The sequence below is a fragment of the Cygnus olor genome, chromosome 2 (genome assembly GCF_009769625.2).
Source record: "Cygnus olor isolate bCygOlo1 chromosome 2, bCygOlo1.pri.v2, whole genome shotgun sequence".
In the NCBI taxonomy this organism is placed as follows: Eukaryota; Metazoa; Chordata; class Aves; order Anseriformes; family Anatidae; genus Cygnus; species Cygnus olor.
In genome coordinates this window covers 157,805,531-157,877,619 of record NC_049170.1, presented here as the reverse complement: position 1 = coordinate 157,877,619, position 72,089 = coordinate 157,805,531, and positions in this window count along the sequence as shown.

The following is a 72,089-nucleotide window of genomic DNA, read 5'->3' as shown; positions in this document are numbered from 1 at the left end:
AATTTGTTTTGCCTCTTGTGCTCCAGCTACTCAATACACTAGAAATACTTTATGCAATTACAATTACATTCAGTCTTAACTGGATTTGATAAACTGCAGAACAACATAAAATCTGTTCCATCAGATTCCATCAGAATCACTCTCATTGGGCTATTTATACTGCTGTTTTTGCAAGAAGAAAAAGGGACCTTTAACTTACAAAAGATGATTAAAAGTTTATCCTTTTTTATCCTTGTAACTTTATCCTTCTATCAATTTTCCACTGTTGTGACTCTATTGACCGAAGGGGAGTCCTCGTTTAAATAAGTCATCAGAAATAGGCTTTTTTACAAGGCAATCTTGTGGGACTGATGTCTGCACTGGCTAGAAGATGCATATGTTGAATAATAATATTGGACACTGAGATATTTTGCTAGGTGCCAGCATAACTGCATGAGACTACATTGACTTCTCTGACATACATTTTACAGACCAAACTTTACTATGTCTACTAAAAGAAAATTACCCATTAATGTCTTGTGTATGGAGTAGCTGTGAGCTAGTATCTGAAACCTGGATAGATCTTGTAACTGCTTAGATTGGAAGAAAGAGCTTTAATGAGAAATCAGTATGACTATAAAAAATGCTAAATTAGCATTTTCAGGAGTTAGTATCTACAGTGTACATGTGAGAAAATCACCCTGGGTTCCTGTCATAGGTAATGGAGAGCTCGTTTATGTAGTCAGTGACTTCAGGATGTGATTCGTCTCCTCAAACAGATGCCTACATTTGGTTCAATATAAATTCTGTTGACCAGCTCTTCATTGACTATAGTAAGAGCCTAGAGAAGAAGCTTTGATGCAGACAACCCACTGTAGATATCTGGAGTCGGATGTGTTGAATTCATTTTGTTGTAAGTCTGGTGTCAGGGTACAAACCTGACATTACTGCTGTGAACGTGTGACTCAAATCTGGGGTGTGTATGTCACTAGAGAAACCTGAGAAAAATAACTACCTTTTATTACGCATAAAAGTGCCATTCAACCTGTGGCCTGGGATATTTCAGCTTTTGCTTCTTTTGTATTCAGCCCACCCAGGGCATACTACTTCTGTTTGAAGACTTCTGAGCCTTTCTTCATCTCAAACTTCACTCTGGCCTATATGGAGCTGAGAGAGCAAAATTTGGTTATGAGGTTACATTCAGTCAGTTGTGCTTTTGAAGCAACTTTAGCATGATTTCTTGAGCAACAATGCCTCCTTTTCTGACACTTTAGAGTGTATGAGAGAAACAATGCCTCCTTTTCTCACACTTCATTAGGGTGTGTGAGCTGCTTGGGCATTTGCATGCTGCACATTCAAATAATTTTACCTCCAGCCCATTACAACCAGACCTTCAGTGTTAATGTCTAGTTGGACATGCAGCTGAATCAGACTAAGACTTTATCACTACTTAGCTCGTCACCATGTACTAGTATGGGAAACTGCCCCTAGTAACAATACATCAAGCTAATGTTCCTTTTTAAAATGTCTAAGTTTCACATTGGATGGAATAGAAATAACACCTATATATAACTTCAATACATTGGAAATCCATATTCATTATATTGGAGATCTCAGATCATGTTTATCCAACTTACTTGTCACAAACCATTATATCTTGCCAGTTCAGAATCAATCTCTCTTCAACAGTGGTGGGTTGATACTTCAGAAAAACAAGCAAGGTGAGTTTACGATTGACTAAAGATCAGTATTAGTGATGTTAAAAAGGAATTCCCAACACAGTCTGCTTCACAGTCAATGTCAGTGTTTTCTTAAAGTTACTCCAATGACAGCTACAGAAACAGAAATGTGTTTTTTGTTTTGTTTTATTTTTATTTTTTATTTTTTTTATTTTTTGTCTGTGTGTTACTTGTTTTGTTTTGGTTTTGTTTTTTGTTTGTTTGTTAGTTGTTTTTGTATGTGTGTTGTGGTTTAGCCCGGCTGGCAGTCAAACACCACACAGCCGTTCGCTCACCCTCCCCCCTCCCTCTCCGGGATGGGGGAGAGAAACGGGAAAGTGAAGCCTGTGAGTTGAGATAAAGACAGTTTATTAAGACAGGGAAAAGAATAACAACAATAATAATAATAATAATAGTATTAATAGTAATAATGTGTACGAAATAAGTGATGCACAATGCAATTGCTCACCACCCGTTGACCGATGCCCAGCCTATCCCCGAGCAGCCGGCCACCCCCCCTCCACCCCGGCTAGCCACCCCTATATATTGTTCAGCATGATGTCAGATGGTATGGAATACCCCTTTGGCCAGTTTGGGCCAGCTGTCCTGGGTCTGTCCCCTCCCAGCTCCTGCTGCACCCCTAGCCTGCTCGCTAGCAGGACAGAGAGAGGCTGAAAAGTCCTTGGCTTGGTGTAAGCACTGGTCTGCAACAATTAAAACATCAGCATGTTATCAGCACTCTTCTCATTCTAATCCAAAACATAGCACCCTGCCAGCTACTAGGAGGAAAATTAACTCTGTCCTAACTGAAACCAGGACAATGTGTTTGTTTGTTTTTAATCAAAACCTGAATATTTAGTTTGGAGTGGCAACCCAATAAACTTAGAAAAATTGCTAGGCAAATTATATGGCAAAGGACTATGTTGGTGTGTGAAAGCCAATTCCTTTGCTCTAGTTGCAGGTCACCCATTGTAAAATTGCTAAGACGGCACAAATAGATCAAGTCCCAAGGCACAGCTTAGTCTGACACTGACTGCACAGGAAACTGGGCATCAGGTAGGACTTAGAATTTATTCTGCCAGGCATTTCAGCCTGAAAACAAGCAAAAATGGTTTAGGGCATATTCCATATATTTTCTGTCATGAAAATCCATACCAATTTCTCCAATTCCTATCAGTAAATAGAGATGAAATGCCAGGAAAGTTTCCTTATTTACCTCTCTGACTCTAGTTAGTCATCAAATTCCTCAATGCTTCTGCTATCTGTATGCAAAATATACAGGACAGTCTTCTTCTACCCTTTTCCTTCTCTAGCTTCCTTGCAGGTTATTTCAAGAAGGTTCATATTCATTCATTCATGCAGCTCCTAGCACAGCTGAATCCTTGTTGCTGGCTGGGGACACTAAATTGTCAGTATTGCAGAAGCATGGATAACCTCAATTTACTTGAATGACTGCTGAATCAAACCCCTAATGAAAAGGATAGTTTGCTGTAGTTGTGATTACACCTTTGTGTATATGCTTGTGCCAAGAAAAAGGACTTTATTTCCTTGTAGATGAAAGGTCTCTCTATATGTGAAATATTATTATTACTTCAAACCTCAATCCTTAATTTAGAGATCTGAAGTTTTTACAGCAACAAGGCACATTTGTCATTCACTGTGTATATTACTTTAAAAATTTATGCTATGCTGTTTTAAATATGCGTTCAACACATTAAAGGCTTTTTGTTCAAACATGAAAATTGGAGTATTACAGTGAAGTTCCTAAGTAATAATTAATTTTATGATTCCAGCAGTTAAACTCCTTGGGCCAAATGCTGAGAGAAGCACAGGAGATGCAGAATTTGGCTTATGGTTGATTAATATTTTGTGGTTTCCTTGTCTTTCTGCCAGTTCATTTGGACACATATCAGACTTAGAGTTTTAAGGGGACTAGATCTGCCTTCAGATGATCTGGATCATCACATTAAGGTGCCAGAGGCAATCAGTACTAAATCTACTGGATTTGTGAAGGAGCAGGTTTGATCCCATCACCCACTAAGGTAAATCTTGGTCAAATTTGTATTTTATGCATACAAATATAATTAAATATTGAGTTAGCTCATAGAAATTGGATGAATGTTACTTGGGCACAAAAACACCAAAAAGATACTGATATCAAAACCTTCACTGACCTAACACATCTTCTTGAGACTAGCCCTGGTATTTGCAGATGGAGCTGCAGAGCTCAGTGGTCATATCAGAAGGAATTTTAATATATGGGCAAGCATTCAGGACATTCAGTGAAGATACTTGCATCTGGGACTGATCATGAAGGAGCCTGTTGCACCTCTCAGGAAAGATCTAATATATTAACCTATCTCCACCTCTGCTTCTGCTGTTGTATATGTGTCTTCCCCTTTCATTTTATTGCTGAATAATTGCTAAGTCCAGCTGCTTATGTCCAGGAGCACAACATTAGGAAGAAAGACAATAAAAATGACCATTGGACGAGCAGATATCGAGCAACTTTAATTCCTGTATGGCTGGTGCAAATCAGCACCAATGGTGCGTCACTGAACTGAAGCACAGATAGATGGACTTACAGCAGTGGTTGATCTAGTGCACAGCTGTCACATTACTCTAGTGAGATGAGAATAAAGTAAAATGGATATCACCACTTCAAATACTCAGGGAAGAAAAAAAGAAAAAAAAAAAAGAAAAAAGTTCATGTAGGAGAAAAATAATAGTGAACACAATATCTTTAAAGGCAACATTAGGAGTGATTATTATTATTATTATTATTATTATTATTATTATTATTATTATTATTATTTTATTTATTTATTTATTCCTCCATGGTGCATATTGAACTGTATGACAAAACAATATTATCCATGAGCGCAGGTTGTGATATTCATTATTATTGACAAAAGGTCTTAATGTAGAAGGATTATGGTTTTAGTTCTTCAGTACTCAATGGTATAGGTATGAAAAGAAGGAGAAAATATAGTGATCACAAGAAATATCAAAGGGTAAAGTCACGCTTTGCTTTGTTCTTTCAGCAAAAACAGGAAGATTTTATATCTGTATTTGGTTTCTACACGCAGTGGTAATGAGACAATTACTGCCACACTGCCACTATTTTAACTGTATATAACAATTTTTTTTTTTTGATTTTCTAATAAATTTCAAATTTTATAAATAATAAATACAAATAATAAATTTCAAATTTATAAATTTACAAATAATAAATTTCAAAATTTTAAGGTGAACCATTTCTAGTTAGAAATTAACTTTTAAAAAAATGTCAGTCAATAAAAAGTATGGATTTTTTTGTTCTGGTATATGAAAAAAAGGTTTCTCCAGCTAAGTCACTTTACTTTGATGCAAGGTTTGATTCAGAAAATTAGTTAAGTCACATTTTTCAGCATTTTTCAAATTTTATTTAAAAATGAAATGGCAGAACTCCATGTATTTGTAAAATGTTTCAGGGCTACAAAATTTATATAAAAATGAAATAAAATAATGTGAAATGAAATGATATGAAATAAAAAATAAATAAAATTAAATTAAATTAAAATAAAATAAAATAAAGTAAAGTAAAATAAAATAAAATAAAATAAAATAAAATAAAATAAAATAATAAATGCTTCCTAGTATGTACATATATTTCTCTGATATTGTTGTCAGGAAAAGGTTTGATGGCTAGATAGACATTTCACTGATCTAACAGAAGCACTGTTACATTTTCTGCAGAGTGGTTATCTCATATTTTTAGTTTGGTTGGATTTTTTTTTTTTTTAATACAGCATCAGTGTCTTAGAAATGTCAGATAAGAATTTAAATGAGAAAGAGAGTTTTAAAAGATTGTATTTCTGGCATGTGTTCAACCTGCTTTATAATTAGAGCTGTAGCAAAAAGTTGTTGTAACATTTCTTTGAACCCAGAAATCTCCAGAACTCTTCAATCACAACAAAGAACCTGCCTCATTAGGCATCTGTGAGTTGCAACTATTGTACAAACCACAGATTTCTCTTTGTTTGTAGGAGTAACTGTCATGTCTCTGTGTGACTGGAGTCAATTATAGATCATATCAGGTATTGTCAAAGATGAAACTATAAACAAATATAGAAGGCAGTTTGGGTTGTCATAGCATCGCTCCTATTTAGGCATGTCAAAGTAGTATATAAAGCAGCAGAGGGTTGGGAAAGGTATTTATAACAAGGAAATGGAGCAGGTATGTGCATATTAGCCTTGAGCATAGAGATTTTATTTTTAATGAAAGGGGGGGGGGTGACAATGGTGGAGATTTGTAAACAATTTGGATAGACAGGAAGAACAAGGGATGATTGCTGTAGGAAACGATAGAGTTTAAGCTAGGTGGACTCAGAAGATGAGAGAGCTATATACAGACATGTAGACAGACAAAATAGGAGATAGAGCTGGCATGTAATAGACAGATAAGTAAGGAAGAATGCAGATGACAGACAAAGTGTAGTTACTTTCTCTTAACAATTCAGTGCCTTACTTTAAAAAGAGTTCACACATACTCAGACAACCCAAATAGAGACTAGCACAATGAGACTGAAGAGAAAATAAAAAGAACATATACGAATGACAGTGTACAGATTTTGCAGTCAGTCAGCTTACACTATATTTGAGCTAGTAAGTGAGCAATCAGATGTTCTGTAGCCCATTTCCAAAACAACAGAGGAAGCAACATACACCTTCAGTACTACACTCAACAGCACAGAGAGCAAGGTTGGAAGAAACTGCAACTGTCTATTAGTCCTTCTTCCTTCCACAAACCCTGCTGAGTCATTTTATGACCAAACTGCCCAAGCACTTCCAGTTATAAAATCACCTCTGTGCAATCATTTTCCATGCACCTTCAGCCTCCTCATGAGATTTTATTCCGTAGGGACTGCTAAAACTTAGCTGCCAGAGCATGTCATTTCAGTTACCAAAGTACGGGCATTTAGCACCCTAAATGTCCCAAGGTGTCCAAGATATCCACATGGGCTGAGGGATATGACACAGAAGACAGTGGAGACTCACATACTACTGTAAAGGTGTCTAGAGGCCAGGAAAAAGGCTGCAGGAAATCTGAAGAGGCATGAAAGGTTCCAAATGCCTTACAAATGATGCTGAATTGTAACTCTAATGTCTAACATAAATTTCCCTTGTGTTGGTTGTTCTGTTCACAGCTGACATGGATGCAAGCCTTGGCCTTTCTAAAGACAGGAGTAACTACTCCAGATGAGCAACACCAAAGGCTTTAGTAGTCTTGTGTGCCATGTAATCCAAATTATTTCACCCAAACTGCAGTGTCTAGATACAACTTCCATTTTCCTTTAGAGGCACTGGACATCTTGCCCAGATGGTGAAGGAAATCCAGACAGTCCTTCAAGTGATCGGAGAGTAAAAGCCTACTTCAGGTTGAGATGACATGCTTTCCATGTTCCCTCAGCTGTATGATCTAGCTTGGATAGCATAGAAACAGACACCAAGTGCATATGAAGACATCTACACAAAGGAGCTAAACAACTTAAGTTTGAATCAAGTAAGAAAACCCGCTTATTTCTGTCAGTCATGGCCAAAAACGAAGGATTGTTTCATAGACTGAACAAAGTGTATTTTTCTTCTTAGAGTATTTCCAGACAGTGGTGGGTTTTGTTGGTTTGTTGGTTCATTAGTTTTTGTTTTTTAAATAGTGTCATACTGTAAACAAATTCAGCTTGTGAAGCAATAATAGTCTAGGTCCTCTGCTACAGAATAGCTGTCTGGTCTGCCATTTCTCATCTGTATCTAAAATAAATAAATAAATAAATAAAAAGTTATTCTTACTTTTGGACAAATATTTGCATTTGTTCTTACTGAATTGCAATGTAATTTATTCAGACATTTACTCCAATTTATCAAGATAATTTTGTCAGGTTCATACTAAAATCATGTCTTCCACAATGTCCTCTTGGTAGCCCTGCCCAATATAGTGTCATCTGCAAATCAGGCAAACATGTCTTCTATTATTCTATCTGATTTTATATATATGTATTCTACTGAAAAATGTTAAGTCCCTGACAGTTCAGTGGGGCATTCCTTTGACAGTGGTCTACTGATAATTATATTATTAACATAGCATTTAAACCAGTTATGTGTTTACATCATACTAGTTCTGTTTAGATCTTTTTCTCCCAAAAAAAGATACCATGTGAAGTAGTGTCAAATGCCTGCCTAAATCCAATATAGATGTCATCTATTGCTTTTCCATATCTGCAAGGCTTTTGCACTGTCACAGTAAGTTTTTAGATCTGCTTGGCATGATTTTATCTTGACAAATCTATTTCAGCTGCAATTCATCCTTTTGTTACTTTCTAAGCACTTGCAGATAGTTTGATTGATTATTTGTTCCTGCATTTTTTCCAGGAACTTAAGTTTAGCTGACTGGTCTGCAGTTTCTTAGAATTTCTTTTCTCACTCATTTTTAAAGACAAATATTCAGATTTTCTACTGCCAGTTATCTAGAAATTCATCTGCATTTCATAAGTTCTCAAAAATAGCCACTAAGAAACTCGCAGTTACTTCATCTCACTGCCTAAGTACTCAGTCATGAATTTCATGAAGTTCAACAGATTTGAAAAATTCTGTTTACTGGCTACTATAATTTCTTTTTCCATTCCTTGCTCTCAAATTTAATTTGCAAAGACATATATGTGTAATTTTTCTTTCTTTAAACAAAAGGCATGATGTAATTTATTTTCAGTTCTGTTTACATTCATAATTAAAATGATGCCCTTCTCCATACTTGACCTGACCTTGTATTTTCACAACCACAAGATACAGCCTATTCATGAATTTCAGAATTTTGTGCTTATTTCTTTGCTGATGTTTCTGTTCTTACCAGGAACTCAAAAAAAGTTTTTCCTGAGCTACTTTAGAAAGGTTTGCTGTTCAAAGCAAGGTTCAAAAGACAAACAGTTCGCAAAAGACTTCAGTATTTCTGTATAATTTTCCCCTACTCCGGAAATTACATTCAAAGCAATTCTCTTTTTTGGACTGTCTAATCCCTCACGTAATAGTTTTTTTTGTTTGTTTATTTTTGTTTTGTTTTTGTTTGTTTGTTTGTTTTTAATCTGGAGAAATTATCAAAAATAGCTCAGTATTTCAGTATTTCAATGTCTGTAGGCCTATTATTTATCCTTTCTTTTTATTTATTTATTTATTTTTAATAAACAAATAGAGAGTGATTTCTTCATGCCCACTGAGCTCAGTTTGGGTTGCACCCAAATTCTAGTTGTTAACATTAAATGGTCTTTAAAACGCTACCTTTTCTCTCACTTTAGATCAAAGAAACACTTAACAGGTAATTTTTGTGGGGTTGTGCAAACCTCATGTATGTAGTGCTTTGGTTCTTCCAAGCTAAACTTGTAGAACTCTCTACACCATGGGTGTGGTCTACAGATACTTGCAAACCGTTCCTAACTGCAGCCCTGAAAATCTAGATTTATTCTAGTGGTATTCTCTAGGTAGCTGGAAAATGGAAAGGTAATATGATTCCCAATCCCATCTTTTCATGTATAAGCTCCGTTTAACCCTGACAACATGCCTACAGATCAACATGCACAGATCAGCAATGTAAAAATAAAACCTGAGGTACCAAAACATGTTTCCACTTGGGTGTTAAGACGCCATTTCACTGGCAAATATTGCATGCTCATGGCTGTAGTATTTGAGTTCTTATTCATGCTAAGAAAATCTAACACTCTAATAATCTTCTACACCAGGGAAATGTGATATCCTTATCTATAAAACAGAGGCAAAGCACAAAATAGATGAAGTCACACAGAAAGCATGTGGCCAGAGATGAACATGATCTCAAGTTTTCTTGAGAACACCTCTGCCATACCATTTCCACAACTACTACTTCTACTGTTTCTACAGGTTCACATCTCTGTTGTTAGGATACAGGAGAAGAAATGATACAGTTTGTGGTGCTCATCGTACTTTCATCATTCCACCTGAATTTCAGGTGGAAGAATTTTTCCATGCATACTACAGCCCACAGACTTACCCAGAAGTGTGCCAATGACCAGGCTAAAATTTGCTTACAAAAGGTTCAGTGATATTGTGGAAATTACAGCTGTAATCTTCCACCACCATGGGTACAGGGTATGTAATTAGTTGCTAAAAATAATTGTAGCCTTGCAAATGGAAGCCAGGCATGTAAAATGTGCAAGTATCTGGCCTTGTCTGACACAGCATCATTAATAAGATGCATAATCCCTTCCTCAAGAATGTAGGCAGAGCACATGTGAGTTGTAGTGTGAACAGAAGGTTATTAAATCAAGAGGGTTTGGCAGTGAAGATAAGTATAGGAATATAGATTTGCTCACATAGGGATATCGCTATGTTAATAAAACTAATTTTTAATTGAATTCTCCCTGCCAATTCAATTTCCTTTTTCCCTTCCCCTCACTTGATTCCTGCCTTTTCAAAAATATTCCATTTTATTTCAAAGCATCAAAAATAATGATGGCCAATCAAGAAATTATTTTTCCCTTCTAGATTTATGAATTTTGGAGGAAAACAAAGAATGGTATCTTTCAAAACAGTGCGCAAGTGAGAAGCTGTGTGCATTTGCTAGTAACATGCACAGACATTGTCTAGAGTGGGCTCCAGGAAGAACATAAAAGAACAGAAGAGGAAGAATGAACAATAGAAGTCAATTATAATGGCAAAGGATAAATTTTCAAATATCATTCTGGGAATTTGTTGCCAAGTTTGCATTAAAATTAAATATTGTACTGGTGTGAACCCTGTCTGAGGATCACTTAGTTTAAGGAGAAAGAATCAGCAGGCTATACAGGCAGCCAGAGAAGGGCAATATTTTCTTATAAAACACAGGCAGAGAAGACATCTGAAGAAATGAGTATTTACAAAACACAGAAATGAAAGAAAATAGTATCTGAGGTGAGAAGAATTGTGGATTACACCCATGGAAGTTATATACTCAAAGTGAAACAGTAAAGCAAACAAGACTCAGCTAGTATAAATCAGCATACACCCACTGAAGTTAAGCTAATAATTATCACCTGGAATACCTGCCTTAACTTGACAAAATAAGCAGTTTTCTTATCTGATTATCATTTTCAGGAGGCAATGATACTGTCCTGCCATGGAGAACACTCTTTCAAGAAATCCACAATACTTAGAAATTTTATGAGCGATGCCATATATTACAACCAGTTTAGGATGAAGAAAAATCTCCTATGGCTTTATCAATTTACAACTTAGTAAAACAACAGAAACTCTGAGTGCACCCAGAAAACAACAGAAGGATTAAAAGATAAGGACGTATGCAAATATACATTCCCTTAACAATCCTGCTACTACTGGGAAATAAGTGACTATGTTGTGGCATTTTCCCCGATTTCAAGACCTAGTGACTTCCCAGTCCTCTTGGAGCACTGAATGCAATATCAAAGGCTCTCTCCATCTTTGTGCAGCTATTGTAAGCCCACCAAAATGGATCAGTGCTTGGGATGAAGCCTTGAACCTAGTGAAATCAATGGGAAAATTTCCATTGACTTCAATAGGGTCAAGATTTCATCTTCAGCATCCTCCTATCCTTGTCTTAGAGGAAAGCTATTTTTAAAGCCTCCCTGCCATGCTTTGTACTTATTTATAAAGCAGAGATGTCAAAGTACACTGCTTCACTCCCTTCAGACATACTGCCATTGGGTTATTTTGCCTAGCAAAGGTCTTCTCTGTCGGGACACTCAAGGCAGTGGTTTCATTAGCAAGGGTGAGCCAGCAATCAAGAGGTCAGCACCCAGCAGGTTTTGAAAACCCTCAATCCTCCAAAACAGAACATATCTCAGTAGGATAGGAGGGAGTACTGCCTTCAACTCCCCTGTATATTTTATAGCTCTTTTGTCCAGAATGACTTTATTTTAAGAGGTTGGAGGATGAGAGTGGGTATCAGTAGGTCTCCAGCTGTTTTATCCAAGGTCTCAGGCCCATTCTGATGATCACTTGTTATAAAAGAGGATGTTGGTGGGCATCATTAGAATGGCCCCCCACATATCAATAGCCAATTAGGAAACATAACTCAGTTTGATCCACTGCATACAGGGAAAGAGTAAATGGCTTTATATGAAGAAATCAGTTAAAGAGAATTATTTCTCCCTCTTAAGAAATTATAAATGGTTCTATCAAGTACCATTATCTGTTGTAACGGAAATAAAATCTGACATTTGTCTCTAGAGCCTTTTACATCAAAGAATGATTTTTACAATTACATTCTCCAAACATTTAGTTCACTAATGGCAGAACAGGAGGCGTAAGGGCAGCAGTCAGCAAAAAATGAGGCTCATTCTCATGCATGCGAAAATTAAAGGGATACTGGAAAAATCAGGAACTAGGAAAAATTGTACCCTAATCTTCAAGACTCTGGATGTAGACATTTTTAACATAAATGCTCACTTTCCTGTAGTTAATAAGACTAGCTTGTAAGAAAAGACTAGCACTTGTAAGAAAAGAAGTAAACCTCTGGAAATTATTGAATTTACAAGTCATAGGAACTTTAAAATGTTTTAGTGTAGGTATGGCACCATACTTTGGCAAAATTTAGTGTTTTGTTTTGTTTTGTTTTGTTTTGTTTTGTTTTGTTTTGTTTTTCACACCTTCATTTGGACTATGTGAAACTGGCCATGGTTCAAAAAAGGATCCTAGACCAAGTGAATGATCACTTGGTTTCACCCTGGTGGTTCTGATGTGTTTTTATTAATGTCTATTTGCAGCAAGATAAAGGTAGCTCTGTTTTATGTTTTATTGCTATTCAAAAGAGAAAATTGATTTGAGGAATTTAGCCTTCTTATTCCATCAAAATCAATCTGATATATTTTCAGGAGTACAGGAGTTGATCCAAAAGAGTGCAATTATCCACCAGGATATAAAGGTATCAGTAAGAAGCTTTGCAGCACATCTCCCTTCTTTAAGGCCTGAAGGACCGAAAGACAGCTGTCCCGGGAGTGGTCTGGGAAGAAGAACTGTGGATTTCTGTGTCTTGACCCATAGTCTTTGTAGCACTGGTTGGGCTCTCCTGGTAAGCAAATGGAGAAAGAGCAGTCAGGGACTCCAGAGACTGGAGACCCAGTAGTAAGGCAGCTGCTGGTTTCCATAACCTTAGACATTATCATCAGTTTCTCTGACCACAGAGATTGTTCAAGAAGGGTTCATCTGAATATGTTCAAACAATCTGCCTGCCTCCTGATTCATGAATACACTCTTAAAACATATTAAAATCTTTTCCATGTCTTTAGACCTTTGTTTTTCTCCTCAGACTTTTCTATAAATACTTATTATTATTATTATTATTATTATTTATTATTATTTTCTATATTTTCTTACAATACGGACATTACAATTTCAGTATATTTTTTCAATACTAGAACTAAGCACTTGTAGACACTCCCATTGGATCTACAAGCTTCTGCGAGTGTCATCTTCACAGTTACTTGGGACAAACCCAAAGCTTCCGTACGTTAAATGAATTTGCAGATACTGGGGGTTTTGCTAGTGCACCTCCAGGAATAAGCACAAGAGGTCAGCAGACCTTGTAATGAATGCTCATCATTGGACAACATTTAATTTTCTCTTCTCTCTAATTAACACTAAAATAGTACTCAGAACAGATCGGTTTTACATAAAAAAGAATTCCTGATAGAGATTGGCATTTATAATTAATAGCTAGCTAACTGAAGTGCTAGCTCTTTACTTTTAAGTGCTCCATTATTAGAAGTTCTCCTGAAATTCATTGTAATAACACAATCACAAAGAGACCATTCATCTTTGATTTAAAGAGATGTTGTCAGTGATGGCAAGGCAAAGATCTGGCCTACATAAGAACATAAGGACAAGGCCATGTTTTAGCACATGGACATGTAGAGTTACAGGAGTTGTTCATTGTGTTGACAGCACTGAGATATACGGCTGAGAACAAGTTGATGCTCAAACTTCCCCTCCTACAGAAGCCTCTTCTGACTTACTAGTGTTGTGTTGGAGCCACCTCAAGATGTGGTTGTATACATCTAGGTACAAACTAGATGCAGTTTGTACCTAAATATTTTAATTTAAAGAAACACTGCAGCATTTTGTATGAGGAGAATTCACAGAGTAGTGGGTTTGTCTTTGATCTCCAAATTGTTTGACAACAATGTGGGGATTAGCTGGTCCACCAACCTGCTAATGACCATCCACCCGAATCTGCAATTTGTTTACAGTTGGTGTGAAAGTTGATTTTGGTATCCTCAGACTGCGAGATGGCACATTTAGACCACCCATTTTTAACCCATTTTTACTAATTTCTTTGTCACCGTGACCACACATATTCAGGCAGCTGACACAGGCATCAGCAACTGCCTCTGCAGCGTATGATCAACCCTTCAAGACAAATAAACGTGGCAACTTTCAGCATTGAAAGGTAAGTCTCCACTGTATCTTGTAACCCAAACAGGCTTGTTCTGCGTGAACAATCTCTCTCTCTATGTCACCATTTACAGGATAGTGCAATAGAGCTGATTAACCCTTCTAGGAGAAAGTGTTGCTCGTATCTGCAACAGCAGATGTTTAGGCTTCTATCTTACACCTATGATTCATTAGAATTATGAAAAAATAACATGTAAAATGTATAAATTATGGAATGTACAAGGCAGTCAAGCATTGACTAACACACATTTTTGTTCTATAATCTTTGATTAGGAACTATGGACAATAACTTTAAAGGTTGACTAAGGAGCATTTGTAAAATAACATTACCTGTTTAAAAATCCCCTCGTTAAGAAAATCATCTAATAATGGTTCCTGGACAGAGACAAAAGCAGATTTCTGGGCTAATTTCAAATTTTAAGCTAAGGGAAATATCAGAGTTTGTGAGTGATGAAAGGTTTCAAATAGTAACTTCTCCCAAGGTGAAGAGCATTTCCAAACTCTTTTTAGTACTAATACTGACTTCAGAGATGTCTGCTACCAAACCAAAACCAACCTAATAAAAACAATGCCTAATTTACTTAGATGTCCTTAAGGTATTCTCTCAGTCCTTCAGTATATATGCAAGTTGTAGGACCCTCTGTCAGTCCACTGTATGTGGATTAGGAATTAGGGTAAATTGAGGGGTGAAACGTCCTCAGACTTTTTTAAAGCTCCCATTCAAAATAAAAGCAAGTATAAAATAGAAGCAAAATGTTGGTCTGGAGTAAGTTTTGTGCTGCCGGTTTCCTTAGAGCTTAAGAGAAAAGATTAACTCAAGCAATATACCTTATCCATATAATCAGCTTGCAAACCAATCCATGGACTTTTATATGCTCTGCTAGACTTTTTCACCACAAGTAATTGTCATTTTGTGCCTAGTAAAAATGGACTGAATCTTGCCATATGATATACACAATCCTAAAATGTTTCCAAATTCCCCTGACTTAGAAATAATTTACAGTCCTTAGTACAAACTGTATTTTGCATTTCTGTAGCAACTTCCACCTGGAGTATACCTCAAAGTATATTCCTAAATAAGATTCAAAATTCATGTGTATGAACAGCTCACCTTTATTTCCACAAGGGCAAACAGACAAATTGAGTAATTTATTTAGTTGACATTGTAAGCGCATTGGCTTAGCTGAAAATAGAATCCAGATCTCCTGATTCGTAGTCCTGTGCTGGAGAGACCATACTACTATTTGTAAGCAACCTCCCAAGAAGCCCATAAAATTCATAAGTGGCAGCTCTGTATATAATGCTGATCCAACATTTGCCATGGGTAATGTTTTATAGTATATCTGTTGCAAATCATTTCTTTTAAAGCATTTTTCTGTCTGTACCTAATGATTTATTCAGTCTTTGTTGCCTGGTGTGAATCTTCTCCCAAAAAAACAGTATGCAAATCTATAAAAGTGCAACTTCAGGGTTTTGTCTCTCTCTGTCTTTCTTTTTTCTTTCTTTCTTTCTTTTTTTTTTTTTTTTTTTTTTTAATATTTAAATAATAAATCTTTACATTGAGGGAATGAACATTAAGAAAACTAAAACAACACTTCCAGTGCTAAGGTATTTTACCCTACAAATTCTGTATCTTCCTCCTCTTCAGATTTTTTCATGTCCCTGGAAATGGCAAAGGGAAAATATGCCAAAAATATTTTTAAGGCAATGCCTAGAAAGGGGAGGCTGGAGAGGAATACGGTTTCCATGTGGTTACAGTGTTTGCAGGGCATTTACTAATCTCTGGAGGTCAATACACCTGCCTAATATCCATTGTAAGACACTTGATTTCCAAGGGGAACCACACTGACGTTATCAAGATATTTTCAAATGAATAAAAATTAAATAAACATTGCTTCAGACAACTTAGGAGCTAAATAGACAAGACAAAATACTCTAAAGCATATGGCCTGAAGGAAAAAGCATTTTTGGGGGGAAAATGCTAGAGTATGTGAACTAGAGTATGTGAAGGCTAGAACTGAACCCTGGCCCACTGATATCTGTAGTGTATTGAATTCAGTCAGTGTTAGTCATCTGAAAATTAAGATTCTGAAACTAAAAACCATAGCCTATACATCAAATGGGAAAGGGTGATTCATCGTTTGTAAAGCTGATGTCCGAGAGTAGTATGGTGCAGATGCTTACTCCTTTTCATTACACAGCATGAAACCTAGACAATGTCTTTTACTGGAGCATGTTTCTATCTTCAGAAGAGCTAATCTTCACGTGAATGATCAGGAGGTAGCACTTGGATTTACTCTGTGAAAGTGCATCCATATTAATGCATATCAATCCAACTTACTGAGAGTCCTCATTATCCTTTGGCTACAGGCTTGGCCTTCAGTTAATTATCATGACATAGACAATTTTCTCAAGTCATCGTTGGGTTTGACCTAGAGCTTGACAGATGTAGTGGAGAGGCAATAGTTTCATCCATAAAATAGATATTTTGAAGTGGACCACACCTCAGCATTTGTTGATATTGTGCTTAATTACAGTGTAATTACAGTCAGCTGTTGTACTATAAACCTTTTCTTCACATCCCTGCTGCCATTTCTAAGTTACAATGGGAATGACACTTCCTACCTTTGATACCTGACTTTTGAAACCAGCCTATCTGTACTTTTTCTCTATACTGTCTTTGGTGCCTGGAAGGATTCAATAGGCAAAAGAATAGCTCACTCTTCCCTTCCAAAATTACCACGCATACTCATTTGCCATGATCTTAGGAAAAAAAAAAAAAAAAGTCTGAATAAGAGTTAGGCATTTGATGGCTAAACCCATCACTGTCATGCACAGCACTGTTTCTACTCTGCATTTTTCCTATCAATTCCTCTGAATTTTAACAACCACCCAGAAGTGAACTTTTCTGAAGAGACTTGAATAAAAGAGCTGCAAAAGGACACGTTATCTTAGCACATCTGATGGAGTTCTGCAGCTGTAGAGTTCTCCCATCTTCCTTTTTCTTGCAGTCCAGATTCTGAATACGTACTATGTTACATGCCCATGCCTTGCATATTGCCTCATTTTGAATACTGGATGCCTTTGGGGACAAACACATTTTCTTTTGTTTGGAACTTGTGTTAACCTTGTCCATCACTAAAAGCATCTAAGTTTTATACTTAGGTAAACAAACTGTAATTGCATATATCTGTGAATTATTGTCTTTCTTTGAATCCAGAAAAGACTGATAGTTGCTCAGGCACATATTTTTCCTCAGTGTCAGCAGTTCTTACCAGCTTAGGATACATACTTTACGCATTGCAGTAGTGGAGGTGATGTAATTACTTAGGTAGTCAGCAATATACCCTTGGAGTAACTTGGAGTAACTTTGGGTGTTTAAATTCTCTTTTAAGGGAAAAAGAGGTTGCCTTTGCAAAATGTGCAATAATGAGTTTGTTTTCCATTTGTATCTCAGTGATTTATCCATGATTTATCTCTGACCAGTTGCTCATTTTCTATAAAATGCAAATTATATCATGTCATAGGACTTGTAAAGATAAACCCATCCTTGATTAAGAGCAACCAGACACCTCAGCAATGAGGACCACAGCATCAATTAAGAAGATGCACCAACAGCTCTGAGAGGCAACTCTATGAAGTAGTTCACACCGGACACACTGAATATATCTGGAGACCAAAACTGGGAAAATCTCTTTCCTTTTTCTCAGTCAACCGTTAAAATGGACTTTGTGACAAGACCAGGAAATAGAGAAATGTAACTCGCCCTAAGCCTACTCATCTCAAGCAGACAATAATAGTGCTGGAAAGGGAGGGTTTGCTGGATTAACACTCACAATAAAGGTTACATGCCTGACACTTTTCTATTCTTTGATCCTACCGTATTTTGATGTCTTGCTTTCTACATGCTCATTCTCTATTGGTCTTTTACTCATTGATGGTTGTCCTTTAAAAATAATTCCTCTCACGTGCCTACAGCTTCTTAAAGAAAAAGAAAAAAAGGAAAAGAGAAAGAAAAGGCTGACTGGTAAGGAGCTGTCTGGGTATCTTAGAGCACCTCAGCCTTTATATCTAACTGGTCAAAGGCAATGCACAGATCCCTGCTAAACATCAGAGCTCGGTTAGTAGCACTTTCAAGCTCCTGTGCCCAGAAATGTCTTCTGGCTCTAATCCTGTATGCATCATAAACTCTGTATGCATCAAAAGCAGCCACACCAGTTCCATGTCTTCTAAGCCTTTGTTTTGTTGGGCTAGAAACCCCTATACATGACCTACTACTTGACATAGGTGATCAGGAGAAAAAGTTCTCTGATCATGTCATAATACAAAATCACAGGTCACAACATCAGACAGTTACTCTTATCCTTGGCTTTGGCACTCCCAAGATAGTGCTGCTCTTGAAGATGACTCCAGTGCAGAAATAGCAACATAATTATTGCTACAGCTAACTATTATCTTAATTTTAAAATGAGAGTCTCTGTGTTCCAGACAGTCCTTGGTGCTCTGGGGAAGATCAAAGATTCCTGGGATCTGCTCCTCACTTTTCACATATTCTTCTCATGTTGCTGTGCCCTCTTCTTTTCAAGAATAAACAATCAAAAGGCTTTTCTACATTGTTTGTGACATTCTCTTCACAAAAATGCTGACCATGATATAAGTGATGTGGGCCCCATCTCCTCCTGCATAGGATCTGAAATGTCCAGTTTTGTCAGATTTGCAGGCAGATATTAACTTCGCCTCTTTCCTTTGAATGGGCACTGGCCTATCAGGTAGTTGTTTCATCTTGACCTTGCTGAGCAGTTCATTTGTTGTCTCTGTGCCTCAGTTTACATATTTTTAATTTAGGGATAATAATAATCCATGACCTGTGTCTCTCCTGGGATGCCCAGGAAATTAATTAGTTAATGTGGCTTGAAACTGCCATCTGAGAAGGAGTAGGAGTAGTGCTGGAGATATATAGTTTGAGAGTAACCAGGAAATTAGAACTGATTTTTATTTTTTATTTTTTTTAGGTGGGAGGCGACTATTAATATTTCAGGATTTTATAGACTTTGGGTTTAAACTATGTATTTTGGACACCTGTCTCCTCAGAAAAGCCCTTGATGCAGAAGAACAATCAGAAATGACTGTCGAATAAACCTGCATGTCATTGAACAGGAGACAAAATTGAATGCTATGACTCAGACACAGTACTGAAACAGTCCATCACAGCAGCATAGGGCAACTGTCTTTTCTTCCTGGCCTTCTGAGTTCAGCAGGAAGGCTCCCAAGCTACCTCAGACTAATTAGCTCTTCTGTCAATCTGAATACTGTCAATCACAAGACTTTTAATAATAGGACTTAGAATCCCTGGCAGGGCTAAGAGTATAATGAATTTCCCCAACCCACCCAAAACATCCTGGGGTCCTTCAGCAGTGTTTGTTCCTACAGCAAGGTGTTGTATAAATTATAATTTTATCAAAGGTAGAGAGCTGCATATGATGTGCTTCTTTGTGTTAATGTCAGAGAAGGGAAGGCTGAAAGAATATATGTGATTTATGCCAATACATGCAAAATTTTCAGATTTTTCCTTCATGTAAAAGTTGCTCAGTGCCTGGAGGGAGCCTGAAAGCTCTTCCTGAAATGCTTATCAGAATATCTACTCCTGGAGGGTTGGTTTGGTCCTTTCAGTCTTCCAGTGCAGTCTGTGTCTTGATCTGTCCCCTGCTACAGTCACATAACTACAGTCAAGGCTTGGGCAGATGGCTGCAAAGTCCCACGGACAATTTTGTAAATGAAATAGAGAACTCCTGTTCAACATCATGGTCTGCCTGTTGGAAACTGGGCAATTTGTTCACCCTGTGCCTCAGCCTCCTCATGTCCTGGCATTTTATTCCATTTTCATTGTCCTTCGCTGTTCAGACCATTTGCATTTTGAGACCATGACCAAGAAACAGACACTTTATTATTTTATTTTATTTTATGTTATGTTATTTTATTTTATTTTATTTTATTTTATTTTATTTTATTTTCTATTTTTTATTATTTTTTTTTAGTGCAAGGAAACGGACAGGTGAGTAAGTGTTTTAAATAGGGAATAGTTATCCTTAGGTCAGGGATTCTTGTCACTGCTTTTAAAGGCAATAGGGTCCCTTCTGTGAAAAGCTGCTCCCTGTGTTGCATCTTTACCTTCCCTAATGTCTGATTATAATGTTATCTTGAACTTCTACTGCATTTTATAAAAACTGTGGGCCAAACTCTTAGCAGTTCAAAATGGTGTACCTCCATTGAAGTCAGCAGGATAGTGGCAATGAACATCACACAAGCACCTAGCTTATTAAGAGACCATTATTTCATAATTTACTATTCCTATTATTTATTATCAGGCTTATTTACTTAGGTGTTATTAATCCTCCTTGCTTAAATGGCTTTGGAGGCTCACATTATTCCCTAAAGGCAGCAAAATGGAAATATGTATAAAGCTGAGACTGAATTTTCAAAGCACTGCATTAGTTCAGATGATAAAAGTCATGCTATAATGAATTTCTTGCACATCTCTGACTGATAGTGAGGCATACCCACATGGGAAATAGTGGCTAGGACCCATCTGGTGCACAGGGAGAGAGCAGTGAGATGGAGCTGTCTTGTGATGGATCAACAGTCAGACAGTCTGTGGTGATATAAAATCTCATGTTGTATTGGTGGCTGATGTGAGGTTCAGGTGCACAAATCACTCACTGAAAGCATGATGCTTGACTGGTTCAATGAAAACTTATTTTCAGGAGTTTTCTTTGACCATAATACTTTCGAGGCACAAATATGAGTTGTGGCATATGGCACCCTTTTTATTTTTATTTATTTTTTGTTTGACTTATATATAATATATAATTATATATATATATATATATGCAAATATTGACTTGTTATACACTTCTTAAGCACTAAGAAGGAGCTGGAAGGAGTTCATCAGCAATTGATTCTCTAACTGCTGTATCATGCTGCCTTCTGGAGGCAAGCAGACCATCCTTTTTAAGTTTCTGGGATCATTTTCCAGGGGTTGGAAGCAGTCAGTTTTTAGTTTGTGTCTTTGGCCAAGAACCTATTACTACCCACTGAGGTATATTTTAATTTTCCAGCCTGCTACCTGCCCCAGTCACTCAAGCAGTCACCATGGGTACATGGAAATATTACCTTGCTATCAAAGCAGGATGTACATCATGGCTAGCAAGTCTTCATTTTCATGGGTAATGAGCAGAAGAGGCCTCTATACAAGGCTGACTTTCTAGAACAATAGCAAGGAACCGAGAGTTGCCTAAATAATGTTCTTTCATAATGTTATTATTTAGCAGGAATCAATGTTCACACCTTTTTATTTCTCTTTCAGACACAAATGAAAACAGTGTGCATGATTAGTATAGTTAAATTGAAGAATAACACAGTATTGATTAGCCAGCTTTCCATTATGCTGTACAACTTCAGTCAATCTCTTCGAGACACCAGGAGAAACCTAATGGGCTTTTATTTATCACAGCCTAAGAAATCCCCACAGTAACCTCCTACTCTAAACAGTAAATCTCAGGAATTTTGTTTCAGCCCTCAACTAAATGTATTTTCTTCTTGAACTATGAGTGCAGACACACCCCAAATCTTCCTTTTTGGAAGAGTTTGGGTCCCAGAGGCCTGACAGTTTTAGATTACTGGATTCAGCTACTGTCTTTTGAGGCATGTTGTATATAAAATCCACATCTGATTCCAGACACTTTGTCTGTTCAAGCTGTTAAAGTTCTAGCTCTATGCAACCATGTCATCTGGTCTATGATATGAATCCCCAGATGGAGACGCTAAGGTCAGAGACAGGGCCAATTCAGCTTCAAATGCAAAGCAAGACAAATCACAGCACGGAAGCTTTAAAAAAGCTGTTCTTAACTATCTCTCAACTCTGATCTGCTGGTGATTTACTGAGTTTGACTCCAGCATTGAGTAGAATTACAGCTGTGATGCTACAGTATTTCTGTGTGGGATCAGAAGATTTTGGTAAGAAACCATTGTGCTGGCCTATTGATAGCCTTATTTGCAGAAGAGCTCCACTTGTTAACTCAAGCTGTAAAAGGCCACAGGCTTCAAAGATTATACTAGAATTTTGGTACCACTGGATAAACATTTATGGCCACCTAGAATTAAGGGCAATTTGTAGCTTGGTGAGTCTTCTAAACTACAGAGAGATCTTGTACTGTCTTGGTCCAAATGCAAACTGGTTTGAAAGGTTATTTTTTTAAGTAGTTTGGCTGCTACTATAAGAATAATTAGTCTCTAGCAGATTTGTAATAATATGATTGTCCATTTAAAAAAAAAATAAATATTTTTTTAGGTCATCTGTAAAGACAGAAGAATTCTATAAAGAGAAGACTCACTTAGGTAGTGGTTTGTAAACATTGTTTTCAGACTTTGGGTTATGCTTCTAACAGTCCATGTCTGAAGACATCAACACAAGATGACATTAAAAAAGTAAAAAATGCAACAGGTATTTAGGTTTGTTTATTTATTTATTTCCCTCTCCATGTGACATTCTATATTTAAGACATCCTTAAAGGAATATGAGCACTGGTGAAAAGCATTCAGGAATTCTCAAACCAATATAGTTTGAAAACAAGTAGCAAAAGGTAGTAAGAAGTATACCTTGAAGTTTTGCAAACATTCTATTGATACCTACAAGGCACTTGTGGGTTTAGGAAGTTCCATAAGTGTACTTTACCGTATTACAAAGAAACTCAAACGTAAAGATCCTGTGTGAACTCCCTCTGCTCATGCTGGAAATTACTGCCTAAGTGAGTGGTTTAGTGAAGATTTACATCCTCAATTTTATTTAGAATTCATGGGTTTCTTGTATATTTTGTTACTGTGTATTCCTAAGATGTTAAGCTTTCATTTTTAGAATTATGAAAATTCTCTGGTTTTGATTGCTCAGATAGCCTTCTGAGAAACAACCATAGATGGGAAAGTTGCCTGGGCTTGTCAAGAACTAATTTTGTTGGGCAAAATTTGATTACTTTTCCTGATTAAATAAATAAATAAATTTTCTGATGAAAGGGATGACCTGGGCAAGATATATTTTTATTTTGACAATACAAAAGGCTTATGAAACTTCAGCTGAAGATTCAGTCAGGCTGCTTTGGACAGTGTCCCACATCATATAGTCTGCAAATGTTGCAGTGCATATTTGAAGAGGAAATACAGGTAAGCTTCAGTGTCTCCCTCAATATTCATGCGTACAAGTGTCAGAAATCAGCATATATTTCTGAGACCACTGAACACAGCACTCACTTTTCCATCCCACATCAGCCAGATGTTGCACATTGGCAGTACAATGCCATCTTCCTTCTCCTGCCCCATGAATCTGCCCTCTACAAGGTGAAGTTACAGGTCAGTAGATGCTTTAAATTCCCTATCCAATGCATCTTTGCATATGGTTTATGTTTCTTACAGTGGGAAAGAGTTAGCAACACCATGCTGCTTCTGGGGTCATGCCTTCTTACCATATCCTTATGTCCAGGACAAAAGGCCTCTCCTTTGATATGAACAGATTGGCACTCTCCCTTTTGTCATAGCCAAGGGAATTGCAAAGGTTGGTGAAGGTCAAGCTCCCTTTAAAAAGCCAGACAAAAAGATGCTGCTCTACTTTATTAGAGTTCACATGTTAAAGAAGTACAAGCTGGTGATAATACAAAGCACAAATCTTCCCAACAGACAATGGTAACTCATCCATCCTACTTCTGCAACTCAGTCAAAAGAATAGGAGCCATTATTCCTAATTACACAGGAGCTGAAACACAGTTTATCAGTTTACTTTTAGACAGAGGACTTATTCCTGGGTGCAGAGAATTAATTTTCTTACAGTAACGCCTGGGAAAGCAGAAGATTGGTTCTGGCTGATTTACAGTGTCAGCAGTTTTGTTTTGTTTTATTATTATTATTATTATTATTATTATTATTATTATTATTTCATAAACAAGCAACATTTAATTATGAGGCATCTAGAAACTGAATACAAAAGGAGACCTTTCATTGTTCATAGACAGCATCTTCCCCAACAATAGACTTGTTTGCTTAGTAATAACTATTGTAAAAAAAAAAAAAAAAAATTGTTCAGGTTAGCCTCATAGAACATCTTATTTATTTCTAATTTACTTTTAATATCTAAAGGAATGCTGAAGATGAGCAAAATTCTCCCCTACTGTTCTGAGCTGGAGATAAAAGTAACAGTTCATTTTTTTTAGATTATCCTTGCTTCAGCATGTGAAAGTCTGATTCTGCATTTGAAAGTGTGACAAATAAACCTCTGGTCTCTGCTGTGTAACTGCTACACAAGGTGTCATTGCCACTCACTGAAGTCATGCACAACTTAAACCTGTGCTAAGACTGACCTACATATTTGGCAGAGCAAGTTAAGTTTTTTATGTCTGAACTTTCATAGAAAAATGAAATTTCAATAAAATAAATGTTTTCACTGCTTATGTCAAGTTCTTTTTTGAAACTTCTAGTATTGATGGAAAAGCTTTCCGTGAAAGTTTTAAATGAAAAAATATTCCTTAATTATTCTGCAATTTGTAGCATAAGATCTTATATCAGTTTTACATCTAGGGATTTGAGATAAGAATTAAATGGTATTTGTAGTTTTCATGACTTAGCGAAAGATCTTGAAATAGATAGCTGAATCTGCATACAAACTGAAACAAAGGTTTAAAAAGCCTTATCTTCTTGAGTCCACTTTACTTTAAAACTATTGACAGTCCAATGGTGGGAGATCGGAAAAAAAAAAAAAAAAAAAAAGTCTTTATGGCATCTTGGTTAGGAACAAGGATCACTATATTGTGGCTGAATGTTCAATCTAACCTTATATTATGAGTTAGATAGATTTATGTAGGATTGTATGTCTGTATAAGAATTTCATGAAAGAGTCTACCCTCTTTCCCATGCACAGAATGCAGATAGTAGTAAGACTTAACTTTCTGCCTGGAATGATGGGAAACTTAATTTGCTAATGCTTGTAAAATGCTTTAAGATCTTCAGCTTAAGAAGAGTAAAATATAACAATTACTTTTTAATGAACTAGAAATAATGAGCACTCATTCTCTGTGCTTTTTTTTTTCCCCCAAGAAATGATTTCTCTTAAATTGTGTATTTAATACCCTCTATATATCTATCTAGACTTTTTTTTTTTTCTTTCTTCTTTCTTTTTAACCTGCTTCTCACAATTTTTGTCTTGGCATTGATATAGAAATGCATAGAGTCTGCTTGTTTTTGTTTTTGTTTTTGTTTTTGTTTTTCCCTGACAACTTCTTAAGGTCATTAGTTTAGTTTTGATTTACGAAGTATTGTAGATAGTATTGTAGATAAATTAAGAAGTAGAGTTTTCAAGCAGTAAGGTGCCTCCAAGGGGTTCATGCCATGGGATAAATTGCAGAGCAGCAGGTGGGAGCAGAGATGTTTCATGAGCTCCCTTTGCAGGAATTCCATCATGCCCCCAGAAGTCTTCTTGAACACATGTATTGGAGGCAGAATTTATCTATCACAGGCAGAAACAGTGCTGTAAGTCCCTCCATTTGAGGCATGCCCCATCTGAAATCTGATTTCACAGAGCAGTGTTCCCCATACAGACTCAGTATGACTAGAGACTCATGAATTTTAACCTCTGAATGTTTTAGGTGGGCTCAGGCAAACACTCAGTGCACAATTCCTGCAACAGTAATAAACATGAAATTATTTCCTTGGATGATTTTTCAGAGCATTATTGGTTCCATGTGCATATTAACATCTATTTGTAATTCCTAAGGAACCCTTAATTCTCTTGCTTCATGGTAACTTTTCTAAGGAGAGATGCAGTATCGGTTTTTGTAGCAGTATAGTGAGGAAATAAAGAATAAAATTGACCAGCATCTCAGAAGACAACAGAGTGCTTTACATCATCAGCATCTTAGAAAAGGCTTAAAATCTGATTTCTGTGTATGCTGTGTATATCTGTGCTGCTCTAGCAAGAAATAATAATGTAATAAAAGTCATTAAGAATTGTAAATAATTTATCCAACTATGAGAACTCCCTTACACTCATTTTTGTGATAATAACACGTACTAGTCACTTGAGAAACTCTGCTACCCAAGCCGGTTATGCCTGTGTAAGACCAGAATTATGAAAAGGAGAACAGTTTTCCATATTAAAATACTGTTCTCATCCTCAGTGAAGGACAGTGCCTCATGATGTCAAAAGCTAATATCAGTACAATCAAGAAAGGGAATGACCACTGTTTAGGATGACCTTTAAGAGAGGCATATGTTTACTATCTTCTTTCAGATAGTTGTAGAGAGAGATGAGGTCTCCCCTCAGAATTCATTTCCCCAGACAAAACAACCCCAATTCCCTCAGCTGTCCCTCCTAAGTCTTGTCTTCTAGTCCCCTCACCAGCTTTGTTGCTCTTCTCTGCACACACTCAAGCAACTCAAGATCCTTCTTGTAGTCAGGGGCCCAAAACCAAACACAATATTCAAGGTGAGATCTCACCAGTGCCGCATACATGGCAGCAATCACTTCCCTAGTCTTGCTGGCCACACTATTGATGATGCAGGCCAGAATGCCACTGGCCTTCTTGGCCATCTGGGTACACATCTGGATCGTGTTCAGACCTGAAGGTATGGAGGTATGGGAATACAAAGTAACAGTAGCATTTTCCATAGAAGAGTTTGACATTTTTCTTCTGGTTGCCACTTAAAATCAGAGACCTGTTTTGCCAAGAAGCAGTTCATCTGATCCTAAATCTTCTCTCATTAGACACAAACATCTTCCATCTTTCTTCTGCTCTTTCTCCTCTTGTTTCCCTGTTTGTGTATATGTATATGTACTCTAGATTAGCTTTGTGAGTTTACCTGTATCTCACAGATTACATTTCTGTCACAGTTGTAGCAAAAATTTGCATACTTTGCATTAGGTAGGAAGCTCCAACATATGATTTGTGGCATGCTACAAGGAAAAGTGGACCCAGTTCTTTTTAACTGGAAGTGTAGCTGAGTGCTACCTCTTGTAAAGAAGGCACATACTGGGTATCATAGTTCTGTGTGGTCTACGCTGGTCTGACCCAGCCTTAGGACAGACTCAACATGGTCTTCATGAATGGGTGGTATAGTTTCTTTTTGTCTCCACTACATTTAAAATGTGCCTAAATCAGAATGCAAACCTCAGCATGTTTTGCTTCCACACTGTGGATTCAAATGCTTGCTCAAGTCAACCTTTAGGGAAGGCTAGAAGAGAATCTGACACCATTCTTGCACTTAAGTGTTCATGGAGAAGCCATGCTGCTTGCATCATTGTTGTTCCTGTGGAGGCCACATGCCTTGGAGGCAATGTCATGCAATTAAGAAGTCTAAGAAAAGTCATGCAGTTGCATGAAATGGAGATGGAGTCACTGCAGACAAGGAAAGGAGATTTGTAGTTGATGCATTATGGCAAGTTCCAAGTGACCTGCAGTCATCCTGAAGATGACAGGAGTGCATGGACTTGTGTGTAACCTGTGCCTGAACCTGCTCCCTCAAGTGCCTCCTAAAACTAAAAACACAATAGAGAAACGAATCATATCCAGCTTGGGTGAGATAGACAACAAATAACATATTTCTTCCCTTCAGGGGGATTTGAGGGACTGTCTACCGAAAGAGGGAAAGAGAACACAGAACCTGCATTCTTTTCTTCACAGAACCTGCATGCTTTTCTTCTTCTTTTTTTTTTTTTTTTCCTTCATCTTGTTAGTTTGCATTATGCTCCCTAATTTTTTTCTGATTTGAAACATTGCTGAGAAATTCCAGGTATATTAAATTAGATATATTTTCAGAATAAACATGGCTTTGTTCTTTTTTTCTCCTTGGTGATAGATATAGACATTAGGGGACTTTTCCTCTCTGGATTTGGCAATGGTTTCTGGAAAAGGGAGTGGACAGAACAGCAAGTGTATTTACAGCCTTACATTTAACCCCAAGCAGAGCTCTGTTGTCTCTGGGCATATTAAATAGGATTATCTGCTTTAATAATGGCATAAGATGAATTGTATTTTATAGTTCCTTGAGAAAGCACCATAGGTTTTGGCACTGTAACCATGAAGCTACTAAAATATAGTGATTTCTGTATTAATTGTAATATACAGGCAAAGCAGCTTCATGGAGCCACAATAGACCAAAGAATCAGTATGTGCCATCTGTTATCATGCATATGGTATAAATATCTACGGCTTTGTGTTACATGCTTGGAACAAAATATAAATAGTAATTAAGAGAGTTGCTCCACAAGAGTCTTCAACACCGTAGGATATGGACCTGTGCTTTTATGGTAGAACACCTCTTCCAGGAATAGCACAATCATTTGAACCACAGGAGAGCAGTAGAGAGGTGACATTCAGTGGATGCTGACTCCTTGCAAGAGGGAATTCAGAGTCTCCTTGCAAAACAGCAGTTATTTTAAGGAACCATTGCATGTGCAAATTCAATTTCCTACTAAAGGTTGTGGGAAGGCTAGCTCAGTGGTTAAAGTGACGCACACACTTCAGAGATTTGGATTTTTCTCCTCTACAAACTTTTGTGTCCTTGGGCAAGTCAATCAGGGGAAAATTTTCCAACCTGCTTTTACCAATGGTTGCACTGAGCCTTGAGGCAAGAGCCAAATAGGGGTTTGGGTGCCTAAGATTATCTTAGATACTTTCATTCCACTCAAATTCAAAGTTCCTGAACCCAGAAATTCCTTTTGGGAAATTCATTCTGCAGAAATTAAGGTTTTGAGTACTAATCTTTCTAGATACTTTTAGTCTTCTCTGAATGCTCAGGTGTTCAGCAGAGGATTCGTTTGCTTATCCCATGACTAACTGATGTGTAGGTTTAGAAACTTGCCAGCCCTCTGTCCATCAAGCCAGTAGCCCAGTTCAAGAAATATTCCATCCAGATTGAGTTCATCCCAGAGTATGGTGACAGCCACCATATTTTGGTTTCTTCAAGTGGCCTTGGAGAAGTTGTTTTTTGTGCATAGGAAATGGATGCTCATATAAGTTGTGAGAGAACCAGATGCTTTTCATGTCCCTTATCAAGGTGATTCAGATGCCTTAAGGCCTGGATTTTCTGCTCCAAAAATCAGATCAGAAAGAGCATGGCCCACTAATTGCCAAGGAAACCTTGCTATCTGCAGCCTGTCCATAAATCCACTGGAGTATTGAGGCACTGACATTACCATTGGGTAAAGAAAGGCCCATAAGATAAAAGAGCAAGTACCATATCTCAGCAACAAAATCCATGAGACGATATATTAAAATGGGAAGCAGCTGGCTGCCCGAAATGTGAAAAGCAAGAGCAGAGGACAGCTATGCAAAACCTTGAGAATGAAAACATGTGAAGCCAATCACAGAGGAAAGATGAAAGGACAAAAAGATTAGGCAGTTTATTTTATTTTTAGATTGAAGTATCTATTATGATAAAACAATGTTACCTGAGTGTGAAGTTGGGGAGTTTTTATGTGCTTTTTTTAGGATGTTGCTTTTAATAACATAAAAGAAGGAATTTCAGTTGATTTGCTAGGATTTTCTCAATTGTACATACCCTAATCTGAACACCAGGGCAAAATTAATGCCATGAAGTAAGTTTCCCACCATTTAAGTTTTAAAATTATGATTGACATTCCTCAAAACAGGTCTAGCAGGCAACAAGGGGAGACATTTAGAAAAGTGCATTTGTGGCTCTGGCCCATTTAAGCTGGACGGGGAGAAAAAGCTGCTTCTTATAAGGTGGTCTAAGTTGGAGCTGTCAGGGAGAGATATGAGTTTGACCCAAGAGAGTTTGCTAATCCCCACATGAAATGAAGGGATTTCCTCACTGTGCAGCAAAGAAATCAAGATTTGTTTGCATGAGAGAGAGACAGGGAGGAAAATCCCCAAATGGAAGTGTAACTTTCCTCCATAAATGGCCATGTCAATTCTAAAGAGGAGGGCTGAGTCCCAGTACCCACTTCAAGGACTCTTCCTTTCTTTTCTTCCAGTCACTGATGAATGTCATATAGGGAAAGTGTCCCTTGCAAAGAAATGACAACTATCATCACAGCCTACTGGCCCTGAAAAGGAGCTCAGTTTTTCAAAAAATAGGGATCTTGCCTTCTGTAGAGGATTGAAACTGTTGATGCCAAAGACACACAAATGCCACCCCTCAGTCCTGAGTCAGTCACTGTATCCAGAGCTCTCATTTCTGACTGTCTCTTGCCATCTCCCTACTCAGCAGGAATGGTTTTAGAGAACTTGGTCTTTATGGTGAACACAGTTCTCCTCATGTACCACAGGGCGAAGTTTGGCTCTTATAGTGAGCAGAGGAGGTCTTAAATTCTGGGGAAAGAAGTCTCTCTTGGCTGTGGCAGGTTTAGGCTGTGCTTCATTTGTAAATCTTTGCAACCCTCTTATTTGCAAGTGAAATGGGTATTTGCCTAAGTGAGAAATACAAGGAATCCTAGAAATCTATGCAATCATGTTTTCCTCTGTATTTCCAGCATTACCTCCTGAACCCTGTCATGGACCACCACCTATGACTAGTGTGGAGCAATGCCAGTTCAGTATTTTCTAACAATCTCCTGCTTTCCTGGGCCCTGCTGCAGAGATCGTGCCTCAATTAATGTTGTAGCTGATTAACTCTTGTTCCACTCTGAGTGCTATTCTTGCACGGCCATGGTAATCTCTAAATCACAGTCCTCAATGTGCACTCAACAATGGAAGAGCATTACCTGCAATTTCCCAAGCATTTCATTTCCTCAGAAGATTTATTTGTAAACAAATATGAGCTTTATTGTTGCTTGTTGCAGACACACAGTAAATTAGTTTTTCCATGCTGAAGTGCAACAACATAAAATTCTCACTTGAGGAAAGCACTAACTGGCATTATGGCATCACTTTGTTAATTATATTGGCACGTACACTGCTGTTCTTAAATTAGTCCTGTTCACCAGAAACACTTTGTACCTAATGATTTCCTGGACTTCTTGTATATTAATTCATGCTTAATCTAATTTAAATCGTTGTCAAAGTGACAAATGCAAGGAAGACACAGACAGCATTTAAAGCAAGAGGACTCCTGAGTCAGTGAAACATGGTCATAGGAACTATAACAGAGGGATCACTGGGGCAGATTAGTTTGAATATGTTGAGTTTGGCTTTGGTATGTTTAACAGTTTTCTGACTCTTTCTTATCAGTCTGACCTGTCGTTTTTTACAGACTGTATATTCCACGTTGTTCACTTCTCTGCACAATTTTCAATCATTTCATTTTTGGTTGTTGCCTGTCAGTGGTGTCTGATAAAATTATGATCTTGGAAGACTATGACGATGAAGTTTAGTTAGCTTATTGTTTATGACAGGGAAGGCCATCACTAATCCATGACATAAATTATATGTTCTCCAGTCCTTGACTTCCTTTGATCCTGCAGCATTCTTAGTGGAAAATTGCTTGACCAACGTAACTGTCTTCCTAGATTTCTTTCATACTTTTTGCAACAACTGCCCTGTTATAGCATGTCAAATGTCTTGCAAAATCAGTTTATGTCATTTTATTGCCTCACGTTCAACAGATCTTTCCAAAAGTGCAATAAATCTAATGGGTGTCTGCTGTGGTTGTTACCACATATCAGTCTTCTCTGCTCCTCAACTATGAAAAAGGCATGAAAGTATATGGAAGGATCTCTGGCTCTCTTGAAATTTGAATTCAGCACTTGAGTTCCTCCCTTCCAAAGATATCAGACTACTGCTTAAATCAGCAGTCTTCCACTTATAAGGATTGAGGTCTAAATACTAAATACTTAGTCCTTATAGGTACTAAGTGGACAGGAAAAGTTTCCAGATTTGTCTCCTGAGAAGAAGCATCTTGACAAATTAGTTTCTATCCAGTAAGAAGAAGTATTTCCTAGCTTTGAAAAGAACAAATCTAGTTGGAATTAGCTAAGATCTCCTGAAAGACACATGTGTAGGTACTTTCAAACGAAAGTGAACATCTGCAACAAGGAAGAAAGCAAAGAAGAAAAGCAAAAAACAGGTGTGTATTTTCAATCCTGCACCTCTCCACTGTTCATATGTGTTACATTAGCACTACCAGGAGACTTGCTGTAGTAATGGCAACCTCTCCATCTGAACAGGAGTGTGGGTTGTTTTGATTTTTAAAATTTGTGCAGAGAAGTAAACACCAAATACAAAGCTGGAGTGAAAGCACACAAATAATAACCACAATGACCATTTATATTTAAAATGTGCAATTACTCATTTCTTTGAATCTCATTTCATTTTGAATCTTTGAAAACTCATTTCTAGGAATCCATTATCTCAGATGACACCACAGCCCCTAGGTTACACAGACTTGCTCTTACCTGCTAAAGCTTCCAAGCCCAGTTAATCTTTGCTGGAAAACTACAAATTTTGTTCAGCACCATGCAGAAGGGTAGGCAATGTGTTCTACTTCAGTGTAGTTCAGGACCTAGAATACCCTTGTAGAAGACGGAGAAGTTTTAAACCATGCCAAGAGACTTCATTACCCTACTTAAAATTACATACAGAATTCAGTTTCCAGTCCATGTCCTCAGCAGAGATACTATGGGGAGGAATCTCCAAGTATGTGATATTACTATAGAAATGGTCCTTCTTTCTATGCAGAGTGCAAATATGTAGTTACTTTTAATACATTAATTTTATGTTCACAGCTCCTACTTTGTGTTATGTCTTTTTTTTATATTATTTTTTATTTTTTTCCCTACCATCATTATGGTTTTTTTCCTACAACTTTCTAGGAGCTTTAAACTATTTTTAAATTGCTGTCTATTTTATTTTAACTGCAATCTCCTATCCCTTTTATAGTCTACATTTTTCCCTGCTGTATTTCCCTTTGGTTTTTCTTTAGCTCTAATTTCATTTTCCCTGGGTTCATTATTGGTATGCTAGCACTGTGAATATTGTTTTCCCACATGTAGCTCTTTTGTTTGCTGTAGCTCCGAATTGTTATTTACACTTTGAAATGGAGGTTTGGATGCCTTCATCTAGCTGGTGGCTCCATCTCATAGATATTCTGTAGATATACCAAACAGTAGTCCATCTCAGTGCTGATTTTCTTTTAAACTGTAAATCTGTTTAGGAAGATGTTGTGCATACACACAAAGGGCAGAAGCTGAGTTCCCAACAAAGCTGATTATAGCACTTGCTTCACCCTCTGTGGAGCACCCTTCACCTTTGCTCTTTAGCTTGAGCAGTGATAGTGATCATTTCCAGCATAAGGATTTTCCCTGGGATTATGACCACATGGATATTTCAACCCTTTCTTGAACTCTAAAAAATGGTTTACACTTGGGTCTCCAAGTTTAAAAACAAAAATTGAACCCAATACATGAGATTTCACCCTCTAGGAAAGTGGGGGCAGCAGGGAAGACCAGAGATGTGCCACTTGAGGTAATGCTAAGAGAGCAAAGATTTAAGATTTAAGCGGGAGTTTCTCCTTTTCTGGCTGCACTTATGTGGAAAACAACCAGGCAAGTAACCTTTGCTGTGCTGGAAGTGTTTCTAATATTTTTGTGTTATTATTGTTATTTTATTTTTTCTTTTTCCTAATGAACTGTGAATAAAACTGCTTGTATGTGCTCTGGAGCAATGCTGCAAACTCAAAATTCTGCTGTATAACTTCTTCCAGGGAAATTTAGGGAAGCCATTGGGTCAATGGGCAATGTTAATTTTCCCAGACAATGAGTTAATCTCCTCCCTTCTACCTCCTGTTCTTGAGCTAATTGTGGAAATGGCTCTTTTTCTTTCCTAGTTTCCTCACAATAACTATCCTTAGAGTACAGATAAAGACTAAGCATGCTTAAAATAGTAATTTCACAGCAGTTAAACCCATGTTCAGCAGCAAAACTGAGGTAGTTTTCTCTTTCTTTTAAAAGGTTGTGTGTTTTATTGGTTTATAGTTAATAGGCAGTACCTTTAAAAATCTGTCATGTGGACTCCTCAGCAGCTTGATACAAAGGTAGGAGTGAGGAGAGAGGAGAAGAGGAATAGAGGAGGAAGAGAGAGATTATTAATAACAGAAGTTCTTGTGCCATGTAAATAGATCCAATATGCAAAATCTGGATATAAAGCTTATCTTTTTGCTTAAGGGTGGAGTACAAATCTCACAAAAGTGTAGACATAATCTTGCTTGTGGGGTTGGAAGGCAAAGAAAAATTCAGGAGTGCCAAATAAAGTGGATTCAGATTTTAAATAAATAAATAAATGAAAATCTCTGGAAGCAATTCCTGTAACTTGTTTCCTAAAGAACTTCAGCAGGTGCCTTCTGTTGCTACAACCTCCTTCTCTTTACATTGAACTCTCCCTACCTTTGTCTACAACATTTGTCTTGTTCGTTAAAGAACTTTTACCTTTAGTCAAAATTGTCTGGGAAAGAATAAGGGTTTTTTTTTGTATTTAAGACTATTTAGTTCCTCTAATCTCAAGAGATTTTTGGACTCTTGCTTTGAGGAAAGGAAGACAGGGATCAGAGTCAAGCTTGTTCTTTTCCTTTACAAACTGCAGATGAAAAAAGAAAAAATCCTCAGAAAGTAGAGGAAAAGTCCAATGAAAGGAAATTCATCAAAGTGGTAGTCCAGACTGTCAGAATCATCAGTCTAGCGTATTGCTCACATTTTACATGCAAACACAGGCTTTTGCAGGGGGAAATCTGGAAAATCTTTAGATTTTATTTGACGTGACAAGACAAGAGTCAATGGGCACAAACTGAAATATGAGAAATTTTATTTAAACACATTTGAAAACATTTTTACTGTGAGGGTGGTTAAACACTAGTATTGGGGTCTCTGTCTGGGAGATATTCAAACACAAGCAGACATGGCCCTGAGCAACCCATTCTGGATGACCCTGTTCTGAGCAGGTGGTTGGACAAGATGATCTCCAGAGGTACCTGCCAACCTCATTAATTTTGTGGGTCTGTCAACACCCCAGAAACATTAAAAGTGGGCATAAAGGAAGATGCAATATAATGTGAAAGTTTGTGACCTGATTTCATTAATTTCCATTTTTCTCATTGAACTAAGCTGCTCAGTTTGAACGCTCATTTATTATGAAATTTTGAATACAGTGAAAACTTCAAACTCTTTCTGCTACAGATAGTCTGGAAGCTGCGACTGTCCTTGATTTTTTGTGTGTATATTAAGAGAAGACATATAAATGTAAAATTAGGTTTCCAAACATTATTCCAAGGTCAAATATCGGGGAAACTGGAGGCCAGGTGGGATCACCATAGTACTGGGATTTACTTGAAATGACATCTGATTTCCATTAATAGCTTATCAATGACAACAAAACTGATTTTTTCTGACATTGTTCCTATGTGAAGAGATGAGGAACTTTGTCTTGCACTGCATCAGGGTAGAGGGTGTTGAGACCCTGGTCTATAATATATTCCCATGTGATTTTTGAGCCAAGGCTGTGCTATGTGGGCTGCATGGCCATAGTGATGATCTTAGTAATACAAACCACCAGTGGTAAGAAGAAATGAGTTTGCAATGTCTGCTGAGGCTGAGGTCACTGGACCTCTCTGTGGTCCTTGTATGTACACAACCCAGACTCAATTTTCTAAGGATGTCACAGAACCCCAAAGGACCTCTACTCTCCTCTACTCTCTGTAGAGTACTCTCCTCTACTCTCTGTTCCTCCACTCTCCAATGGATAGGGTATGTACTTTGAATATCATGGTCTCGAAGATTAGGGCATATAGGTTGAAAGATCAGGAAACTGGGCAAGTTTTGGATTCTGGTATTTGCACTCATGTTAATATCATGCAGTTACTAGTCATATTTTGCCATGAAGATGTAAGTTTACATCACAAAATGTCCATCTACAGCTTGCACAGTTTAGGCTTATTCTTACAGTGTTATTAAAACCTATGCAGAAAGTTCAGTCATTTCTCTGGAACAAAGTGAGTCCTGAATATTACAGAAAGAAAGCAAAGTCATAACATGACAGAAACTCTGCAAGTATCAGTATGGGGAAGGAATTGTCAGCAATAAAGGCATCTGAAGATGACTCAGGAATTATCTTCAGGTACTATGTTCTTCCATCAGTGCATTTTGCATTGCTGGCAAGATTCACTTTTTTTTATCTTAAAGCAACAAAAAAAACGAATGCCATGTGTGGGAGGCACCACTCTGCAGTCTGGACAGGTCTGTCATGCAAGGAGCGATTTCTGCATGTTCTTGTCCAAAGTCTGCTTGAAATGGTACAGAGGTTTTGCATTTACATATGCCAGCATATACCCCTCACCTTTTGTGCAGTTATGCTTTGCCACAGACCTGGCAATAAGTCAGTGACAGAAATTGGATAAGAAATTAGAATTCTGTTTCATTCTCCGCGTAACTCCTTAAATCACTACAAGAGATCTCTAGCTGTAGAAAGCTTTTTTTTTTTTTTTCTTTTCTGAGAATTGTACTCCCTAATGAGTCTTCATAGCTAGAGTAAAAGGTTTTTATTATTATTATTATTATTATTTAAAGATTAATCTTTTTGATTCATTTGTATAGGGGCGTCCTGAAGCTAGTATATATGAGGATGAAATTTAATTATCAGCGACAGAAATCTAAAATTATTTTTATTATAGCCAGCTATCCATGTGTAATGAAAGATGAAGACTTCTCCTACCATAAGAAATCTCCCCTTACCACCCCCCAGTCATAGCAAATCCCCAGCCACCCTCATTTTTACAATGTTTCCTTGAGGTTACAAGGGATATCATTAAAACTCCATTTCATACAAAGCAGATGTTAAAATCACCTTTATGACTGCTTCTCATTTTCAGAATGTCTAGAGATCTGTCGTGGTTACTGTGAAAACAAAATAGCACTTGTATTTTTATTCATATCACAGGTTATCCTCCACCTTCTGTACCCTCTCAGAATTCATGAATATGAATCTCAGTGTTACAAGTATAATGGAGTCCCAGCTTGCTTTATTCCAAATACCATAATGCGTACACATTTCTAAAGATTCTCAGCTATGCGTGAGTATATCTTATAGAAGGGAAAAAATAAACTTAATTTGATACTAAACTGCCAACTTAACACAACTCTAGAGAATTTCTAGCCAATATCCGGTCATTTGTATGCCTCCTGACAATATTTTTTTGTACACTGGAAAGTCATTTGCTAAACGTTCTTCGATGATTTTGAAAAAAAAAACTGTTAGCAACACATACTCAAGCTCTGAGTGCTTCTTTTAAAGATGTGTTTTTCAATGGGCTTGTGTTGTAATGCATAGCTTTCAGGAGTTTCATCAGTATCCACAGTTGACACGCAGATATCAGATGGATAGTTATAGAGTGGCAGAACTTGCTGTCTGAGAAAATGCAGAAACTCAGGAGGGAAAAAAAAAAAAAAAAAGCCATTTAAAAGAAAACGGTGAAGATATATGTTTCTATCTAAATATTTTAGGACACTTAGGCTGCAAATCTATAGGATATTCAGTGAACAAGTCTTTCCTAGACTTGTATGAGAGTAGGATAGACTCCAAGACAAAAGAACAGAAATACATGAGAAAAGAGAGCAGTGCTGCCAACATACATACCTTTTACACTTTTTCCTGGCTTAAGTCTTCTCCTGACTTCCCAGTTTCCCATGAGCAGGATTTATGATCCAGAGTGAAAGGGTGGAGGCACAAGACTTATACATGAATTAAGTGAAAATACCTACATTTATCTACAAGTTTTTACAGCCCTTGGTGCTTGCTTGGGAATATTTTCAAATGCTTAAGTGATTTAGGAGCAGATTTGTCTCGATATATTGACTGATATGCAAACTGCTTTTTTTTTTTTTTGTCCCCTCAGTCCTGTGTCAGAAATGTCATCTCAGATCAGAGAATCTCACTGAAAACAACATTTTGTCTAATTCTCCCAACATGTTTTCCATAACCAATTGCTTAAAATTTGTCAGATGACAGGTTGTCTTTTGTGTGTCTTTTTCTCATAAAAAAATCAAATATTTCTGCTGATTTTTTTTTCATTTCACCAGAAGATGAAACAATCAAGTTAAAGTGCGTATGACACTGCCTTTTCCTTTTAAACTCAGGTTAATAAAATCTTAAACATGAAGACAGGAATCCCCCCATTACTATACCATGGCTTAATTATCTGACTTTAAAATACATTTGACTGCTTCTTTTGATTTACTGGTGCTGCCTAATAATTAGCTCTTATTCTTTCCCTTCACTGACTTTGTTTGATAAGGCTTTTATAGAGTCTTGGCGTGCATAATTTAGTAAGTCCCACTTGTAATGCAGCACAGCTCTCTCTCTTTCTGCTCTGTCCCAGGCTTGGAGCAGAACAGAAGTCTAATTGGCACTGTTTACAAACCATTGCACTTGGGAAGAGCTGTGTGTCTATTTGATAAGTAAAGATGTGAGAGATGAGAAGATTATGACTAATTCATGCTTTGTGCCATCTATGAGTTAAAAAAAATAAAAATTAAAAAAAATAAAGAAGAAGAAAAAAAGACAGGAGAATAGAAGAAAGAAGAAGAAAGTTGGTGCATTTGGAAGGTTTATAAATTGCATTGCAAATAAAGCAGTGGGAGTTTTTAGAAAAGAAGGGCTGGGAATAGCTGATGGTTTACAAGGTGGTTAGGATCAATCAAAAACTGCCACACTGATGGGTGGAAAGGTTAAAAAATATAATTTTAAAAAGTGTTTTTAGGAAGCAGAAGTCTGGTTTTAATTGTTAATGATAATTTCTATGCCAGTTCAGAGCCTGGCCACATGAGGTGAATGAAAATTGGATCTATGTCCCAGAAAACTTGTGTTATTTTTAACAATAATAATAATAATAATAATAATTTTACTTAATTTAGATGTCTTGTAGAATAGACAGTTCTTAAGTCCCAGGTGGCTGGACCCTGGGAGGGGGACCCTTTGGGGACAGTATTGTTCTGTGCTTCCACAAATTTTCCTGAACCAATTGTTGCTGGCTACCTTTGAGCTACACAGAGCTTCATTCAGACTGAGCAGGGCTCTCCTTAGCTCTTTGTGTACCTGATTCAGGCTCACAAAATGAAAAGAAAAGAGATCTGGGAGGGATGGGGGATGGAATAAAAGTTTGCCTGAAATGAAATTCTGAACAAAGGGAGATTCTCCATTCAGCATGGCTGAATGGTTCTTCACATAGATTTGCCTGAGCATGCAATCGCTACCACTTAAGCGTAGCACAAAAGATATAGGGAAACTTATAGCCAGATATATGAAAATATGAGGGAGCAGGGAGTGTTACTATTTTTTCTTTATATCCTATTTGTCTGGCACATCCTGAGAACTAATTACCTGTCCCTTCTCTAATGTCAACTGGATGACAACAGCCAACTATTCAGAAGTTGGGTTACATCACCTATGGCTCCTATTTACACTAGTAATAAATTATGCAAGTATTTCTGTGGTGAGGACTTTTAGATTTGTGGAACAATTGTTTTTATAAGCCTTCCTTAGCTTGAAAGTACTACTAGACAATTTACAGAGATACAAGTGCATGGCTAGAGCTTATAGATTGAGGCAGGACTGTGTGCAGGACTTAGAGACTAGTACGCCACAGTAGCATCAAGAGCTGTTCTGGGATATTATCCAGCAGTACTTGTTGGATTCTGTCTGCCCTCAAGCAAAAGCATAATAGTCTCTGGTAAATTTATTCCTTCTTGAATGTAGAGGAAGCAATGTTGCTTTCCACAAAGATGGTTCTGCAAACTACATGCCATAAATCTTCATGTGCCCAAGAACCTGCCTCTGTAGCCAGAGCTAAAAGAAGGAAAACTCCAGACCATGATGTTCCTGCTGGTGGTCCCTTGATGTTGTCCTACCATGGATAGCCATGTAGCTCATGCAGCATGATGCAGCATTGCTCTGTCACCAGAAAATTCAGTAGTTCGAAGACTACATGTCAGCCTTCTTAGCTCAGTAACTAGATTAAAACTCATGTGTTGAAGTGTAAGTACTGAAAGCTCATATATGCGGAAGGGACCTGCCTCTCCACCTCCTGAGCACCTTCTATCACCCTGCGGCATCCCAGCTTCCACAGGGAGCGAAGGCTACTGCAGAGAAAGCTGCAGACAGGTAGCTAGTAAAAAAGAATATAGCATAAAAACAACTACACTGGATCAGAACAAAGGTCTACTTAGACCATTTCCTATGTCTTAGAGTGGCCAAGAGTGTTTTCCTAGGAAAAGATACAATGACAGAACCAGAATTTGGTAATATGCATCTAGAATAGTATTTCAGCCTGTAGTGACTTGCCGTGAAGGACCTTTCTAATCTAGAGGTGCCATCACGGACTCTAATATCCTTCAGCACCTTTCCACCATGCGATGGAAAAAATGTGATTTTAAGTGATCTTTAATAACATCTTGCTGTATTATAGAAGCATACTTGTTGAAATGGTGATATTAAAACTGTCTCAAACTGTTACCCTTTTTTTTTCTTTTCTTTTTTTTTTTTTTTTCACCTAATGATCTGATAGAAAAAGTACTTTATCTACTGCTTCAGAGTTTTGGGATCCATCTGATAGTTCAGACTGAAAGATCATAATCCACAATCATTGGAAAAGCCTGTATAATCGTATTTGGAACTAAATTTTCCTTCTTCAGTCCTAGTTGTTTGTAAATAAACCTTCATGAAGTACCAAATCTTTTGGATAACAAGAAGCACTAAATCCTTTGCACAACAAAGTTTTTTGAGTTTAAGGAGTCTGTATCTTCACCATGGGAGTTGGAAAAACTCTTCTCTTGGGAATTAATTGCTGGTCCTGGCTGCACCTTAAATGTCTTGGGACAAAATGTAGGCTTGAACCATTCATCCATGCCACGGTGCTTCTACCTAATGCATTTGTGAAGAGTAGTTGTCCTGCTGCTTGAATATAGTTTATAGATTGTTAAGAATTTCTAGTATATAGTGTCACATTAACTCCAGAGTTCCTTTTTTTTTTTTTTTTTTTTCCCACTAATTTCCAACATGGCCTGAGACTTTAATTTAGAATTATCATCAGGTATATCCAGAGAGGAAGGACAAAGGGAGTGAGGGATGAAAGAAGCGGAGCCATCAACTACTGTAAGACCCGCACAAGTTTACCTAGTCAGAAAATATTACTGCACCTGCCCTTCTGGTATGTTTTATTAGAACTTCTTTCCTGCAATAAATCCTGCTCTCAACATTCTTAATCAGAACAAAATATTAGGAAGAGTCAGAACTCCCTTTGGAAAAATGGAAATTCAATTCTGAGAAACAGGCCAGTTTGCCAGAATAGGCAGCGAGACCCAAAGCAGGACCTTGGAGGGCAGCATAAACCTGGTCTATATTTCTTTTACTGTCAGTGATTACAGCTGAAATCTGAGAATGAGAATGGTGAAAGTGAGATACCTTGCAAGAAAAATGGTATAAAAAAAGTCTGTAATTTCAAGGCAAATAGTATATATATATTATCATTTTTTGCATAACATGAACAATATTGTCATTAATTATTCCACTCTTTAACGTACCTAGAAGAAGAGTCTTCATCAGTAGATGTGCAGCCCACTGGAAAAGACTTAAAGTATGGGCTGTGGATTCCTGAGTAGCATGAAGGCTGCAAGGGGGTGCACTTGTGGATTATGTCTAAAAAAAATCTTGAAAAGTGACAAAAGAAGCACACCAGCCTACAACCGGCTTACATTTACTCTTCAGAGGACTGTATTGCCAGTTGAAAGCTTTTAGGGGGTCTGTAAATTTAAATATAAAATAGGAAAAAAAATGGTCTACAGAGAACATAATTATTTTGAACTATAAGATCCTGTATGACAGACAACTGAAAAACAAACAAAAAAAACCAACAAACATTTCCTGATCTCCTAAAGAGATCAGAGATCATTCTTGAGTTTGTACTATGAGCAAAGAGGGACAAAATAAGCTCCTTAATTTATTTCTCTAACTTTTCTTTACTTTGAGCACCAGTTTAAGATAACTTACAGGTCTGGTCTTTGTTGATTCTTATTTTGATTTCTCCAGAGCTCCTCGGATTAAGAAAACTGACTTGCAGGAAACTCTCACCTCACTCATAGCAGAAGCCCTGAGATCAGCTATTGAAGATAAATGTGAAATGAGCAACTTCACAGTCCTGCAGACAACAGCTCCTGACCTGTAGTGCTGCTGGATGGAAAACATCTGGCAAATTTGGAAGTGCAGGACAGAATTAGGAAGATAACAGCATGAAAAGGCTGGAGGAGGTGAAGGAGGGAACAAGGTTGATGAGGAGGAAGGTGTACAGTCTGGATGAGGTAGGGAGGCAGAGGACAGAGACATAGGAAAATGTGTTTGTGAGATGAAGGCTCACAAAGGAGTTTCGTAAAGGGAAGGAGGAGCAGTGTACTCAGTGATGGCAAGACACGAAATATCAAGCTTGAACTGAAGGAAATAATGTTATTCTAGAGTTTTTCTGAATAAAGGCAGTACAAATAACAATCACACAAAAACTAATGAACCCGAAAGTTGCGCATCCCCATTGTCACATTTAGTATGCCATTGTGGGAAGGCAAACACAAACTGCTTTCTCAAAGGCTTCCCTGAAGAACTCTAGGGTGTATTAATGCAACCAAAGAGAAAAATGTCAACCCACCATGCATTTGTCAGCAATAATGGTGAGAGGCATTGCTCACTGTGTACTAGTCATGTGCTCAGAGTTATCCCCATAAACATGTCCCAGTGGACATCCCTACCATCAGACTGGTCTTTTTGAAGAAGATTGCAGTTTCAATTGACAGTGCATTGGGAATTGATGGGAGCCAACTTTGCCCATGGCCAAACAACACTGTACTGCCAGTGGTGCAATAAGAAGGCTGATTTATGTAGCTACATGCTCTTTTATCAGAGGTTATTGGGAAAAACTACTTTGCTAGATGAAAGTAACAGTTTAAAATGTTTTTGTCCATTATTATTATCAAAATGTATTTAATTAAGGGACATACAAAACCAGATAAAGTGGCAGATAAATACCTATTCATTGGCTGAGAGGAAATCTGTTAAAAAGAAGAATCTGCTTGATACAGCTAAACTTGCCGCAATTATATTATAACCACAGTAAATACAAGACCAATGGATTATTTGCTTAACATTGAATGACTTATGTAACATGTCAGCAAAACACCCAGGAGAATAAAACACACCAGAAGCTGCTCTCTAATTAATCTTTTCAGATGGAGTAATGATCTCTAATGTGCAATAGATCTCATTAATTAACTTTCAGATTTTAATAAACTCTTTGTGTAATTCACCTGCCATAATGTATTATCACAGATGTCGGCTAAACAGTTTTTTTTTTCCCTATTTGTGGAGAAAAAGGAGGAAAACATGAGGGCATGAGTGTTTTCTGTTTCCTCTTCTCTAGTATCTCTTCTGGTAATAGGTAACATTCGGAAGTAGCTAAATGAAGTAGTGTTGTGGTTTAACCCAGCAGGCAGCTAAGCACCACACAGCCATTCATTGTGTGGGATGAGGGAGAGAATCAGAAAAATGTAAAGGGGTTGAGATAAAGAACATTTAATAGGACACAGAAGGAAGGGGAAAAAATAATAATAAAGAATAAACAAAGCAAGTGATGAATAAAAAAATTGCTCACCACCCACCAACTGATGCCCAGACTGTTCCCAAGCATCAGCAGCCCTCCTGGCCAGCTCCCCAAGTTTTATAGTTCAGCACAATGCTATATGGTATGGGATATGCCTTTGGCCAGTCTGGGTCAATTTTACTTTTCTCCCAAATCCAAAACATAGCACCATACCAGCCACTATGAAGAAAATTAATTCTATCCCAGCCAAAACCAGGACAAGCAGGAACATATCAAAACATCCAATATGTTTGTTTGCCTAATTCTAATGAACTCAAGGGGAGGTAGATGTCTGATTATCTTCAAATGTGCATCAGAGATATTTGTTACACTTTTAAAATGCACTCTTTAAATGTGTTTAAAAGATGTAAAACAAAAACTGCTATCTTCAATAAGAAACAGAAAAACTGTGGAAGTCAGAACCATTTTCTTGTTTCACGGGTCTGCTATTCCCACCACCAGAAGAAATTTACTCTAACAAGGAACCAAGAGCAAACCTCATTACAGAATCTAATGTATTTGTATGGTGTCTTGGTACCTTCGCTATAAGTCTCTCCCAGACTGAAATAGATTATCTACTCCTTCATAGGGAAGACTGGTAGAGTCAGTCTTCCATCACAGTATAAGTTGCAGAAAACACAACATCTTCACTTAAGAAGTCAAAGTGATAGTTCCCTCAGATTGTTTCCTCCCTCCCAGCTCTCCTTTAAGATTGGAGACCGAAACATAATTTTCCTTAATGGCCTGTAGGAGAACACCTGAATTTAATTCCTGTTGCCACCACTAAGTGTCTGTGTTATTCTTGTTTCTCCCAGTCCTTGTCCAGTCTTCACATATCTCCAACTTTCACCACCACTTTCTATACTCACCTCTCCAAACAGAAGCTTCTTTGGAACAAGAACATTTTTTTGCTTGGCTTATTCAAGACCTAGCATAGCTCTGTTTCTATTTCATCTGGGTATTTAAGTACTAGAGGAAGATGAATGGCTTACACTGACATTTCGTTTTTCAAATTTTCTAGAAGATCTATTGCTTTTTCTCCCCCCAGTATTTCCCAGCATTTCTAAGGCATACTGATGGATATTTTTAAGAAAACCTCAATGGAGAGATATTCTGTTTATAGTCAGGTGCTTATGAAGATGAATATGCTGTAAACAATGACTATGCTTGATAGTGATCGTGCCCTGATCTAACATTTATTGATGCATGAAATTAGAGACATGTGCTAAGCTGAACTAATTGCTATAACTACCACTGCAGACAACAGAGACCCATTAATTAACTAAAAAATAACAACAAAAAATGCTCTAATTTGTTTCAGGGAGATTACATATTGTCAGTTTCCCCTTACATCACAACCCCAATATATATGAATCCACAATATTTTTTCCTAAGTAGGAAAACCTTTTTTTTTTTTTCCCCAAACATGAATACTTTCAGGAATGTATAACATGGAAGAAGTCTAATGAAGACATGACAGGCCATGCACAAGGTCACTTATTTTGGGTTTAATTGCTCAAGCGTACACATCAGAGAAGTAGAATCTACCGTCTGTATGGAGAACTGGAATCCTTCTCTTTCCTGGTATTTTATACTGGTTTATTCTGTCTATTTTCAGGCAAGTTACTTCACCTCAAATAAAAGCATTGGTGAGATTAAAGTGTTGTTGACTTTAGATTAGACTCTTCCTGGTTCTTCGGAGTATGCTTCCTAAATAATAACATTTTGAAAAAAGAAAAATAAAAAAGATTATTATTAATAATATTTTCCCTTTCCTCTTCTGTAATGAATTTGATTTAGATGCACTATCTGAAGAGGAAGCAGCAGGAGGTGAACGACTAATTAATGTATTTCAGTCACAAGAGATAAAGGAAGCAGAAAAGCTCAGGTAATCTTTGAAACAACATCCAGCCAAGCCTGCTTCAGAGTAAAGTGTGGCTGAAGAGAGTTGATTAGAGGTAGACAGAGATGGTGAAATAATGGTGAATTCAGTCATTACACAGAAAATACATAGCTACAGAGGTCTTTATCTGTTCATCCTGTCCTCAGTTATTTGAAAATGACACATGGAGTTGGACAGGACCTACTTGCTAGTTATGCAATAAGATATTTTAAGCAAGTGCTACACTTTCTTTATTCCTCCCCACACACTTCTCACATTATTGATGGTGTTTGTTTTCCTTTTGTGTGTGTTGTTGTTTTGTTTTTCTTCTTTTTCTTTCTTTACATTTGTTCCTCTCCATATTTAATCTGTGAAGGAGTTAAATAATGCCCCAAAGAGACTCATTTTCACCAAACATTTCCCTTCTGAGACTGAGCCCCTCCTTGGATGTCCCATGAATGTCTCTTTGAATAGGCTGAGATGTCTGTGTCATAATATTAAAAGAGACAATTTGCCTAGCAGCAAATGACAGACATTTCTGTTAAAAGAGGAGAAAAATAAAAGACCAAAAGCCCATTTGTCTCTATTAAAACCCTATGGGTGACTTAGATACTATGCCTCATTCGCAGTGTTACCACCCCAAGTGGGTTCCAGGGAGCGAAGGCCACAGCTGTGCCAAATCCTGGGACACACTGTGTGCATACAGTGATACACATACTTGGACACAGTCAGAGACCTCATTCACATCCACCGAGCACATCTGAAGACCCAAGGCACCTTTGCTATTTGTGCCTCCCTCTGCCTGCGGTTTACTGCTCCTGTGCCAAAATCCATAGGATCAAGCATAGCCTCCACCATAGTTTCTCTGATTCACCATACAGCGTCTTCCATCAGATCCCCCTTCACCAGCATTTTAATTTTCCTGTCAAAGTGAATGGCATTCAGTAGTGATTATTTCCTCATCTGTCTTCCCCTTATTTCTCAGGGGAATAAAAAATCACACCCAGGACTTCTTGCTGGTGAACAGTATGAAAACACTTTTTTTCTTCATATCTCAGGTAATTCTTGTTTGGAGCAGCTTTACAGTGGGTTCTCATAGCCCACCAAAATATAAGGATAAAAATAAGGCTACTACTTTGCGCTCTGCAATTAAAACCACAGTAACAATTTACTTACATATAACAGAATTAACTGAGTTGAACCTCTGTGATGACTCATATATATTAAAGAAAATGTCCCATTTTCAGTCACAGGATCTCCTGGCCATGACACAACATAAATTGATCTGTTGTTTGTAACTAGGACATTCATAGCCAAGTAAGTATTTGACCAAAAGTTGTCCAAACACAAATTTCTCCACTATCAAGTCCCTATAACTTCAGTGTATTGTCTTGATCCAAGAATGTGATAGGTGACCTATCATGTCCATTATCTCTTGGTGCTGAAGCCTGCAGTTTGTGAGACCATTAAATTGTGATTCATTGCTGGAAGGGATAGGTGTCCATGGATGGACACACCAGTTTCCCATTTCCCAAAAACAGTCTCAGCTGGATTAAAATCTCAGATGGATTAAAGCAGCATGATGGTGGAAGACGCAACCTTGGGCATGTTGCAAGAACATCCAGAATCCCATAATTTCTTTTCTGCTGGTGCTCACCTGTGTCTGTTGATCGCTGTATATCCTAGCTGAGCATTAACCACAGGTGGCTTCAGTTTTGTACAAACTTAATCAGGCATTCAGGAAGGTGTGTCCCATTCTAAATAACCAGATAAATGGTCTGGTTTTGTATTCCTATTGTTTCTTTTTATTGGTTATGATTGACTCAAATGTTACCAGTATTGTAATCAAAGACTGTAAGAGACTGAATAAAGCTCTGACTCAAAGGAAAGAAAATTACCATTTAATCCTTTTACATAATCCTAGAGGATAAAAGAAGAAAGAAATGTTAAACACTGGTGAAACAAGTGTGTGGAAAAACCTACTCCTCCTTATTTATCAGCCCCCCACCACCTTTAGGTGCTGCAAAAGTCTCAAAACAAAAGATTAATTTCACAGTTTCTCTTCTACAACATGAAAATGCTTGAGGACAGGCTGAGGTCTATGCATTCTTTCTTTCCTGCTGATGACATGAAAGGAAACACAGCTTCCATCAGGTGGTTTCTGCCATTCTTCCCACCAAACCAAATTAAACTATTCGGGTTTAGGAAACTTAAGAAACATGGGACACTGAAGAGAAAAACAGTTTGAAATGTATAGGTAAATAAAGATTTTCACCTAGAACTCTGCACACAGATGTGCAGAGCCTCTGAAAATCTGGAATTTCACATCCTGATCAACTTAATTTCAAATGTCAGTGCTTTTCAGATGGCCGATTACATCTCTGTCTTAACTTTCCCTCTCTTCTCCTGTTGTACTGGTGACACAAAAAAATGTGTTGGGTGAAAACAAATCTTCTCTGATTTCCACAAGATCTTCCAAATTTCTTCTTCTCCAGGGAATGAAGCACCACAAATTGGCTTATGCTGTTTAATGTATGAATTCCTATAAGGGAAATTTGTGGTATTGGGGTATTCTAGCTAGGGAATGTGATCTTAGCAGATCTTTTCTAAACGTGGGACCACCTGCTGGATCACAAATCAGATTGGCCAGCTACCTGTGTAGGGTCATGCAGGGCAATAAGAAACGAAGCTGTAAGTCAGTTAGTGACCTAGATGAGAAGGACTGCAAGGCAGGTGGAAGCCTTGGGAATCTCATCCTCAGAGCAAGAAGTGCATTTCCTGTGTTCACTACAAAGCAGGATTTCCAACCAGCAATATCCATTTCTTTATCACTCACAGCCAACCCCTGGTTTTACAGCACTGCAGATCTAGAATTCCCCTGCTGATCTCCACTAGTTGATTGGTTTCCATTGATTTTCTACTGACAACAGTGCAATACCCAATGGTAGGAGAGCTGTTGGTATTGCACTACTGTGACCCTACCAGATGTAATTTCTGATTCAACCCAACATGTCCACTTTACAAGGGGAGTGGAGATCACAGTTTCCCTGAAATCTAATTGTCCAGGTTTGATGCTGATTTGCTGGGTTTTAATTTAAAAAAAAAAAAAAAAAAAGTTCTTTCAGATCATTGGGAACACTAACTTTTAATGTGGTTTCCTGACACTCATTACTTGCTACATCATCATCACTCTATTTATATACAAATGAAGGAAACTTGTTTGATGTGGCCTAAAATAGCCAAGTACGGATTTCTGGCTTCTAAAGGGACCTTATATGTTTTTCAATCATTCCCTGTAGTTTTCTAACATGCTATATTATGTTGAAAGCTCATAATAAGGCCGGAATAACTCCTTTGATGACTATTCCACAACCTTACTTGACAATTACTTCTAATCCCAGAATGATTGTTTAGTTCTGATATTTCTTTTAATGTTGCATTTAAGCCTTTATTGGTGAAGTCTCTCTACTTCTGCACAGCATACTTTTTTCTGTTTTTGGTGAGTACTTGACTATAAGCAGTGCTGGGTCTTTCTATACCAATTCTTTAAGCAATCCTTTTCTTCTGAACAGAAGTTGCTCAACCTCTCTGTAACTATCAGAAATCTGTATCTGAAATTTTCATCTTTATTTCACTACTGTCCTCTCAGCTGTCTTTTAAAGAACCACCCTTTCCATATTGGGATGTCTTCAGTATTTGTAATCTAACTATATATTGCTGTATAGATTATTATATTTTCTAATAAGTAGTCCCTTTTAAGTACCCACATGACTTTTATGGATGTTTAAAGAAGACAGAGGAAGACTGCTTTTGTTTTTCAGTTGTTGGTGTGTGTGCTGAAAGACCTGTTTAATCAGATATACAGAATTCAAGCTGTTTATCTAAAAAGAGGACAATCAAGAGGTGAATCTATTGTGGCCTAAACATCTCCACAGGGAGAAATACCTAAAGTGATCTCTAATTTAGTGGAAAAAAGACATAATAAACAGAGCCCAGTAGAAAAAAAAGAAAAAAAAAAAAAGAACAAACACCATATAAATTCAATTAGAAACAGGATAGAGATTATTATATAGTAATTCTATACACTAATATATGAAAAGAATTAACAGAGACTGAAAGTACCGATGGTCATGGTGAATGCTCTATTGTCCTAAGCTTTGCAGGTCACATACAGATGTGATTTCTGGAAAGTGTGTTTCACAAACACACATTTTGGATTTGTCACAAGAGAAACAGAACAAGCATGCTAGGTTTGTATTCTTCAGGAAGCCAAAGAAGATGTTTTAGCAGTCCTTTCAGGCCTCAAAACTTGCAAAACTATTGAACCAACAAGACAATACTGTTGCTATGGATATTAGGAGAGAAACTGCAATGCAATGTGATGACAACAGCAGGATGGGAACTTAGTTGTGAGACAGATAGCTTGATATATGAAGGTTTATGGCAAATCTACTCCATATGTGACACTTACACAAACAACCTGTCTTCTCTAACAGAAATACATAGAAACAGGCACTCTGGGGGAAAAAAAATCCCACAAAAGCATATGGGCTATCCTGTTCCCGGATCTCACTCTGGATACAGACTGCCAGAAAGAAGAAAATATGAAGGACAGATTTTGATTATATTGCTTACATTCTGGAGGAAAACTCTTGAACGCTGTAGATTAGAGAGAGTACAATAAATCAGTCAGAGGCATGATCAGAGTACTTGGGACCACGCTGAAGGTGAAGAATGAACCATGTAGCAGAATATGCACATTTTTTAGATGTATTCTTTTAGCTTTTCCTCAGGTGGTGGGGGAAAATGCAAAAAGAGAAAAAGTACCTGGGAAGGAATTTTGCATGGACTGGGGAGAAGATTTAAAGAATGTGAAAAGGACAGTTTGATGTTTTAAAAGCCATGAACTCCCCCATCCTTCTGGCATTAGTGGAAATAAGTGGGAAAAGTTGCACCTCTGTTTTTTACATTCATTCTAGAGGTAAAATCTTGAAGTGAAGTAAACTGACTTTGACCAGAGGAAATTAATGAATATAAATTCAGGAGATTATGACAAGGCAGAGAAAGCTGAGGTTTTGTAACTGAGACTAGGGCTGTACGGGGAGGTCAGTGGGATGAACATGGGCATCTCTGGAAAAGTTTTGTTTGTTGGGTTGGAAGAGACCTTAAAGATCATCCAATTCCAACCCCCCTGCCATGGCAGGGACACCTTCCACTAGACCAGGTTGCTCAAAACCCCATCCAACCTGTCCTTGAACACTTCTAGGGTTGGGGCATCTGCAGCTTCTCTGAGAGAAATTCATTCTGAATTTTAATCCTGTCCTTCTAAATGTTTTAATTACCTTTTCTTTTTTACTACCTGAAGTGTTCCTCCTATACCATCTTCTGCATTCCTCATGAAAATACTGAATATATAAAAGCCAGCAACAGTTCCTACTTAGTTCTTCAACTAAATTCCTCAAGATCATTATAGCCAGCTGCACAGACATGTTATAGTAGCTACAAAGAAAATGCATATTCCCCATTTTTAAAATTCAGTAGTGTTCTGGGGATAAAGGGGTGTGTTCCTGGCTCCCTACCTAGTCAGTTAGACATATTTTGTTAAAAAGAATGAGGAGAAGGGGAAGATGAGAGTTTTGTGCTGAAGATTCTTTATAGTGCAGTGCACTGAGATTTCAATAAAAAGTCTGTTTCAGGTGGCAGATAATTGAAAGAGTGTTGCAGGTTTGTATGTTGAATCTCTAAAAATGCCCTTTTCATTCAAGGTTAAGGAAGAATCTAGGTCAATCAAGAGCATCTCAATATTTAGGATGCAGTGTTTTGCCATAAAATGCAAAGAGGTTACATGTCTTTGCTTATGATCTTAGACTATGAAATAAAAGGAGAAGAAGTAGCCATGCTTACCCTGATGAATCAAAACAGTCCAGAGAAATAGGGTTTTATTCTATATATTGAGGACTCCTTCAGTTCCACACACAACATATACATGTAATGACAGATCTAATTTACATATGCAATTATTGTGGTGTAAGCAAAGGAAAGCATTGCTCACAGAAATGACTTGTTGCAGTTCTAACTTGCTTTGCACAGTTATTTCCCTAAATTGTAAAGGGAATGGCAGTCATTATACACTAAACTCTCACAGGCCATAGTGAACACATTTTTTCCTGAATAACTGCTGTAGATAGCACTGAAAAATTGGTCTTGGAGTGCCTGCAGCAATGGATACATTCATCATAAAAGCAATGCCAAAATGCTATATTTAAACTTATCTAAGACTCTGAGAAAGTGGGAGTCTTATTAATGCAATTGTATTTGCAAACACAATCTAGTTACAGAAGAACAGGAGGAATATAGATTACCCATCCCCAAGGAGAGAATAATTTTCTCCAGAGGCTAATGAAGAAATGATCTACATTCAGGAGATTATTTTTCTGAGTTAGTTATACCCTAAAAAATTAAGATTAGTATTTAATACAGTACTAATTGAGAGGGAAAACACTTTTTAACATATCAGGCATGTGTAATATGTTTTTCTAAGGAGTCACATTATAATAAAGACTTAATTAATGTCTATTTGTTTGCAGAGGTAGTCATTTAGTGTAATCCATACATCATGGTAAACCATCTGCTATTCACAGGGACATTATTTAAATTTCTATTATGATTCCTTTTAAATAGAGAATTATCAAATAATTTGTTATCAGATGCTAAAAATGATTTATTTCCCTTTATTTACTTGGCACCTGTTTAAGGTCTGGTAATCTCTACTTCTTGCAGATTTTGGATATGACTGATTTAAAGGCTAAAGGAATAAGAAATTAATTATTTCAGTTTCTCCTAATATACAAATTATAACTCTCTATATATTATATATCAATACAGGTACAGCTGCAATTTGGAGTTGCAACAAAAATCTTTACACACCATCCTGCCTAGAGTTGTTCAGAGCCTCATACTAACTACTGAGGGTCCCCATGCTCTAGAGGTAAATTTAGACTCCTAAAATCATATCAGAAGAAGGCAGCAAGTAAAACTGGAAGCTACCTAAGCTACACCATCAAAAATATGTCACAACTGTAGGAACTAAATATCTCAGTCTCCTTTAGCCCTTGTTCGTATCTAGTAGAATATGACAAATCATTTTCTTCTACCAGGTAAATGGCATAGCTATGCAGACATTTCTATGGGGATAATATCAACGATTTTCATTAAAAAAAAATGTGTTACAAAAAGCATTTCTAACCATGGGATCTACTTGGCCTGGCTGTGCAGCATGAGATTTGGCTCAGCATTGAAACAATATAAATCCAAAGTAAGAATTAACAACAGGGAGCATAGGACACAAGAAACAAGCTTGTACTATGCAGAGGCAGACACAATGCCCAGGGTCTTATTTCAACTTCTGATGTTTTTTATTCACTTTTTACTGGAACAGGTTATTGCATGATGCAAGATGTATAGCTAACTGAGTGCAGATAAGAGCATGAACTGTTTAAAATATCCATCTGCCTACACAGATATGTATCTATTTTTCTGTGTGCACACACCCACTTTCTTCAGAATAAACTGGAGAGGCAGTTATTTTGTGATATGGAAGATTTCCTTGTGTTACACACACATAAATGAAAAGGTCTTGGAAGTTTTGAACAAAGACTTCCAAACTTAGCCACATACAATTAACACTTTTCGAATAGCAAGCTTAGAATCATTCATGGGTTATTTATTTCTTTTAATATATACATACAAATATATAAACAGTAAGCAATAATAAAATATGAACTCTCCCAGGCAGAGAATTGCATGCATCATTGTGAAAATGCTAGACTGTGTGGAATAATGAGAATGGAGAAGTCCTCAGTGACTCCGGATTTGTTACAATCTCACTCATCTGTAGCATGTGCTTGAATTTTCCTCCTGGCTTACTTTGTCTTTTACAGCTTGGATTGTGCTCACTTCATCCAAAACAAAGACTATCCCCCCAGGCAAAGACTTTGCTCAGAGGCAGCAATGTAAACTGTGGCAGTTTGTTCTTCTGTAACTGTCCTAGATAGAGACAAACATTCCTTCCTCCTTGTTTCAGTTTAATCCTACAGTGAAAAGGAGTCACATTCCTGATTTCTATTTAATTCACGAGTTCTCTGGAAAGGGTGGGTTAAAAAATGAGGTTTAAAGCCTTTGAGGGCAACAAAAAAGTTCCTAATGCAACATTTTTTATTTTTTATTTTTTATTTTTCTATGTAACTTCTACGTAAATCAGCATGATTTTCTCCCTCTGTGTTACAGGATCTTTACAAGATATCTTTTAGAAGAACCTAAACTTCAAGCTTCCTATCATCATAGCTGATTGAACTTCAATCTGGTACTAAGCTGCATCTGCGTTAATGAGACAATGGGCTGGAGGTTATAAAGCCTATTGGGGTTCTGGGTTTATCCGTTTGAGTATTACTCCATGAGAATCTTGTTTAACAGCTTTTCTGTTGGAGCTTGGTTATATCTTAGTGGCCTGGAACATTGAAAAAGCCAGCTTGGACTTTTTTTTTTTTTTTTCTTTTTTCAAATGTCTGTGAACTTATCTTGTATTGTCTTTTCAATATTGTCATTTTAGATGATAACTGAATGTTCCTTTCTGCTCTTTGGTTTTCAGTCCAAAATATGTCAAGATTTTAAAGCAAAAGCTGCAAGAAAAATAATAGTAACAGTACATTTTTAGTATTGCCCAGCTCTGAATCAAAATATATTTCCCTGTGGAGGTGGGAGATTACCCCTTTTGATGAAAATCCACATGATTTGGGAGGAATCTGGGACTGACAGGTTAAAAGTCAAGGGAAGAAGCTGCTGTAAAGGAGACCATTTTTGAAGAGATGAACTCTTCAAAAATGTTTAAAACCCTTCCGGAGCAGACGTGTCAATTGTAAATTAAATCCAGACATGGAGACACTTGCTCCAGCCCGTTATTTTCCATGTATTTTCTCCATCTGATCAGATTCCCCAATTTAATGTCCAGAAAACTCAGTGTGCTGAGCCCTCACTGATGCCTCACCTTGGGCTAGAAAACCATTTATCTCAGGCTGCCATGTCCTGAGAGCAAAACTGAGGAAGGTATGGAATGCTGCTATGGGAAAAGAGGGTGTAAAGACTACTCGATGTTGAGCATCTCAAGCATGCAGCCACCAAGCTCCAGCCCCTCTCACCCACCTTCCCCAACACCTCTTTCCCCAACAGATATGTCACAAGCAGTGAGCCCAGCAGCCACACTGTTGGCACATTGGGGAAAACTGAGTTCAGAAAGGGCAAAATACTCACAGGTGGAGAAGGAGCCAAAAAAAGAGGGAGAAACAGCAGAAGGAAGGAGGTGAGGAGCAGGTGCTCCAGGCCTGGAGCAGATATTCCTCTGCAGCCCATCAAGGACCCCAAGCCAGAACAGGGGGATATTTCCTGAAGGAGCTGTGGACATGGAAAGCCCACACTAGAGCACATAAGCTGCACACTGGATCATGTTAAGCTGACCATAACACTCATCCCTGTCTCCATGCACAGCTCAGGGAACAGAGAAACCAGGAATGAAGGGGTGAAGTTAAGCCTAGGATAGAATAGGGAGCAAAGGCATTGTTTTAATTTGTCTTTATTTCTCACTGTCCAAATCTTTTTGAACTAGCAATAAATTAAATTATTTTTCACAAGTCCGTCTTGCCCATGATGGTAATTGTTAAGTGGTTTCCCTATCCTTATCCATGGTCTTTTTCATCCTGTTTTCTCCCCTGACATATTGAGAAAGTAGAGTAAGTGAGCAGCTGGGGCGCAGCTGGCCAAGGTGAACCTATCACACCAGCACAGCACCTCAGCCTTTAATACATTCAAAATTCCCAAATTACAGATGTTGGCCCTGGGCTACTTTACCTGCTGCTGAGTATAAGAAATGTAAGGAATTGGGAGAAATTGCAGAAAAAGAAACTGAAGCCCAAGGAAAGCAAAAGGACAACTTCCAGTTGACCTAAGGATAAATCTAGAAGTGATCTTTCTATCTACACTTGAAATAAATGCTCCATATATTACTGTCAGGGTTCTGAGAATGATTAATCAGTCCTTAATGCTTTGATAGTGTGGCTGATGTATTTAATCATTAAAGCAGAATAACAAAGTGCAATCAATATTGTAATGTTTTTTTTTAGCCCTCTAGGTATGAGCTGCGAGCTGGTTTGGGAGGGAGAATAGGGTGTTCTGCTTCAATGCATTGTTTGCTGTGTTTCTGAACAACATTATTTTTTTCCTATATAAGGTATATGCCAAAATCAAACTCACAGATCCTCTCAAATTAATTCTGTGAAGAAAAATATTTTGATCAATAATTACTTTTTGCTTTATTGGTTGTTCATGGGATACTGTTACTTCTTCAATATATCTGTTTTCTCTCATAAATATACTTCTCAATGTTCTCCGGAGGAACTGAGATGAAGAATTTAATGTTTACAAGAAGATACAGCAGCCTTTAAATCACTGATTTTATTATTAGGAAAATAAAATGAAATCTCTTCTTTCTCTTTACAGGATTATACTGCTGCACCATAAATTTCACACAAATGATGATTCCCCTCCTCCTCCTTCTTCTCTCCCACCCCCCCCCAAAAAAAAAAAAAAAAAACAAAAAAAAAAAAAAAAGAAAGAAAGAAAGTCAAAGAGCTCCTGGTTCTGAATTTCTCTTTTCTATAACCCTTTTCAGTGACCCCACTTTGTAGAGTGTAGCTGTGTTTTTGTCCTGCTAAGAGCTTGGTCTATGTATGTGGCCCAAATAATATTCACCACAAATGACCATTTCTTTATGTTATTAGAGATGTGCTTTTAAAGGTATTTGGTGGCCAAATCTTGGCAAAGCCCAGTACACCATTGTTGCCTAGTGCTGCATTTGGCCCAAAAAACAAACCATCAGAGATTCATACACTCTCCTGCTCCTCCAGCTAGAAGCAGGATGTACAACATGCCTAGCTTGCTGACCAGCCCACATCCCTGATGGTCAGATGTAGCAATCCTGAAAACCAGGTTTGGTTTCTTGACCATCATTTAACCACCCCCCACCTGAGACAGCAGCAATTAATTCCACATACTGCTTACAGACAGATAGAAACAAAGAGGTAATCAAGATAAATATACTTCCATGGAGGTAAATCTTTTATAAAGATGTTGTAAAGATAGCCAAGATCGTCATAGAATTAATGATACTTCCAGTGCAGAAGTATTGAGGAAAGCAGGGAATAAATTTCATTAGTTGCTTCAGCACCCACCATCCCAAACTGGAATATTAGGTGCAGTTCATTTTGGTCAGAGAACAAGGTCCTGGAAACACAGTGGTGACTGAAAAGATAAAAAGTGTTATCAGTTCAAAAAGCTTCCCAATCAATTTCAGAATGAAAATTGTTATTGTTATGTTTGTCTGCTCAGCAAAGAACCGTTCAACAAATCATGGAATAAGGCACTTTATTAAGTCCTAAATAAAACAGCGGCCTGAAAAAAATTATGCCTAATTGGTCTTTCATCTTCTAATGAGATGTTAAAATAGTTATGTGAATAAAGGAATTATAATATCAGATTCCATTTATTTTTTTTCCTGTGTGGATTCTCTGGTGTCCATTCAGATGATTGAGCTCACAGCACACTGAGGACCATAATGTGGGTCTTGCATCGACTTCCACAATCCATTCTCATTGATATTTCTTGTCTTTATGAGCTGTATCTTTCTGTTGAATTTAGTTGAAATTGGTAAGCAGTGTAAAATGTTAGCATGGGCTGACGGACAACACAATTGCATATATATATACTTTCTTTAGAAAGAAGGTGGAAAAATATTTCCTTGCAGATACACTTGGCTCAGTCTCCCTGGAAATGTTCAAGGGCAGATTTGATGGGGCTTTGAGCAACCTGGTCTGGTAGGAGGTGTCCATGGCAGGGGATGTGGAATTAGATGATCTTTAAGGTCCCTTTCAGTGCAAACCATTCTATGATTCCATGATTTTTTCAGCAAAGAGCATTCTTGAAGCCAGTGAGCCTGATCTCATTCACAGCACAGGCCAACAACTATATCCCAGTGAATTAGGAACTAAAGCATATGTAACAGTTTGTGTTTGCAGCACCATGGAGGACAGAGATAGAAATACTCAAAATACCACAGTCCTGTTGATTTAAGTTCTAGAAGACTGTGCTTTTACCTCCGGTGATTTGGAGGACTGTTATCTGCATACAGAATTATTCCATTACTATATTTAAAAAACAAACAAACAAACAAACAAACAAAAAAAACACGTATATGTTTGAGCTTTACTCCAAAAATCATAGAATCATAGAATTATTTAAGGTTGGAAAAGACCTCTAAGATCATCAAATCCAGCCATTAACCCAGCAGGGCCAATGTGTTAAGAAAACCATGTCCCTAAGGACCACATCTACATGTCTTTTGAATATCTCCAGGGACAGTGACTGAACTACTTCCCTTGGGCAGCCTGTTCCAGTGTTACACAATCCTTTCAGTGAAGAAATTTTTCTTAACATCAAACCTACCTCCACTCTCCTCCCCCCCACACCCAGTGCAACTTGAGGCCATTTCCTCTTGTCCTATTGCTTGTCGCTTGTTGACTCCCACCTTGCTACAACCTCCTTTGAGGTAGTTGTAGAGCGCAATATGCCTTACTATCTCTGTCTGTGCATTCCACAGGGATTTTTTTTTTTTACCACTCCTTTAATTCATGTGTCACTAAATGGAAATAACTACTGTTTCATGTGGTGGGCAGCAATTAAAACACTATCACAGAATCACAGAATCATTAAGGTTGGAAAAGACCTCCAAGATCATCCGATCCAACCATCACCCTACCATCAATGTCACCCACTAAACCATGTTCCTAAGCACCATGTCCAACTTTTCCTTGAACACCCCCAGGGACCGTGACGCCACCACCTTCCTGGGCAACCCGTTCCAATGCCTGACTGCTCTTTCTGAGTTAAATGGCAAGTCTAACTAAATTTGTTTAATAGTTTCCTTGCATTAAATGCAAAGGGAGCTCACTTTGATAGGGTGGGGGTGTCTCCTTTTGAAATAAAAAAATAAAATAAACAAGCTGACTTTTTTGCTCTTTTTCATATTATTAGCTGATACTGCCACATTAAGGCAGAGAACTCAAAACCTGAAAGAAAGAGGAAGCTTCTTCTGTCTCCTCTATTTATGAGCTCTTGCATTACAGAAAGAAGTAATACTGTTGATAAAACTGAACTGAAAATATGACTTGTTCCACTGAACACCTGCAGTAGCTAATATTGGGAGCTATAAACAGAAGTCTAACTACAAAGCCACTGAAATATTGAGTTCACTGCTTACTCACTTGGAAGGTAGAGCAGAGTTCTATTTTATTTTGTCTTATTAACACCTTCATGTGGAGATCTGAGCTGCAGCATTTCAGAAATATTTTAACAAAAGGCAAAGAGAAACAGCTCATCTTCACAAAATTATTTCAATATATGGGAGAAGGAAAGATGTGCTATTGGAGGTCAATGTGTCTACATTTATTTTAGACACATCATATGACCTATTGGACAGAAGGAGGTAATCACTGCCTACTTTGCTTCAATCTGCTTTAGAAATATAAAGAGCAATATGCAGATAATTAAAAAAATAAACATATGTATAAATGTATCTTACTAGATGTTCAATGACGGTTCCAGAAAGGTCACACATTACTAATCAGTCTGTGCTGTCAAGAAGATGAAAATAGAGTATAAAAAAAAAAAAAAAAAAGAAAAAAGAAAATTTGTAGATAGATATAGAAAGATATATCTGTAAACAAATGGAAGAAACAAAGAGTTATAGCAATTAATATAATTCAGAAGCTAGAAAACATGGAAAAATTATAAGGGAAAAAAAAGTACATGGGGAAGCATTTGATTAGAATATGTGTAGGTTAGACGTAAGCCATTCTTCTAACATTCTTCATACCTTGGAAACCAATACAAATTTAAGCAATGTTAATAAATATTTTATGAACAAAAAATGATAGAATTGACTAAAAATAAACAGAGACAGGGATATTTGGAAAATAACTGATTAATGTAGTTACAGCAAGTAAAAATGAAAAATGACTCTCCACTCTACTGCAGCTGAGATGCTTTGTAGACAGTGACAGATCCTAACACCTTTCAATAGAAAGTTTTAAGAGAGGCATCTGAGAAGTCTGTGATAAGTTACTGTTTATTTTCAATAAACCCTAAGGGGACATTCTGACCAGCATTTTTTACTGAGGATGGTCTATGGGACCTAAGAGGATGCTTAGCCACTCTGTCATCATGTGCTTTAATAAAAGATTAGTGCTTACATATTGCCATGCATAGACAAACCACACCATGCTCATGAAATTCTGACAAGAAAATATTTTGAAGGTGGACAGTACTGGGGTACTTCATGATCTGGAGATCTCTGAAACACAAATCCTGATCATGGCATGTAGATCTTCTCAACCCAGTATCTGCTAGAAGAGGAACACCGTGGGAAGCAATCAATCAAGTAGATTTCTGGAAGGTTGTAGGTATGATAGCTTGTAGGTAAGATGCCTTGAAGAACAAAGGGAGGCATGGTGACTCTTCAAGGACAATCTCATTAAAGCACAGGAAAATCCCAAAGAGCAAGAAAATGAACAGAAATGATCGAAGACCATCTTGGCTCTACATGGAAGAACTAGGTGAGGATGGTCTAGAAATATAGCATACAGTTCTGGGCTCCACAATACAAAAATGATGTTAAGGTATTTGAAAGCATCTAGAGGAGAGCAGCAAAGCTTGTAACAGGGCTGGAAGGCATGTCCTATGAGAAGAGTCTGATGACACTTTTTCTGTCTAATCTGGAGAAAAAGGAGGCTCAAAGGTGACCTCATTGCTCTCTACAACTTCCTTAGGAGGGAAAGTGGAGAGGGAGACATTGGTCCCTGGGCTCCTTCATAACCGTGGGAATGGCACAAAGCTGACCTGGACATTAAGAGAAATATATTTACTGTGAAGATGGTCAAACACTGGAGTAGGCTTCATAAGTGGTTGATGCCCCATGTCTGTCAGTGTTTAAGAAGCCGTCAGACAACATTTTAACTTTTGGTTAGCCCTGAAGCGGTCAGACAGTCGGACTAAATGATCTTTGGAGGTCCCTTCCAACTGAAATATTCTATTCTATTCCATTCCATTCCATTCTATTCTATTCTATTCTATTCTCATCATCTAAGAATATAGAGATGGAATTAGGAAGGCCAAAACAAGTGACTTTGACAGGCTGTACTGATAGGCTGCCAGAAATCTTGTGAAGCTCAAAAAAGACTTATTGCATAACCCTGTGGTTATGTTTCTTGCATAACCAACAGCACAGGCTCGAGGCTGATGGGTTAGCTATCAGTTCTGCAGAAAAAGACCTGGAGGAAGCAGGTTAAAAGAGTAATTACTCCATTCTAATTGGTCATATATGGAGTAGTCTGTTTAGTTTTGGTCCTCCCTAGAAGAAGAAAGACATGGAGAAGGTGAAGTAAATTCAATAGTTGTCATTAAAATGGGTAAAGGTCTGAAGGATGTGAGATATGGAGAGCAGACAAAGAAGTTGTGTTTCTTTAGCATGGAGTAGAGAAGGCTCAAGGGGGATTTCATAATTCTCTTCAACAGCCCGTTTGGGGTAATGAGAAAGACAGAGCCAAATTCTTTCCAGAGGTCCACAGTGAAAGGATAAAAGGCAACACGCATACTGTGCAGCAAGAAATATTCATATCGGGTATAAAGATAAAAAGAAGGTGTGAAGCACTACAAGAGGTTTCCCTGAGGTGCTGTGCATCCTCCATTCTTGGATGGAAAACCATGAAAGCTTAATCTAGTTCTGAAGTCAAACCTGCTTTGTGGGGGGTTTTGGGCCAGACACTTCCGGAGATTCCTTGCGGAGTGAATTACCCTACTACTCTCTGATGTGTTTGGCTTGTTTTTATTCTGCCCTATTGGTCCACCTATTTCCAAACTTGAAGACAGATTACTCAAGGAGAGGGAGCACTGACCTGAATCAGTGCAGATGTCATTAGATGGAGCAAAACTGAATTGATTAGTGTTGGTTTAAAAACTGATAGTTGCTCAGTGATCTAAGTGAACATGTTACTATCATTTGATCTAGGATTTTTCAACAAAGTCTAACGCTTTGTTAGACTTTGGGGAAAAGTTGCCCAATTCTTTGAAGGAATTTTAATACATCACAGGAGTTAAATTCAGACTCAGATATATTTCTTGTTCTCTTGTGCAAGCTGAATTTCTTGTGCCTTGGTTCCCCTCTAGTAAAAGGGCTTAGCAGTATTTCTGTAAAACCTATTATTCTGTGAGGATGAAATTAAGAAATGATGCAAGATAATGGTAAGCAAATGCTTATACATACAAAAGAAATTCTGATAAGCAACACATGATCGTTGCCAGACACGTTAGATGTCATCCTCTGTCACAGACTTTCTCTTAAGATATAGATATACTAACTTTTATCTGGCCTGCACTGTGCTTTGAAATCTGCAGATTACTGGAAAAACACAGATATTTAAGGGCTAGATAGCATTTGTACTTAAAAAGGAGACAGTTTAGGAACAACTCACAGGACTAGAGCTAGTCTGCAACCATTTAAATGAAAAAGTGCGAGAGAAATAATAAAGACAGCATTTGATGAATGTACAAACTTCAGTCCAGATCTGTCAGAGCTTCATATGTTGTCATCATAATGCAAATATAATGGATGTGATCTGGAATGCCATCCATCTTCTTTTTGTTGCATGCTGAATTTAAAGCAAGGGTTTCTGTGTTTTATTTATTTAGTTAGTTATTGTGCTTATTCATTTCTCATAATTTTGTTAGCAAGGATTTAAATGGTGCAGAAGGTGCAGAAGAAAAGCCTTTGAAACCAGGAATTAGGAGTCATCCCCGAGAAAAAATGAGAACAAATTGAAAATGTTAGCTAGAGAAGTTGTCTTTGATTAACCAAGAAAGTCCAGAGGAGGAGAGAGGTCCAGGAAGGGTGAGGTGATCTTTGAAAGAAAGAGGCAGGAAGAGATGCTTCTCTAAAGTCTTGCTGATAAGAACAAATTAGGGACACAAATTATTCTGTAAACACTGGAGCTAATGAAGGCTGCTTTCTTATGGGTTCATGTGTCAAGACTGACTCCTTTTGGTCTCTGAGAAAAACTGAGTTCTAAGACAAGCTTTTAGCAAACATGGGGATCATGTGTGCATAAATCCATCTTTATATTTCTCTCTATTTTATAAATAAGAAGTATTTGTATTTATATTTAAAATAATAATATAACCACATATAGAAATCCTTATATTTGTTATGTCTTAGAAGGTGTGCACTCACCTTACGATTTTTCCTTCTGTAGGGCACTTTTAAATTCTTTCTTCTCCTAGCTACTTATTTTCATGGCTACTTAATTACAGAATTTTAATTATTCATAGAATCATAGAATATCCTGAGTTGGAAGGGACCCACGAGGATCATCGAGTCCAACTCCAGAGTTGGACTCTGAGTGTGTCCCATTATACATTCTCATATTCTCATATTCTGAGCGTGTCCAATTATTATTTTTATTTTTATTTATTTTTTGGAATTGACTAATAAATTGAAAGTTATTGGGAGAGACATGCAGACAGATACTCATGATCTTTCAAGTCTTCTTTCCAAAAGATGTGAGAGAATAAAAAAAAAAAAAAAAAAGAAAAAGTAAATATAATAGTCTTTCTAATAGTCTGTTCATAACTCCTTTATTCCTTTATTCCAGTGATACCACCATTCTTTTTATGTGTCTCATTATCACCTATCCAGCTTCAAGTCCTGCTTCTGTAATTGTTATGTGATCAAAAGTTCCCATAGAGACTAATATCCACCATCACTGGTTTATTGATATTCAGTTACATTCATTCTCTGATTCTATGCTATGGTCCATTTAACTTCTTTTTTAATCTGAGAGATATGTCTATGTAATTATTTATTTATTATTATTATTTTCTTTTTTCTTTAACTGATGGAGCAACAGATTAATGTATTTTCTTTCTCCATAACTGACATGATGTTCAAGTTATATACAAGGATAAACCTCTGATAAAGAAAATAAACTTCCAGAATCACACTCTTGCTTGATTAATATGCTAGAAGTCTCATAAGAGGAATGAAGCCCCAGTTATGGGCTTTACATCCCAGATAAAGAGATGGGAACAGTGACCAATTCTGTAGGTCATTTGGGGAGATTCGCTGAGAGATAGCTCAAGCTTCATCTTCTTGTGCTTACTGTCTCTGTAGAAAGTTGATTCCTTACAATGGAGATGAAAATACTGGTCGGTCTGGAAGCAATCAACCCCTCAGGTGTGATTTATTGGCACTCAGGTGGTAATGATGATTTCTTGCAGATGAGAACCAAGTGTCTCAGAGATACAATAATGTCATATACGTTTTAGTCCTTTAAAGTCACAGAGTCACAGAATGGTTGAGGTTGGAAGGGTCTGGAGGTCACCTGGTCCAACCCCCTGCTCAAGCAGGGACACCTACAGCAGGGTGCCCAGGTTCATGTCCAGATCTTTTTGAAGATCTACAAGGAGGAGACTCCACAGCTTCTCTGTGCAACCTCTGCCAGTGCTCGGTCACCTGCATAATAAAGAAGTGTTTCTTGATGTTTAGACAGAACCTGTGTTCCAATTAATGCCCATTGTCTCTTGTCTTGACACTGGGCACCACTAAATGATAAAATTGGTAAGATCCCACCTGAGCCTCCTCCTCTGCAGGCCCAACTCTCATCATATGAGCTGTGCTTCAGTCCCTTCATAATCTTGATGGCCCTACGTTGGACTTTTTCCATGTATGTATGTCCATGTACGTCCATGTCTCCCCTTTACTGGTGGGCCCAGTTACTGTACAGGGCACACTACTCTAGTCATCACCACTGAGTAAAGGGGGTCCAAAAAAGACCACAGGAATGAACAGGCATGCAAATATTTGATTCCACTTTGGCATGCACTGAAGCACACACTTTGTGAGTTATCATGTGTAGCTGATGGGCATTGTCTGTCCGTGAATTGGTAATTTGACAAACAGTTCAGCCTCATGCAGCTGTTTGACCATGTTTGTAATGTATTTGCTCTGTCCTTTGCCACAGAGATATCTCCATGGGTACGGCAACATAATGGCTTTTTGCTGGACATTGTCACCCTTATTCCTAGATCGAGTGTTAACCTATTTGAATTCCTATTAAGTCATTGCCTCTCAGGCATCTTTATTTTCCACAGCAACGGAGATGTCATTTGTCATTTCTCATGACAGGCATGATATTGATATCACTAAGCCTGAGGGGAATAAAAGAATAAACACATGATAAAAGCATGATTTAAGATTAATAGTTGCCTGGTGAAGATCCATGATAAAACAACCTATAAAGGCATTACTTGCCTACAGAGCAGAATTGCTTTAGCAGTAACGGCTGGGTGAAATAGAGCAGAAAGAGGAAGTCTCATTTCAGAGGATACTCATCTCATTTGTAGCCCTACCTTTGCTCCACACGTCTGGTGGGAAGTGGGAATCTATAATGGTGCATTCTGCAGGTAACACAGAGATAGGTCTTTTGTGAGCAGTAGCTAGTCTTCTCCAGGTGCTATACATCCAAGCAGTGGAAAAATATTTATATATATGACTACATATCTATGTATGAAATACTCATATATTTATATAACTGTATTTTGTCATATCCACATTTTGTATTGACATTCTGGGCTTATGTTCATAAACAGAAGCACCAAAATATCACAAATATCTGTCTGCTTCTGCTGTCAGTTGTAGTTCTCAGTGGCAGCTGCAACAGATATTTCTGCTGAAGAAAAATAAAATAAAATTCAAACCTTAGCACTCTAAGCAAAAGAAAATGGCTTCAGCAACCACTAAGTGATTGCACTCAGATGACTGTTTCTGCTAGTAAATAACTGTGATTAACCGTACACCAGCATATCTCAAAATTTTGGGAGTACAAACTTCTTTTGGTTCATCTGTGTCTGTGCAGCATTATTCTCAGCAGCAACTCAGTATATTCAAGGCTCAGGAAAGGAATGAAATATATCTGTCTTTTATAAGTGTTGACACCCATTCACTCCCACAAGGAACTGAGCTGCTGCCAGAAAGTCAAAGAAGAATAAAAATTTGCAGATATATATCACAGCCTACTTTTGCTCCTCTCTTGCTTCTGGTCCCTGGAGAAACTGATGAACTGTTGACTATTGTATCTGATGCTTTAGACTCCCTTTGAAATTTTTGGTCATGACCCAAGGTTTGAAATATATTACCTTGAATAACATTTTGCAATATCAGAGGTGGGATGAAGAGAGTGAGGAAGTGCAGATGACATATTTCCATTTTGAGCTGAGAAATGTCAATACAGGAGTGTCATCATTTCTGTTTCTAAAAAAATGTTCAGCTGAATTTCAACAAGTGGATCACGAGCACCATAAAAATTTGGAACCCATTTGTCTGTTTCCTCTGAGGACACTAAAAAAAAACCTTTGCGGATCAGTTATGGACTAGGCAAGAAGCAAAAGGCTTCACTGCCTTTAGAATTGCTCAATTCTTTCTAAAAATCAGTAACAGATATTCTTTGAGCTGGCATGTCTAGTTTTTATCCTCCTCATTTCCCTGCACCGAGTCCGTCTGATCTCCTTGGGCCAGGTTCTCATCCCATGTAGACTCCAATGCCGTACAGTAAGGAAGTGATTACATTTTACCATGCAGCAAGTCCCATCAATATGTTTGAAATAAAGCAAGAGCTTGCTTACATGATAACAGTTTAGCTAGCACATATATCCATTGACATCCCTAGGGTTAAGGAAGTGCTTAATCATGGTTTCAAACTAGAGTGGGTATGAAAAAAATATTCCTTCTGGTTCTGAAAAGCAAAACTTCCCATAACTTTAATCTACACTGAGCTTTAGAGTTCTGGCAGTTTATTTCTGATATGCCTTAAGATGGTCTGGTTCTGATTTTGTTTCTGCTCTGAGAAATACAAGAGCCGCATAAAATAATCATTTCCATAAATACCAGCTTGGAAAAAAAAAATGGTGCTATCACCTTCTCTAATTTGGCTATTATCACAGAGAATTACGTGCAAATGATACATTTATATGCAGTTCACAAATGGCTCTGCTAATTCCAGCCACTCAATGTGTCCTACATAATGCCCCGTATGGTGTCTGTGGGCGAGGTAGATAAACAGTGAAGCTTCTGCAAATATAGCATTTTGCTAAAAAAATTGCTTTTTCAAGGGGTATGAATTAGCCTGTCTATTCTAGCAAAAGCACAGTAGCAGAAAAACTGAAGATCTCACTTTATTTGAAAAGGATCATAAACACTGGTTTACATCTAATTTAACTGCTACTGGCAGACATATGTTTTTGAATAAAATTATTTTTTATGAGACATCAAAATGCTGTATGGTTAGATACTAGTCGAGGAAATGATATCATTTAAAATATTCTTATAAAATGATATTTAAAACATTAAAAAGAATACTACTACAATTTAAATCATAGTCTTACTAGCACTTAAAAATAAAATAATTTTGTTAGTCTCAATGCTAAACAAGTTTTAAAAAAATGCCTTCTTGAAAGAGAAGCTTTTCTTTGTTTATTTATTTATTTATCTTTTAACTACTGAAGCAATGAACGGGAATTCAGGAAATCTAAGTTCAGTAGTTCAGCTCCATCTTAAATTACTTATTTCTTTTTTATTATTATTTTTTAATTTCTCCTAACGCTGCTTTATTATCTGTGGAATGGGGGTGGTATTATTTCTTTTATTCAACCCTTACTCTTGGGCGGAAAACAAACAAACAAAGAAACAAACAAACAAAAACACTTACTTGGCTGGATTTAGGTATTTTAAGTTTTAGGCATTGTAAGCATTTTTTACTTCTAGTAATGTTTTCCATCAGAAGATTTCATGGTTTCCAAAACAGAAAATTCTTCTGCAGGACTCCTTCAGTGATCCTTTAGTCCTTATTAGGATCAACTGGAATTATTCCTTCGCAATGCCTGCCTCATGTTTTTCAAAAGGTAACAAAAACAAACCAAATCTGAGGAGAAATGTCAAGCAGATGTTCTAATTGGCACTGGAATGAAACCAAGTCAAGGAAGAAAAAAATCTTTTCACAAGAAAAAGGTTTCTTTTCACAAATTTAGTGGTAAAATTAAGAATGCATTTCCATTTTATTCAGTTTTGAAACACAGCAGTAAGTCAACACCTGTCTTCTCTAGGTACTCATTTTTTGGGCATAAATTTAATTTAGGACTCAAAAGATTTGAATTATCGTCCCTGTTTTACTATAAAACTGCTATGAGATATTGCAGTTATTTCAAGAGTGTTGTGAGACGTTGAGTAGTCACAGCATGTCCCACTTTTTGACTTCTCTAGATTATAGTCACATTAGGAGAAAAAAAATAAAAAATAAAAAAAAAATCTACATTTTCTACGTTTTATTCACACAGTGACACATGATAACATCAAACTTTTGTTTTGTTATTTTCTCAAAATATTGTTCCACTTCAAATAATCCCATAAGAAATTTGACTACACAGTTCTTATAATTCAGATGTCTCAGAAGCATAACATATTCATCTTTAATTTGGAATTATCAGGACTCAACAACTCTCTCATGTAACTCACAGGTTACAGACAAGAAACTTGGATACTATTTATATATATACTAATCAGAATTGTGTTATGAAGATGACATATTTCTATGATACAGAACTTTCTTGTATGTATTACAGACCTTTAATTGTATATAGACAGATCTCATAAATTGTCACAAATTCACATACCTATGTGTTTATAATTCAGTTAAGGACTAGAGTATGTTGAAACTACATAGTGGAACTATGTTATCTTTCCTGTAAAAGCAGTGCTTTTACAATGTAATTTAATTTTCATTTCCCAGAACAACCTATTACATGTTCCTAACAGTCATATTTCTGTAGCTCATAGTGTCTCTACTGGACTTGCCAATAAGGAAAGTTAAAAGGAGAAATACTGCAATACCCTTCAAAGGGCAGTGTTCAGTGCCTTAATAAGAGACCTAATTTTAGGTGTCTTACCCTTTTTTTGACTCCTGCTTAGTGTTCAGATCTATTTTAATTCCTGTGTTATTGAGTGTTATTCCTGTGCTGATGTTTCTGATACCCTAACGCATCTCAGACAGCATGACATGCTTGCATGTAGGCAATTATATTATGGGCAATTATATTAAGTGCACTTTGGAATGAGATTATTTTAACCTAACCTGGTTCTGGGTGTTGTACCTATCCATATTTGGCAATAACTAAGTCAACCTCAAAATATGTAATGTAAGAACACACTAAAGGTACACCTACCATGATTTTAATAGTTAAAATTACAGGTTGCCTTTCAATTGCTTGTAGCAAGAGAGCTGCTCTTATACTTTGTGTTTTGCATCTAGGTATCTCATAAGACATAATATGGTGAACTAGACTTCAGCAGTTAACATGGCAATTGTATGCTTCTGGTGAGTAAAGCTAATCTACTATTACTTGTAGCTTATAGAGTCCAATTTTCCTAAAAGATTGTGTCAGGTGTCTCTTGCTTGGCTGTTTCCTGATCAGGGAGTGACAGCACTTTAGTTTGAGATTATTCCTCATTAGGTAGCATCAGGGCTCTTATCCAGCTGCTGCTGGGAAGCATGCAAATAACATCTAAGCAGAAGCCCAGGTCTCAAGTCTTGTGTTTCCATATGGGGTCAGATTTTCTTACTATTAACAGGTGGGAGATCAGAAACAAGCCATTGGGCTAACAGATTTTCTGTGAGGAAATCCTCAGGAAAAAGCTCTAAGGACACTGAGGAGGAGCAAATGTTAAGAGACAGGAAATATTTCACATCCTAAACATCTGCAGACTTCTTATTCTCTTAATGGACAGCTACAAAGTCCAGGCTGCGCTATTTGCAAGACATACAGTTAATGTTTGGATGTTCATTTAAATGTATCCTAAGTACCTAGGGGGACAGAAGTTGTTGAATTGAAGGCAGACGTATTTATTTATTTTTATTTGAAATGTATGTGTTTTATTTTTTTTTTTCTTATTCTTTCAGACATTTATTTTATTTAGCTGCTAAGCAGTACACAGGCAAGCATGCAAGCAGAGTCATATACCCCTGACAGCTGGCTTTTAAGCTGTATTTTGAAGCCATTGAGTTGATCCTCACAGCTTAGTCCTTAAGGACCGGTTTCTCATCCAAATTCACCAGCTGTAATTCAAAGAGACACATGAGGTTAAGGAGGAAAGACTATCTTTGCTGTTACAGAGACAGGAAAATGCCTTTCACTCATTTCACTGGCTAAAAGGCATTTGTTCCCTAATGCTATTTTCATGTCTGGTAAAACATATATTTATCAGAGTTTAAACTAACAAAAGTACAAGAAATCAGCAGGAATCCCATTTAACCTCATTTATTGACACTCTCAACAGAGGTATTAGGCGTATTGAGTGCTAATGAATAATTTAAGATTGCACTAGATATTAAAAGCTTTGAATTGTGGGCAAACAGCCAAATAAACGTCTTTCAGATTCTTTATCTTCTAATAGGAGCCCCAGGACATTTTAGCTAATAAATGACCGTGTCCTCACAGCTCAGCTGTTTATACAGTGGAATGCATCTCTGAAGCTAAAAACAGGCATCCCGGGAAAGAAATGGGCATCCTCTAGCAAAGAAGCAATGCTGTAAGGTATCTGGAAACACGGATGCTTTCAGTTCTGTCCAAACCTGCTGTGTATTTTTGTAAGTGATTGAACCCCTCTGCTCCTGGAGATGATAAAAGGGTAGTGAAAGAATGGCAGTTTGAATGAGCTGGAAGATAACAAGGTTTTAACAATCCACCAGGGACAGAAGAAACACACATTACTACTGTTATCTGGAATCCACAACTGCATCTGTGATTCTGTGATCTTTTTGGAGCTCTCAATAGCTAGCTCCAGGTCAAAAAGATGACCACTCAGCAGAAGTTTATATTCTAGAACTGGCTGTATTGAAGCCATGCTATGGGGCTGAAACTACTCTGTAGATACCGGCAGACATCTAGGCTTTATAGCTGGTCATGAAATATTGCTGCCCAAACAGAGAAATAATATGTCTGGAACCCTATCTGGAAGAATATATCTAGTAAATAGTAATAGTTAAACCACCTCCATTTTTATAGTTTTGTAAGAATAAATCTCTTCGGTTCTTATTTCTATCCTCAAAAACTATATGTAGTCCTGAAGAAAACGGATCAAAAATAGACTCAAGTACCAGAAAAAAAAAGTGAAAAGGAGGAAATAAATAAATAAAAATCTAGTGGTAGCCAAACCTAGGAAGGAAAGATGTGAAATAATGAAAAATATTTTGAAGAGTTCAGTCAGAGTGAAACATTTTCTTGCATATAACCATCACTCATTATTTCAGTCCATTGTTTAAGAGGGATCTTGATAAATTAACATACCTTTTCTAATGGAAAGTGATTTAGCAATGCATCTTTATTTTACAAATCTTATTCCAGTGCTTATTGGCACATCCTCATAAAGCAGAAAAGAGTCTTCAGGTGAGAGGCAAATCAAAAGCAGAGTTCTTTTGATTTTAGGTGTTGGATTTGTTTGGGTAACAGTTCAGCTTGCTGATGACTTCAGGGTCTGTGGTTTATGATATATGTACCTGAAGAATATAACTAACAGTCTATAAAATAGGTCAATGGGATAGAAAGGAAGAAAAAATATAAGCAATTAATTCTTCCAAGCCTTAGATACATTGTAATGTAAATAATGAGAAAAGACAGGTATGTCCTAATGCTGATGTCCATTTGGATAGAGATTACTTTCCTCTGGGTTTGACAGAAAGGTCCAGAAGTCTTTATTGGTTCTATTAAACCCAGAATGGATTATGTTTCTGAGAGTGAAATGTAAAATACTGCCTCTATAAGAGTTTGGGTCCCATGATTCAGTCCTACTCCTGAAAAACTCACAATTAAAATTTTCATTGATTTGAGGATACCATGATTGATCAAAGAAAAGCTTTTGGTTTTGTTTTTGGTTCCATTTTTTTCCCCCATATTTGATGTTGCTTAGACATTTTGATTGTTTTTCAGTCAATTAAAAGCATACTGTAAGAATGAATGTCTGCATGTGCTCGTTCTCCCAATTGTGCTTGCACTGGAGTCTCACAGAAGCAATAGCTTTCAGACAGGCACTTACATTAAGTACCATGTTGACATTAAAGGAATTGGGAAAAGTGCCCTAAAGAGTATTCCCCTTCTGACACTCCTCCCAGCAGAAGGTAACATTTACT